Source organism: Mirounga leonina, unplaced genomic scaffold (genome assembly GCF_011800145.1).
Source record: "Mirounga leonina isolate KUSES-001 unplaced genomic scaffold, KU_Mleo_1.0 Mir_154, whole genome shotgun sequence".
Classification (NCBI taxonomy): Eukaryota; Metazoa; Chordata; class Mammalia; order Carnivora; family Phocidae; genus Mirounga; species Mirounga leonina.
In genome coordinates this window covers 1-51,921 of record NW_023270389.1, presented here as the reverse complement: position 1 = coordinate 51,921, position 51,921 = coordinate 1, and the positions used below count along the sequence as shown (strand labels likewise).

Below are 51,921 nucleotides of genomic sequence, written 5' to 3'. Positions count from 1 at the left end.
ATAAAGTCATTTGGAAACCCCATAGAAGGAGGGTCTGACTGGAGGAGGGTAGATGGGAGGCCGTGCAGAGGATGCAGAGATATTTCCGAAGAACAAAGTGCAGATGCATTCAGGGTGTGTTTGTGTGCATGTGTACATGTACGTGAGACAGAGGGTGTGTGTGTGTGTGCGTGCACATGTGTGTTGGGGGGCAGTTGGAAGAAGAGTAGAGCCAGGAAGCCTTGATATCACAGATTCCCCCAGTGCTCATGTTAGACCCTGAGAACCGGGAAGAGCAGTTTAGGGGGAATAGAAAGGTCCCCAGGGAGGCATGAGAAGCAATTCTGAGGAGCTCCAGGGTGCTTGGGTGGGTGCTCACTGAATAATCCGGGCTCCTCTTACTCATGGGGATGATTTGTAGCACAGAGCAGGTAGAATGAACCCAGTGATTCTGCAGTTCCCATTGGCAACCGGGAGACTCGTTCTCCTGTCATGATCCAGAACCCTGTGGGGCTGTGTGCCCAAGCAATAAGGATGCTCATTGAGAGTTGGGACTCCTGGGCCGGACCCTGAGTCGGCTGCTCCCTAGCTCTGTGACTTTGGCCAAGCCAACCTGACTCTTGGACTCTGTTTCTTTAGTTATAGAGTGAGGGAGATACACCAGTTGCCTTTCTGGGCCTCTAAGGAGGATCTGGCAAAATGCTTTCAGTCAAAGTGGTTTTCCTCAGAACGCACAAGTGCTTCCTTCATAGCTGTCTCCTGTGGCGCAGCCTGTGACTGACAGGAGTGTGAGGGCCACGGCTTCAGAGACCATGGGAGCCCCACCCCGCTGCTTGGGCCGTGGAGTCTACAGAGCAGCAAGGACTGAGGTCCCTGGGCCCTTGTCACAGCCCTGGTTGCTTTGCTGTCACCCTCTTGGCCACACAGCTGTGTGCATAGCATCTGCCTTGATGGTGGGCCCCTGTGGGGGCAGGCGTGGGGGTGACCCCGCTCGCTCAGCTTCGTGATGGACAGACTTGAGTGTCCTGCAGAGTGCTGGGAGCCAGCCTTCAAAGTCAGCCGGACTTGGGTTAGAATCCTGGCTTTGCCATTTATCAGGAGGGTACTCTTGGGAAATTTATCCAAGCCCTTGGCTCCCCATCTGTGAACTGGGATAAGGATACCTACCACACAGGTTTTTTCCTGAGGATTAAATGAGATAATGCATTCAAAGCTTTTAGCATACCACCTGGCATATAGGCAGCGACTCTTACACTATTGACAATTAATGAAAGTTAGTCAAATGACTCACTGGATATGTAATCAGAGACTCTGGTTCCACCTGCAAATCCCCAAATGCTCTATTTCCTGGGGCACAGCAGCCTTGTACCTTCCCTCTGTCACCATCTGCTAGTCCAGCCCCACAGAGCTCCCAGTGGGGCCTGGGTCGGGCAGAGCCCTGGGTGTGAGTTCCCACCCCGAGCAGTGTCACATGGGCAGTCGACGGGACAGGCCTAGATGTGAGAACCATAAAAGGGACTGTTCTTCACCCCATGCGCACCTCTTATGTGTCCCCTCCTCCCTGCCTCTTCCTCAGGGTCTGGTGGTTCCCCATTGGCTGCTTTGCTTCTTCCAGATTAAAGGTGCGGTGCCCCAGCTTTGCCCTCTGCTCTTCCCAGGGGAGTACCCCAGGCCAGGAGTCAGGAGGGAGTCATTTCTTTTCTTCCTCCAGGCCTCAGCATCTTCTGAGGGGCTGGACTAGATCATCTCTCATGTCATTTCTTTTTTCTTTTTTTTAAAGATTTATTTATTTATTTGAGAGAGCGAGAATGAGAGAGAGTACATGAGAGGGGGGAAGGTCAGAGGGAGAAGCAGGTTCCTCGCTGAGCAGGGAGCCCGATGCGGGACTCGATCCCGGGACTCCAGGATCATGACCTGAGCCGAAGGCAGTCGCTTAACCAACTGAGCCACCCAGGCGCCCTCTCATGTCATTTCTGTCCCAACTTTTGATGGCTCTGTGACATCCAGAGAGATTCACAGAACTACTGGGGAGAATGTCTTTATAGGCAACTGAGGACAGATCCAAGTGTAGGACTTCCAGAGCCTTCTCTATCTTTTCAGTCCTTAATCCTAGTTAATCTGTGGTTTGTGGCATCCCCTGGCTTTCTGGGCTCTGATCTCTTCAAGATGCTCAGAGAGACACCTGGGGGGCTCACAGCCAATCCCTGCATGTTTGTAATATTCCCTTTGTCCCAGCCCTGCGACCCCTATTCATCACTGTTCTGGGTCTTACCCTGTCTAGGTCTGGAAAAGGACAGTCTAGCTTACAAATCCCAAGAGCAAATGCTTCATTATCCTCTGGCTTCCCTTGCATCCCATGACCCTGACAGCAACTAGCCTCAACTTCAATGGGCTCTGGAGGGTGTCCAAAATAATGGGGGGCCTGAGGCTGGGGGCCAGGGAATATTATAAACATGCAGGATTGACTGAGCTCTTTGGTGCCTTTCTGGGAGCCCACGGCAGACCTGAGTCCAGAGGCCTGGGAGGTCACACAGAATGTGGTGGGTGAAGGCTTCCCCTTGGGAGGTGACTGTTGGCCTGTGGCAGCTCCACACTGACGGGGCTCTGCTCTCTTACTTCTGTCATACTCAGGGACATAGGGCTCTGTGCCTTTCTTTTTGGCAGCGTTTTTGATGGGGAGTGTTAACCCTGCTCTCAGTACTAACAGACATAAGGTCTGACTGCTGTCTTTCCCTGTACCTTAAATCAAGGTCCATCAAAGTCTATGACTTCACACTACCCTGCACAGCTCACCCACTTCTGCCCACACATCTCCTCCCAGCCCTTGGAATCTCCAGAATTTCCCCACCCTCTCCTTAAAACTTTATTCCCTTCCCTGAACTTTACCTGGACCCAAGGAATCCCCAATCCACTCAGGGCCATTCAGCCCTGCCCACTGCCCCTCTCTCCGTGGCTCTGCCCTCACACCATCCCAGCCTGGGCCAGTTCCCCAGTCTCACAGATGGGAAGGTAAAGCTGGGTGATCATCTTCCTTTCTGCAGCTTTATTGGAAAACCAAGAAGAGAAACAGTGAAGTGAGAAGATGTTGAGGGCCATTCAGCCTACTTCATAAACCCCCGAGATTCAGATGTCATGGACAAATCTGGCTTGGAGAAGATGGTGAAGGAGGATTCTCCCCCACACCCCAGCCCCTTCCCATGGACCGGTGTGAGGAGGAGTCTAACTGGGCATGGCCAGCAGGAGGGCAGGAGTGGGCAGGACCCATGACCCTGTTTGCTTGAGGACCCCAGCTCACCAACACAGTCAGGCTGCTAAGCATTTCCCACCTCCCCCAGCATCCAGCAGGGCCTACTCTTCAACTCCAACAGGTGTGAGACTGCATCCAGGATAGGGGTCAGATGACCAGTTTCTGGCATAGCAATGACATTTACTTATTACTGAGTAGCCCCCACTTATTCATGGCGGATATGGCGCAAGACCCACAGTGGATGCCCGAAACCACAGATACACTATAATAATATGGTGAAGCTTAATCTATAAATTAGTCATGAATTTATACTAATTTAGAAATTAGTAAGACATTAACAAGAATAACTAACAATGAAATAGAGCAATTATGACAATATGCTGTAATAAAAGTTATGTGAATGTGGTTGACAGTGGGTAACTAAAACTAGGGAAAGTGAAACCACAGATAAAGGGGTTTGTACATTGTTACAAATACGCTCACATCACCTACCCCCCCCTTTTTATTTTAAAGATTTTATTTATTTATTTATTAGAGAGCAAGCGAGAGAGAAACAGCATGAGAGGGGAGAGGGCCAGAGGGAGAAGTAGGCTCCCCGCTGAGCCGGGAGCCCGATGCGGGGCTCGATCCCAGGACTCCGGGACCATGACCTGAGCCGAAGGCAGTCACTCAACCAACTGAGCCACCCAGGCACCCCTCACCTACCCCTTAAGCTCCAGTTACCTTAGATGTAAAATAGGGACAATAGTTCTTATTTCCCAGGGTCGTTATGAGCATTAAGTGAGGTGATGTATGTGAGCCTGCTCTATAAAACGGAAGGATGGGTAGAGATGTTAACAATCATTATTAGTCAGTAATCCATGGTGATTTGTGGGTCAGGGAAAGGTCTGTTGGCTTAACGTGTCTTTTCTGTCTGCAACAAAAATTTTCCTCTTTATTTATTTTTATTTTTATCTTTTAAAAAAGATTTTATTCATTTGAGAGAGAGAGAGACAGAGAGAGCACAAGCAGGGGGAGGGGCAAAGGGAGAAGGAGAAGCAAACTCCCCACCGAGCAAGGAGCCCGACGTGGGGCTCCATCCCAGGACCTGGAGATCATGACCTGAGCCGAAGGCAGACGCCTAACTGACGGAGCCACCCAGGTGCCCCCAAATTTTCCCCTTTAGACTCACCTCTTTGGGTTCAGCTGCTGCTTCTGGTAGCTTCTCTTCATGCACCCCCAAGAGTAGAAATAACACAGTAGAAATCATAATGCCAAGTGAAATGCACCCCTAAAACTATAGTTTTTGATTCTTCTGACATTCCTTCTCAGGTGAGCTAAATTGGTAAAATCCACAATCCTGCCTCCTGAGTTGGAAACCCCAGTTCTTCCCTACTGTGGGTTCCTTTTCTGCTCACCTTCTTTACTCTCTCATGACTACCACACTCACACAGAACACTGTACTTCTGACACTTCTGGTCACCAAGTGTGTGGGGTCTTACTCCACACCAAGCAGTTCTCCATGACACCTGCTGGGTGTCTTATAATTTAACTCAATTCTGACACTACTGACTTGGAGGCAGAATCAGATCCCACAGGTTAAAAGTTCAGTCCCACCAGACTGCTCCCACCTCCACTTTGGATGCCAATCACAAGCAGTAGGCCCCTGGGTTACTCACAATTTCTGTCTGACTTGGCTACAAATTACTCCAATTTTCCCTGAACTCTTACACCTTTGGATTTGATTAATTTGCTAGAGCAGCTGACAAAACTCAGGGAAACCCTTACATTTGCCCTTTATTAAAGGGAATGATAAAGATACAGATGACTATCCAGATGGAAGAGATGTGTAGGGTGAAGTATGTGGGAAGGGGCGTGGTGTTTCCATGCTCTGTCCAGGCATGCCCCTGTCCCAATACCTCTAACTGTCCACCAAACTGGAAGCTCCTGTACCCCATATTTTTTTGATTTTATGGGGGCTTCTTCACATAGGCTTGACGGATCATTAACTCCATTTCCAGCCCCTCTCCCCTGTCTGGAGGATGGGGATGGAGAGTGAAAGTTTCAAGCTTCTAATCAACACTTGGTCTTACTGGAGACCAGCCCCCAGCTGGGAGCCATCCATATGCCCGCCCCAGATTTGTCTCATTAGAACAAAAGGCACTCCTGTCACCCAGGAAATTACAAGGGTTTCAAGAGCACCGTGTCAGGGACTGGGTCAAAGACCAAATATTAGAACAAAAGATGTTCCTAGTGCTCTCATCACCCAGGAAATTATAAGGGTTTTAAGATCTTGTGCCAAGCACTGGGAGCAGAAACCAATGATATAGTTTCTGTTATCTCCCAGCTCTAAGGAACAGAGACCTCTGAATCATTCACTCTGGTCGATGGGTGTGGTGTGGCATGGGATAGAGTAAAATCTGATTGGTTCTGTTTTTTGGTGTGTTTTCTTTATTCTGTTTTTTGAGATTTTAATTTAATTTAATTTAATTTTAGTTCCAGTATAGTTAACATACAGTGTTATATTAGTTTCAAGTGTACAATATACTGATTCAGCACTTCCATACATCACCATGTGCTCATCATGCCAAGTGTTCCCCTTAGTCCCCTTCACCTATTTCCCCCCATCTCCCCACCCTCCTCCCCTCTGGTAACCATGACTGTGTTCTCTGTAGTTAAGAGTCTGTTTCTTGGTTTGCCCCTCTCTCTCTTTTTTCCCCCTTTGCCCATTTGTTTTGTTTCTTAAATTCCACATATGAGTGAAGTCATATGGTATTTGTCTTTCTCTGACATACTTATTTCATTTAGCATAATATCCTCTAGCTCCATCCATGTCATTGCAAATGGCAAGATCTCCTTCTTTTTGATGGCTGAGTAATATTCCATTGCGTATATGTACCACACCTTCTTTACCTTTTCGTCAGTTGATGAACATTTGGGCTGCTTCCATTATTTGGCTATTGTAGATAATGCTGCTATAAACATCGGGATGCACATATCCTTTTGAATTAGTGTCTTCGTATTCTTTGGGTAAATACCCAATAGTGTGATTATTAGATCGTAGGGTAGTTCTATTTTTAACTTTTTGAGGAAACTCCATACTGTTTTACAGAGTGACTGCACCCCACCAACAGTGCATGAGGGTTCCTTTCTCTCCACATCCTTGCCAACACTTGTTATTTCTTGTGTTTTTGATTTTAGTCATTCTGACAGGTGTGAGGTGATCGCTCATTCTAGTTTTGATTTGCATTTCCCTGATGATGATTGATGCTGAGCATGTTTTCATGTGTCTGTTGGCCATCTGCATGTCTTCTTTAGAGAAATGTCTGTTTATTTCTTCTGCCTATTTTTAAATTGGATTGTTTTTTGGGTATTGAGTAGTGTAAGTTCTTTATATATTTTGGATAATAACCCTTTATCAGATATGTCATTTGCAAATATCTTCTATTCCATAGGTTGCCTTTTTTATTCTGTGTTTTGATTTAAGTTCCCAAACCGAAGGCCAGCTATCCTGTCCTTCAAGTGCTTTTGCTCAGGCTGATAATAACATCCTGTGCCAAAGCCCCTTTGCTTTCAGCTCATCTACTGAGGGAATCCAGATATCATCTGCTGCCAGAGCCTCTGTTCTCCAACCAGTCATTCTTCTCTCTCTCTCTTCCATCTTGAAATTTTGTATCCAGGGATTGGAGTGAGAGGAGGGTGCTGCTGCCTGTTTGCTTTCTGTTAAAACCAGTGCAGTCCAGTGACCTTTTCATATGGAGCTCTGGGCAGAGCAGGTCCCTGACATTATGTCCTGTTCATTAGGGAGCCTTGGACACCACTGCACCCTTGATATTAGCCCCTGAGTGCAGAGGTGAGGTCTCCCAGGACTCTGGTTCTGTTCTGACTAGAACTTGGGCCATCCCCTGCAGACCAGAGATTTGAGCACCTCGTTTAGTGGGTGGTGGGATGCCCAGCTGCGTAATGATTGGCAAGTTCTGGCTCTGGGATGTGTTGCTCTTTCTCTGCGGCCTCCCCTCAGCCCCTGTGGTAGCTGGTAATAAACCCTAACATCTACTACTGTGACTCCTCTAACTCTTCTTCATAATCGTCTATGCTATTCTTAGCCTCTTGAGTTCCATATACTTTTTAGAATTAGCTTGTCAATTTCTGCAAAAATCGTGACTACAATTTTGATAGGGAGTGTACTGAATCTATGGGTAGCTTTTGGGAAAAATGACAGCTTTGCAATACCAGAGTCTTCTGGTCCATGAACATGGTGTATCTTTTATTAGCTTCCCATCCCATTTAGAGTAAACTCCAAATTTGCAGTCTTTCTTGGTCTGGCCTCTGCTTCCCTCACAGAAGTAACCTCACCTCCTACCTCTCTTGCTCTGTGCCCTTAATTTACATTATTCTGGCTGTCTTCCTTCCGTCTCTTGAACATATCAGGCTGACTCCCACCTGAGTATGCCCTTGTATCAGCAATTTTTTCAAACTGCAGGACTCCTACCCCAGCCGGATCCTCTGTTATTCAGAGGCAAGATAACACGGTTAATGTACAACATGGTGATGATAGTTAACAAAACTGTATTGTATACCTGTCATCTGCTAAAAGGATAAATCTTAAATCCTCCCAACACAAACACACACACAATGGTAATGATGTGAAGTGATGGGTATGTTAATTGGCTTGATTGTGGTGATCATTTCACAATGTACACATGTATCAAAACTTCAAGTTGTACACCTTAAATATATGTAATTTTTATATATCAATGATATCTCAATAAAGCTGTTAAAAAAAGAGAAAAGAAACAGCTGTCGTGGAGCCAGACTAGGTATGAATTGTGCCTCTGCATCAAGCTATGTTGCCTTGAGCATGTTCCTTAAGTCGTCCCTTGGGCGCTTCATCAGCAATCCTTACACAGGTGAGATGAATGGGCAGGTGTGAAGTCCGTGCTCCACACAGAGGAAGTGCTCCTTTAGTTATTTCTATATATTTAGTAATCTTTTCAGTTTCTAGAAGCCTCCCAATCCTACAGAAGCAGCCCAGGCACTCTCCGTACCCCAATACTCTTCTAATTTTCTACATGGCAAGGAAATTAGGTTACTCAGAAAATGCAATAATGTCACTCTTTCCCTGTCATCTCAAACATCCTCCCTAAGGATTCTGAAGCATCTAGTAACCCCTCTCAAGCATAGACCATCACTGGTAGTTCCAGATACCAGTGAGGTCATTGACTACAATATCGGTTGGTTCTAAGTATAAAGATAAAATGGGTCTATAAAATAGAAAGTAGATAAACACTGAGGAGAACTGGTAAAAATCCCAAATGGAGCCTCAGTATTTAACCATTATAACCTGATTCATTATCTTTGGTGTCAAAGTGGCCATATTTCTTTACTTTTTGTCTGAAATCCATACCCTACCACCCCAACCTAATATTCTCTTGAGGTCTTGGGCTTCAGGGCCAATTTTGAGTGAGTCTTTCTCAAGCTAACTAGAGAGCGAGCCCTTTGCCGTAGTGGCTTGTGGCCACTGCCAGGTGTTGCTTTCAAGGACTGGTCTTCACAACTGCACAGCGGTGAAGGCTAGGACTGAGCCCTGGCGACTGTGGGGATGTCTGTTTGGCACTAAGCCTGGGTTCTTCTCTAAGCAGATGACCTAGAGTTTTGTCTAGGTGTCTGCTTCCACCTCCAGACTATAATCTTCTAGAAGATAGGGTGTTGTTCTTCTTTTAAGTTGAGAAATATTTGACAGTTAATAACTGTATATATTTAAGGTGTACAGTTTGATGATTTGATATACATAATACATTGTGAAATAATGACTACAATCAAGCTAACTAACATATTAGTCACCCTATATAATTACATTTTTTAGGTGGTGAGAACACTTATCCCTTAACAAATTTCAAGTATACAATAAAGTATTAACTATAATCACATTATTTTACATTAGATCTTCAGAATTTATTCATTTTGCATAGCTGAAACTTTGTATCCCTTGACCAACATTTCCCTCTTTTCCCCTCCCTCCAGCCCCTGGTAACCGCTTTTCTACTATTTTTAACTTCTTTAGATTCCACATATAGTGAGATCATACAGTATTTTTCTTTCTGTGTCTGCCTTATTTCACTTAGCATAATATCTTCTAGGTTCACCCATGTTGAAAATGGCAGGATTTCCTTCTTTTTTGGGTAGTAATATTCCATTGTATATACATGCCACATTTTCTTTATCCATTCATTCTTCAATGGGCGTTTAGGTTGTTTCCATCTCTTGGCTACTATTAAATAATGTTGAAATGAACATAGGGGTGATTATTGTTTGAGATCCTGATTTCATTTCTTTTGGGTATATATCCAGAAGTGGGATTGCGGGATCATCAGGTAGTTCTATTTTTAATTTTTTGAGGAACTTCCATACTATTTTCCATAATGCTTTACCAGTTTACATTCCCACCAACAGTATACAAGTATTCACTTTTCTCCATATCCTTGCCAACATTTGTTACTTATTGTCTTTCTGAATATAGCCACTCTAACAGGTATGAGATGATATATCCTTGTGGTTTTGATTTATATTTCCCTGGTGGTAAGTGAAGTTGAACACATTTTCATATACTTGTTGGCTATTTGTATGTCTCCTTCTCCTTCCTCTTCTTCTTCTTCATTATTATTATTATTTTTAAAGATTTTATCTATTTATTTGACAGAGGGAGAGACAACGTGAGAGGGAACACAAGCAGGGGGAGTGGGAGAGGGAGAAGCAGGCCTCCCACCGAGCAGGGAGCCCGATGCCGGGCTCGATCTCAGGACCCTGGGATCATGACCTGAGCCGAAGGCAGACGCTTAACGACTGAGACACCTAGGCACCCCTATTCTTCTTTAAAGATTTTATTCATTTATTTATTTGAGAGAGAGCGAGAGCGAGCGAGCGAGAGCATGCGCATGAGTGGGGGGAGGGGTGGAGGCAGAGGGAGAAGCAGACTGCTGGCTGAGCAGGGAGCCTGACATCCCAACCCTGGGATCATGACCCAAGCTGAAGGGAGATGCTTAACCGACTGAGCCACCCAGGGGTCCCATTGTATGTCTTCTTTTGAGAAATGTCTGTTCAAATTTTTTGCCCATTAAAAATATTTTTTGTTAGATTAAAAAAAATAAACAAAATTAGATTTAAAAAATATTTTTTGTTATTGAGTTGTATGACTTCCTTATATATTTTGGATATCAAATACATGGTTTGCAAATATTTTCTCACATTCTGTTGGTTGCCTTGTCACTTTGTGGATTGTTTCCTTTTTTGTGCAGAGCTTCTAATTTAATGTAATCCCATTTGTCTATTTTTGCTTTTGTTGGCTGTGATTTTGGTCTCCACATCCAAAAAACATTATTGCCCAGACCAATGTCAAGAAGCTTTTTTCCTATGTTCTTCTCTAGTAGATTTATGGTTTCAGGTCTTATATTCAAGTCTTTACTCCATTTTGAGTTGATTTTTGTGTATGATGTGAGATCAGGGTCCAGCTTCATTCTTCTGCATCCAGTTTTCCCAACACCATTTACTGAAGAAACTACCTCTTCCTCATTTCAGCACTCTTGTCAAAGATCAGTTGACCTACGTGTGAACTTATTTCTGGGTTCTCTATTCTGTTCCATTGGTCATGTCTGTTTTTATGCCAATACCATACTGTTTTGATTACCATAGTTTTGTAATGAATTGTGAAATCAGCAAGTGTGATACTCCTAACTTTGTTCTTTTTGCCCAAGATTGCTTTGGCTATTCAGGGTCTTTGTGGTTCCATATGAATTTTAGGATCGTTTTCTATTTCCATAAGAAATGCCATTGGGATTTTGATAGGGACTGCATTGAATCTGTAGATAACTTTGGGTAGTATGGACACTTTAGCAATATTAATTCTTTCAATCTATGGACATTGGATGTTTTTCCATTTATCTGTGTCTTTTTAAATTCTCTTCATCAATATTTTCATAATTTTCAGTGTGAAGGTCTTTTGACTCTTTTAAGTTATTTCCTATGCATTTTGTTCTTTTTCTTGCTATTGTGAATGAGATTGGTTTTTTAAAATTTCTCTTTTGGATAGTTTGTTGTTTGTGTAAAATTCATAGATTTTGTATGCTTATTTTGTATCCTGCAAACTTACTGACTTATTTATTATCTATAACAGGTTTATTGTTGTTTAGCCTTTAGAGTTTTCTATGTATGATCATGTCATCTGCAAATAGAGATAATTTTATTTCTTCTTCTCCTATATGGATGCATTTTGTTTCTTTTTCTTACTTAATTTCTCTACTAGGACTTTCAGTATCAAGTTTAAAAGAAGTGGCAAGAGCAGGCTTCTTTGCCATGTGCTAGATCCTGGAAGGAAAGCTTTCAGTTTACTTCCCCCATTGATTATGAAGTTACCTATAAATTTTTCATATATGGTGTTAAGGTCCTTCTGTACCTATTTTGTTGAGTTTTAATTGTGAGGGGGTGTTGAACTTTGTCAACTGCCTTTTCCGCATCTATTCAGATAATTATGTCTTTTTTATTTCATTATATTAACATGTTATAAGTTCAATTTGCATATGTTGAACTATCCTTGAATCCCTGAGATAAATCCCAATTAGTCATGGTGCATGATCCTTTTAATGTGCAGCTGAATTCATTTTGCTAGGATTTTATTAAGTATTTTTGCATGTATGTTCATCAGGGATATTGGCCTGTAGTTATTTCTTGTAGTGCCTTTGCCTAGTTTTGGTATCTGGTGATGTTAACCTTATTAAATGAGTTTGGAAGTGTTCCTTCTTCTATTTTTTTGAAGAGTTTAAGAAGCATTGGCATTAATTAATTCTTCTTTGAATGTTGTTAGAACTCACCCATGAAGCCATAGGTCCTGGGTTTTTCTCTTTTGTTTTCCAGACAAAACAGGGAACTCATCACTAGAATTATAAGAAATGCTTAAGACAGTTCTTAAAATTGAAATGAAAACTCACTAAACAGCAATGTGAAAGCACAGGAAAGCATAAATCTCACAGGTAAAGATAAATATATGGACATACACAGATTAAAGTAACACTGTAAAGGTATCTACTGACTTTTATATTAGGGTGGGGAAAGCTGTTGGGGTTCTCCTGTTCTCCCCCCACAGAAGGAAGTCATGGTTAAGAGGACCTCTCAGGGCTCTGCATACGGCCATACTTGGTGCAGCGGTGATACCTACGTCTAGACGTGGTTGTGTGGGGGGCAGCTCTGGATCTGGGGTTTCAGGGCTTGCATTTGGGAGGTGGGTGGCAGCTCTGGTCTGGGGTTGGGATTCAGTGCACACCAGGGGCAGCTCTGGCCAGGGAAGGAGGTGTAAATCTGCTTCTGTCCCCCTTCTCTCCAGCACCTAACACACATGGCAAAGATCTTTTTTCTTTTTTTTAAAGATTTTATTTATTTATTTGACAGAGAGAGACACAGCGAGAGCAGGAACACAAGCAGGGGGAGTGGGAGAGGGAGAAGCAGGCTTCCCACCGAGCAGGGAGCCCGATGCGGGGCTGGATCCCAGGAGCTTGGATCATGACCTGAGCCGAAGGCAGACGCTCAACCACTGAGCCACCCAGGCGCCCCACATGGCGAAATTCTTAAGAAATATCAATATTAAGGGAAGAGTTGGTTGAAATGTATAAATCTAAAGTAATTTAAATGTCTACCAATAATGGATTAGTCAAACATATTTTGATACATGCAAACAAATAATCACTAGGCATTCATTAAAAATCAGGCTAGCCTTGATTAAGTGGGTGGGAAGATGCCCACAGTCTAGCATTAAGTGAAAAGAGTGGTTATAGCAGAGTTGTGGAAGGAGGTCATCACTGTGCATTGGGATGGTGTAGGGAGTCGTTTTGTCCAGGTTGAACAAAAGTCAGGGTGAAGAGGGGTACAATACGACCTCCTCCCCCCAAACAAGCTATGGGTTAAAAATGGAGTTCCTTTTGAGTGATGATCATTAGCCAGTGATGGTCCAAATTTGTTAATTAAGTAGTTTCAAGGTTTTTATTTTTATTTTTGTTTTTTTGGCTACAGAAAATGCAGTGGCGAACATTTTACTACCTATTGCTTTTTAATATCTGTTTAATTTCTTTCTTGGGATAAATTCCCAGGACAGTGATGGCTAAATTAAAGGTATTCAATAAAAATCTCTGACTGGGGCACCTGGCTTGCTCAGTCGTTAAGCGTCTGCCTTTGGCTAAGGTCATGATCCCAGGGTCCTGGGATTGATCCCCGCTTCTCCCTCTGCCTCTGCCTGCCACTCTGCCTACTCGTGCTCTCTCTCTATCTCTCTGTCAAATAAATAAATAAAATCTTTAAAAAAAAAATCTCTGTGACTCTGCCAACTCTGTAGGTTGGCATTGCCAAATTGTTTTACATTTCAGAAATTTGAGCCCTGTTTTTATTTTGGAAACATAAATGTGTATTCGTGAGCCACTTATTTGCTGGAGAAATCATTATGTTGGGTAGACGAAGGCTCACCCCGCAAACTGAAAAAGATTTTGGCTTAAGGTCTTTCCCTAACCGCTCTCAGGCCTTCAGGGATTCAATTACCTGTCCTTTGGCGCCCCCGTCTGGGAGACGTACTCACTAGCTGGTGTGGCCTCTCCCACGGGAGGGGCTGAGATGGGCTGAGAGAAGGGGCGCCCTTAGGGTAGGGTCTCTTCCATATTGCTGTCGGTTATTTTCTTACAACAAAGCTGTTCCTACCACTTCTTCCTCACCTCCCAGCCTTCACCCAGTCCATTAAAAATCCTCTATCAGCTTCTTCCTGCTCACAGGATAAAGTGCAAACCTGGCTTGGCACACAGGCTCCTTCATGCTCTGTCTCTGTCCTGCCTCTCCAGCCTTCTCCATGCTTCTCCCTGCAATTAAACCTTTTCTTCAAGCCCCAACTCAAATATCATCCCCCTAAGGAAATCTTCAACTCTTCTCCAGGGAGAAAATGTTCCTTCCTGGGCACCCGTGTACCTTGTTCATGCCACCAAGCTAGGAGTGTTCACAGTGGGTTATGCCAGCGCGTGATGCTGTCCCCTCCACTCATCCCCACCCTGTGAGCTGGCCCCATGTTGTACTCACATTCCCTAACGAGGTCCTGGCCCAGTGTGGGGACTCCAGAAATATTTGTTGGATGAATAAATGTGCTTCGTGACTGTAGAGTCCGGGGACTCAGTCATTGAGGGAGGACATTGGAGGATGATGTATTCACTTTGTGTGTCTGACCCCACCCAGGCCCTGGAGCTGGGAGGATGAACTCTGAGGTAGAGAGACGGACAGTGTGACCTCCTGTGGTTCTGAGATGCTTCAGATCAGGCTCCGAGGGAAGGTGGGTCCCTGAAACCGGTTGAGTTAATTGTAGGAAGTAAGTGTCATGTGATATCATCTCAGGAATGCAATTAAGCCTCGGTCGTGCTGCTGGAGAACCTGTGAAGAGTCACGACACTGGCTGCCATAATTAGAAGCACCAAGGATGAGGGCGCCTGGGTGGCTCAGTCGGTTAAGCGACTGCCTTCGGCTCAGGTCATGATCCTGGAGTCCCGGGATCGAGTCCCGCATCGGGCTGCCTGCTCGGCGGGGAGTCTGCTTCTCCCTCTGACCCTCCTCCCTCTCGTGCTCTCTGTCTCTCATTCTCTCTCTCGCAAATAAATAAAATTAAAAAAAAAAAAAAAAAGAAGCACCAAGGATGGGCAGGATGTAGGACCTGGTGGCTGGGCCCCTGCTTGCACCAAGGCCTCCTGCCTGCGCGCTGGGGAATCTGTAGGACAAACCACAGGCCAGCACTGTGGATTCGGAGCAACCTTGTCCCAACAGCACAGATCAGCACTTCTTCTGAGTGGTGCGGCCTCTCCCAGGGGAGGGGCTGAGATGGGCTGAGGTGGGTGGACAGTGCTGAGTCTGTGCAGGTCCGAGAAAGCAAAGATGGGCAGCTTACCTGTTTTGGAGAATGTGTGCGGTGCATGGATGTCCCAATATGGTACCTGTGGTCCCCCAATTGTTTGAATCTAGCTCCAGGTGGATCAGTTGTGTGATTTTAGGAAATTTACTTAACCCTTCTGGATTTCATTTCTTCCTCAGGAAAATGGGAGTAATGACGCCTACCTCATAAGGTCACTATGAAGCCAGTGCTTGGCTGGCTCCCTAAGGGTCAGAACCAGCAGATGCTATGATCCTTACCTGCACAGAATCTGGAGGGGACTGCTGAGCTGACAGGGTAACCCTGCCTCCCGAAGACAGGGATCTCATCTCTGCAGGGTGTGGGCAGGAGGAGGTGGGAGCATCAGTACTTCGTCTGTGTGCACAGCACCAGGCTTGGTGCCGTGGGGTTACCACAGGAGCCTGGAGGTACCACTGCTTACCCCAGTGCCGGCCAACGCAGCTCAGGGCTGAAAGGACTCTGTGAATGGCAAGTACACTGCTTTCGAGGGTCATGCAGCAAGGCAGTGGTCAGAACAAAGCTGGGCAGCCTGGTGTTGTCTGTACATTCAGCTGAGGAAGGAAAATAACAACACTTGAGCAGGGCTGGGGTTTCTGGGTGGTGCAATTATTTTAATATTTCATTTGTGGTATGAAGTAGTCTAGTAGTAGGGATCTTGACTTCTCAAGGGTTTAAACATATTTCCACTGGAAAGCGCCGTCTTGCACCAAGGAGTCTGGATTCTTTTCATTCTTGGTTTCTGGTGACTCTTAAGTTGGGAGTAGGGTCTAGGGGCAGAGAGCACAGCTCCTGTCCTCAGGAAGCCCATGGTCTCAGGGAAGGGACAGAGCCCTGTCTGAGGGCTCACAGCAAAGCTTCTTGCAGGGCAGGGACTCTGAGCCATGTTTGCAAGGGGTCAGAGGGAATGCAGGGAGGGGACCTGAGACAAGGTGCAGGAAGGTGGGCAGAACGAGACGGCAGAAGATTCTCGGAGGAAGCACCCATCTGCTGTGGGCAGGCCTAGCCAAGGTGCTGCTCTCCCCTCAGCTTCACCACTGTCCCCAGGTACTCCAGTGATACATCTCCAGAGTTGCTTCCTGTCCTGGCCAGGGCCCAGCCGCCATGACACACACGCCAGTGGAGGAATCCCTCTTCCAAATCATCTACTGCTACCATGAGTACGCGGCCCGGGAGGGGGATGTGGAGACCCTGTCCCTGGAGGAGTTGAAGGCTCTGCTTATGGATAATGTACCTGCTTCATGGAGAGCCTGGTGTGTGGGGTCTGGGGTCAGGTGGGGATGAAGTATAGGGTGGGTTGTGGGGTTGGAAGCAAGTGGTGAGGGTGTAGGTATGGGGAGCTATCTCCCAAGAGAATTCCTACTTAGGTGAGGAGGGTGAGGGAGTTGGGAGGGCAGGGTGTGGGGCAGAGGGAGGGTGGATCTGGCCCAGCTTTATTTCTCCTTCTTCCTTCTCCTGAAACTCCCTGCTGGGCCCCACTGCAGCCCAAACGTAGCTAATCTGGAGACTTAGTCTTGACTCCAACCTGTTTATTCCTCTGCTCATCCTGTTTCCTGAGAGAATAGGTCCTAAGTCTTCCCTCTGCCCGCAGCCCCATTCAGTCAGCGATCCTGCCCCAAACCTGCCCTTTTAGCCCCAGGCCCCTTCTCCCAGGGACTAGTACAAACCTCGGTGTCACTGTGCCTGGGTGAGGACAGTTTGGGCAGAAGCCGGGGGGCGGGGGCGATGGTGGTGGTAGGAAAGGTAGTGTCCCCTTCTAGTTGCTGTCTGAAGGGCTAACAGAGGCTCTTGGACTGGCCTGGGAGCTCAGAAACCCTCTCAGGCCTGCGCATCTTCTCCATTATCAAGCCCTATAATTCCCAGGCGCCTTGGGGACTGCGAGGCTGGCAGGAATGTCTGGGGTGCTGCCCTCTGCCCTCAGTGCCATGCCTGAGGGGTCTCTGCACTGTCATCTCCAGAATATTTCAGGCCCTTGCCCTGACTGGAGGCCCCCGCCTTCCAGAAGGAGCACCGCCTCCTTCACTTTGTATGTTCCCTTACTTATCTTTGGGAAACATCAGAGGAGAGTCTTGTCCTCAGTTTAGTGGAGTGTCATTGTGAGGGTCACAGAGGGGACTGGGGTGACTTTCTTTCCGGGGCCAACTACCTATACCGTGGGGCTGGGCAAGGACGGCCAGACCATGCCACTTGGGGCTCGCAGCCCTGCCTGGGGAACAGGGCCCTCAGGGACAGACAGATAGCAGCCTGGGTCAGGGGGGCTGAGCTGAGGTGAGCCAGAGAGAGCCTGCCCACGCAGGAAGCCCCAGGGTCTCAGATCAACCAGTTTTTGCGGAGGAGATAAGATTAGGTGAATTAGATGGTGGTGGGCGGTGTGGGGAAACAGATGGTGCAAACCTGCCCACGGGGACGGGGGCCACCCTCCAGGCCCCCAGCTGCTGACGGATGCAGCAACTTCCTTCCCTGGAGGCTTTCCGAGGACTCCGCTCTGGGTCCCCACACCCACCAGCCAGATGCTGCCGAAACCAGCTCTGAGGCCCTGTCTGGGGCTCCTGCCATGACCCCACCTGCGCTTTCTCCTGCCTGGGCTGCATGCTGACCCTTGCCTGCCTTCTGGCTGTCCCTTCCTCCTCAAGTGCTTTTGTTCCTCCCCTATAGCATCCTCGGTCTTCAGCCCTCCAGGCCACCTGATCTGGGACGTACTGGACAGCCCAGGCCCATGACTTTGTCTTTTCCCTCATTCTGCACTTTCTGCAGGTGACACAGGCTTGGTGTCATAAACAATTCCTGGGCAGATGCCATGGCATGCAGACACCTGATCCCATGCAGACATTGGGGGCAGGTGGGCTGTGCCCTGGGGAGCTCGCCGTGTGAAGGAAGGGGCACAGCCTTCCATCCCGAAGCCGCTGGGCCGGGCTGTTGCTGCTGGGCAGCTCCCAGGGCGGCTGGGAAGACAGGCTTAAGGAGCCACCAATGGTGGACAGATGCGTCCGGAGGCACCAGGCCACTCAGCACTGCTCAGCAACTGGCCGAGCAGCGGGCCAGTGGTGCCCAGGCTGCACAGTCCGCCCAAACAGCCCCAGGTCTGGCTGGCAGAGGCGCCTGCCCCATCTCCCCCTCGGAGCCTGATTCTGTCCCGTACGGTGTCCTGGCCTCTGCCCGAGGGAGCGGCTGTGTCCTGCAAGGTGGTGGAGGCACGGCCATTGGCTGTGGGGCTGTGGGGTTGGGGGCCTGGGCAGGCGATTGACCCCCTGCCCCTCCTCAGGGTCGGAAGGAGCCCTGCTACATCTCGGAGCTGTTCAGGGCTGCAGACAAGAACCGGGACAACCAGATCTGCTTCCACGAGTTCCTGCTCATCCGGGGCCGGCTGCTGAGGGACTACCCAGCCGGCACAGCCTGCACCAGATGGAGATGCGCGGGCAGCCTCCGGCTGCAGGTGCCCGCCTGGGCGCAGGGCTCTGCCCCGCTTGTCGGCCTAGCCAGCATGTGCACGCACCTTTGCACATGCGTGTGCAAGGCACAGCTGAGAGGGAAGAGAATAAAGCAATCCCACAAATGTGCTGGGAATTCCTTGTTCGTGCTTCTGGGTATCTGCTGTGGGTCCACAGAGGAGGTTTGCTGCTCCCTTGGGGATCATCCATTCCAGCCCCTGTCTGAGGGGGGAGACACAGCCCCCGGCGTCCAGGAGCCCCAGTCTGAGGGGGGAGACACAGCCCCCGGCGTCCAGGAGCCCCAGTCTGAGGGGGGAGTCTCTTCTCTCGGGGAACTGGCTCTCTGACACGGAAGACCGGTGATGCTCTGAGCACTCATGCTCTGCACATACATGATGGGACAGGGGACAAGAGGCAGGAGGGCAAATGCATACTGGACAAGGACCCACTTTGAGGGTCTCCTTGCTCTGGGGGAGAGCCAAGGAATCAGCGTACAAAGTGTACAAAGGAGAAGTGGCTTGGGCCTGAGAAGGTGTCAGGGCAGGACCGGGAGGATGATGTGGGTAATTGGCATAGGGTGGCTGGCATCAGGGCCGGTCTGAGAACAAAGATTGTGAGGTGGATTTTGCACATGCTGAGTCAGAGACAGGGACTAGGGCAAAGGGCAACACTGCAGCCTGTATGGTGAAGAGGGATGAGTGGAACCTAGGCTACTGTCAATCAGGGAAGGCTTCCTGGAGGAGAGAAGGGTTGGGTCTGGGTTTTACTAATAAAGGCTGATGTGGGTATTACTCCACTTGGAGCTATTGTGACTCACCATCCAAGTCCTCCTGTGGTCTCTGACCCCTCCCAGCAGGGACCTGCCCTTGCCCATCTCTGTGTTTATTTCTCTCTCTCTCCCTGGGAGCCCAGGAATCTGATGCAGAATCTCTCTGGGTCAGTCTTCTCTGCCTTTAGACCCTGGTAGGGTCTATCTTGGTGGGTTTCTTCTCAGAGGATGGTCTGGGGATCCATGTCCTGAGCGTATTGTGATAGCAATGAGGAGTTTTCCAAGAACTGTGGGCAATCATCATTGTCCCTATGCCGATGACTGGTGGGGGTGTCATTTACGGGACTTGGTTTTGTTCTCTCCCCCAGCTAGATCTGTGTGCCACAGGAGGGGCGGTGCCTTTGTTTCTGACCAGTCAAGCTCTGTAGCTCGGTGTTGCCCCCAGTGCTCCCTGGGCCTGGCCTCCCACTGGCACCCCTTGCACATTTGCCAATCTACCAGTGCTGACGCTCAGGACTCAGCTGGGCCCCAGCTGCCTCCCTCTGGACCTTCCTGCATGCTCCCTGGGGTCTGCACTGCCCTTCGGAGGTGCATGTCCTGCTGCACCTGTGGATTGCGCCCCGTATATAGGAATCCGATTCCCGAGTCTGTGCTGCCTCCTGTGGGCCTCTTAGTCACGACCAGAGGCGTGGATGGGCAGGTAAGGCAGGCTACTTACTTCCGCCAGGCCCAGGGGAAGATTCTTCCTGCTTTTCTTACCTGACTGCTGGGTTCTACAGACCTTTGAGTGCTAAGGGGACGGTTCAGCCTAGATCTCCTGCCCTTTCCCGGGGTGGGGGCAGGGGTTTCTACACCGACTCTGCTGCTGTGTCTTCATTTCCTCAGCCTTGGGCACAGGCTTGGTTGGGCTATTGGGACACATACCCAGGACTAAACTCTTTCCTGTAAGTAGGAACAGGTTCCTCTTCCCCTGGGTTGCGCTGTGTCCGTTGGTCTGATTACAGGCTCTGCCTTTTCTCCTGATGTGTTTACCCAATTCTTGACACCTTCTTCTGCTAGGTCACTCAGCCTGGCTCCTGCTCTCCCTGAAGCCCCAGGCTGTTGGTCCATGGGGAGCGTCTCTGGGGCAACTTTCAGGGTCTCCCTGATCAGCAAGTTCCACTGATAAGCACATGATGCTGGGAGGAGCTCATGGCTTATGTCTACCTTGGGTCTTTCCCACTGGACCTGGGGCCTGGTTTTCTTAATTTCTGGATAAAGAAAGTTGCCTCCACTGGGACTGTTCTCAGGGTACTGACTTCAAGGGAGGCATCTCTTTCTCTCTCTCTCTCTCTTTTTAAAAGATTTTATTTATTTATTTGTCAGAGAGAGAGAGAACAATCAGGGGGAGCTGCAGGCAGAAGGAGAAGCAGGCTCCCCGCTGAGCAAGGAGCCTGATGTGGGACTCCACCCCAGGACCCTGGGATCATGACCTGAGCCAAAGGCAGACGCTTAACCGACTAAGTGACTCAGGCGTCCCAAGGGAGGCATCTCTTGAAGGGTCAGGGGTCTGGGATGACATCATCTGCATCAACCTCATCCTCACCCCCATTGAGACAGGTCAGCATGAGCCCCATCCCAGGCTCATGAACTAATCCTAAGGATAGTCTCAGAAAAGCCACTTTGCTGTGTCTCTCTGTGGGCCTCAGTTCCTCATCTGTAAAATGGGGATGATAATTGTACCTACCTCATAGGCTGCAGTGAGTATTAAGTAAGATTGACGTAGGTCCAGCACTTGCACCAGTTCCTGGCACATGGCGGAAGCCCAGTCAATGTTATTTTGTTATTACTTGTTCCTATTACTGATTGTTGTTGCTGTTACTGTGTCTACCAGGCACTGTGCCGGGTCCCGGGGAGGCAGAGATGGAAGGTCCAGTCTGGGTGCTCGAGGGCTCAGTCCGGCTGGACGGGCAGGCACGGGCAGGCCAGTTGTCAGGGTGCACGCTCACCCAGCGCTCACTCGCTCACTCACTCTGCACTGCCCTAAGTACTTCACGTAGTCCTTGTGTAAACTTTTTATTAAAGTATAATGCATATTAAGAAAAGGTCACAAATCATAAATATTTTTCATCTATTATTAATCCTTACCATAACATACAAGGTAGATTCTATTTATCTTTTTGGGTGGAAGCACTCAAAAAGTTTTAAATTTTTAATTGTGGCAAAATACATATAACATAAAATTTACTAAGTGTTCAGTTGTGTTAAGTACATTCACATTGTTGTGCAACTAATCTCCAGAACTCTTTTCATCTTGTAACTGAAACCCTAACCCAATAAACACTAACTCTCCATTATCCCTCCCCCAGACCCTGACACCCACCATTCTCCTTTCTGTCTCTACGAATTTGACTACCTTAGGGACCCCATGTAAATAGAATCAAATAATATTTGTCTTTTTGTGACTGGGCTATTTCATATAACATGATGTCCTCAAGGTTCATCTGTGTTGTAGCAGGTGTCAGAGTTTCCTTCCTTTTTATTTAAAAAAAATTTTTTTAAAGATTTTATTTATTTATTTGACAGAGAGAGAGAGAGATAGCGAGAGCAGGAACACAAGCTGGGGGAATGGGAGAGGGAGAAGCTGGCTTCCCACCAAGCAGGGAGCCCAATGTGGGGCTCGATTCCAGGACCCTGGGACCATTACCCGAGCTGAAGGCAGACGCTTAATGACTGAGCCACCCAGGCACCCCTCTTTCCATTTTAAAGGCTGATAATATTCCATTATGTGAATATACCCCCTTTTATTTATTCATTCATACTTGGACGGACACTTGGGTTGTTTTTACATTTCAGCTACTATGAATAATGCTGCTGTGAACATGGATGTACAAATATCTATTTGAGACCCTGCTTTCAATTATTTTGGATATAGACCCAGAAGTGGAATTACTGGATCATATAGTAATTCAGTTACTGACTGTTTGAGGAGTCACCACACTGTTTTCCACAGCAGCTGCACCATTTTGCATTCCCACCAACAGTGTACAAGGGTCCCAATTTCTGCACATCCCCACCAACACTTGTTATTCTGTTTTTGTTGATAGTAGCCAATCTCCTGAGTCTGAGGTGATATCTCATTGTGGTTTTGATTTGACTTCCTAAATGATTAGTGATGTGGAGCATCTTTTCATGTGCTTATTTGTGTATCCTCTTTGGAGAAATGTCTGAGTCCTTTGCCCATTTTTCAATTGGGGTAATTTTGTGGTTGAGTTATAGGAGTTCTTTATATATTCTGGATACTAACCCCTTATCAGATGTCTGATTTGCAAATATCTTCTCCCATTCTGTGGGTTGCAGGTAGACTGTTTTAATCTCTTTTTGATAATTGAGGTAACTAAGGCACAGAGAGGGTAACTGGCCCAAAGGCACACAGCTATAAAGTTAATGATATAATGAAGCCCAAAGGGCTATGGAAACATGCAGGAGAGGGAAGCTAATCCCATCTGCTTCCCCCAGGAGGCGATGATGGCCTATGTCCTGGAGAGGCAGAGGGTAAATACCCGTTGAATGCAGGAAGGAAGTAGAGAGGAGAGTTTTCTCAGCAGAGTCATGTTCTTGTCAGGTCATGTTCTGGCTCATGACGCTCTGGGCCCTGACACTTGTGCACTGGGAAACTCTGGGTGAACTGCTTCACCTTCCTGGGCGTCAGCTTCCCTGTCTGCAGACTGGGTGGGTTCTGTGCACTGCCTTCCTGATAGGCATGTTCTGAGGCTCTCTGTGCTTTGTTACGAGAGATGCACCACAAATCTTGAGCACTGGAAGCCAGTTAATCTGAGTGGCATCTTGTTGGGCGAGGGGGTACTTGTTTCTCCTGAAATCCTGGGGGAATTGGCCACCTCCTCTTCTTCCCTTGGGCACAGAGCACTTCTGACTTCTCCAAAGGACCCCTTCTCCCCCAGCTGACCCCCACAGAGCTGGGTTCCTCTCCAGCCCAGGCTTCTGGGGTCAGAAGCATACGATCACCCCAGGGACGGCTTAAGGGTCCCTGCCATGTTTATGCAGCAACTCAGTGCCTCCTGCATGCACGGGGACCCCAAGCCAGCCTCCGTGTCCCGGGGCACAGTGCACCCCTAGCTTCCAGAGCAAGAGAGCTGGGAAAGGGTGTGGGCGGAGAGGGCCTGATACAGCAGCACACGTCCCACAGAGTCCAACCACGCACAAACAACAGCAATCGTAGAAATAGTCCTGCTTTCTCTACTAAAATCCAGCAGCTAAGACAAGTCTTCTTAGCCTTTGAGGGGTCTTTGGACCCTTCCAAGAATCTGATGAAAGCCATGCAGAAATGGGCTTCTTTACACAAACACTCAAAATGATGCTTTCAACTCCAGCTCCACTTCAGAGATGCACAGACAGGCTTCAGTTCATGGGATTAGCAGCAGCAACAGTGAGGAGGACTCAAGAGCGGGCATCCTGGTTAGCCAAGCCAGATGATGCCAGTGACTCACCAAAGCAGTCTTCATGGTGGCCACCTCCTGGTTTCTCCTGCTGGGCAGGAAACCTAATGCCCGGCAAATGCCTTTCTCCTTCCACTTTTCCTACGCCCCCAAGCTCCCATCAAAAATTTTCATTCTGTGCAGGGATTGCCCCATTCACCTGGTTGGGAAACCAGAAGCTGTGGCAACTCCGGAAGGGAGGAGCTATCTCTGCATGGCCCATGGCCCTGGCAGCTGGCCAAAACCTGGCTTGCTATAAAAGGGAGCCGACACTGAGCCCTGCATGTCTTCTGTCAACTCTGTTTCAGGGAGACCTGGTAAGTAAGACTGCCTCAGCCTGTCCCATGCTTTGGGGATGGGCTCCCACTGGGAGGGCCGGAGGTGGAGCAGAGAGGGGAGAGAAAGCTCAGGGAGGTCTGGAGCAAAATCCAGAGCTCCTGGAGGAAGTCAGCGAGGGCACAGTTGGCTGAGGGCACAGGGAGAGTTGGCAGGCCCTGTGTGTGTGTGGACCCTCTCCCTCCCACACCCCTTCCCATCATAGCCACAGCCACGCACTGGGTTTAGTTCTTTGAATGGTGCAGGCCAGGACAAAGCCGTTATTTTGGGTAATGAGCATCCTTTCAGTCTTCACTCTGCTGGGGGCAGAGGCACCATCCTTATGCTGGGATTCCCATGTGCTCTATGTTCCAGGTGGGGCAGATCCTTGGGCACCATGCTGACGGAACTGGAGAGTGCCATGAACTCCCTCATTGACGTTTACCACAAGTACTCCCTGGAGAAGGGGAATTACCATGCCCTCTATAGGGATGACTTGAAGAAATTGTTAGAGACAGAGTGTCCTCAGTACATGAAGGTGAGGAGGGGCTGGGTGCGGTTGGCATTCTCTGCTTGGCTGATGAAGCCCTGGGTCCCTGGTCTCCCACGTTACCCTGTGTAGACAGCCATGCCTTGGCTCTTGCCGAGGTCTTTTACACTCTGGCTTCTTTCTCCTTCATCTTAACAGAAAAAGGATGCCGATACCTGGTTCAAAGAGTTGGATATCAATAGTGATGGTGCAATTAACTTCGAGGAGTTCCTCATACTCGTGATAAAGGCTGGCGTGGACGCCCACAAAGAAATCCACAAAGAGTAGCAGAGCCCTGGGCCCTGGGGCTGTCCCTGCAGAATAATAAAGTAGTTGATACCTCAGGCCTCTCTTGCTGTCTTGCCTTTATCTTGTGGAATGATGTTCCCAGGGGGTGGAGGGAGGGCTGGAAAACCCAAAGAAATGAAAACAAACCTCCATTGTCCTCGCTTTCTACTCACAACCCTTCAGTGCTTAACACTCATCGGGTTTCCTCCCCACCTTCTCCTCAAACTAGTCGTCTTTTCCAGTCCCATCATCCGGAGGCATTGGTTCTGGGACTCCAGGGTTCTAAAAAGTCCATGAGGCTGATGATTTTCCTACTTGTTACCAAATGAGTGATACGGGAGCAGGGTGATGTAGGGAAAACTCATGTTGCTTTCTTTCTTTCTTCTTCTTTTTTTTTAAATTTTATTTATTTATTTTAGAGAGAGAGAGAGCACGCAGGGGGGATGAGCAGAGGGACAGGAAGAAAGACTTATGCAGACTCCAAGTGCTGAGTGTGGAGCCTGACGTGGGGCTTGATCTCATGACCTTGAGATCATGATCTGAATCAAAACCAAGAGTTGGACGCTTAACTGACTGAGCCACCCAGGTGCCCCTCACATTGGTTTCTAAATTAAATTTTAGTTTAGAGCAAAATGTCTTAGATGTGACTTTTAGGAACTTAGGGAGATAACCAAGTAGACGTGTGTGTGAGGGAGGGAGATGGAATCTGTATGTGGTGCGGCTGTAGGTGGGTAACCAGAGTCCTACATTAAGTAACACTAACAGCCCCCCTGATCCCACAGTTGTAATTTCTCCTCAGAGATTTCGGAAGCTTTCCTTCTCGCTCTGCTTTCAACCTCCCAATGTGATGAAATAATAAAGGAATAGGCAAATAGGCCAATGTATTCCTAAAACTCAAGTCATGGAATAGGGCACTCAAATGCTACCCTGGGTGGTGAACCCTCTGTTTGTCAGTGAATATCTACAATAACCTCCTGATTGTCACTCTGGATTTTCCAAGGGTCTGGTAAAATGGGAAGGCCAGCAATGAATGGGCGCTTCTCACCAGAGTCCAACCCCAAGCTGAGCTTCCAGGCTGTGCCTTGGGAAATTTTCTGTTGTGCCCACTCAGGTGATGGGGCAGTGGTGCTAGTGATGGAGATGGGGGTAGGGAGCTGTCAGCAGAATCTGTAAACCAGAGTTCTTGGACTATTGTGCATCTCTGAAGTGGAGCTGGAGTTGAAAGCATCATTTTGAGTGTTTGTGTAAAGAAGCCCATTTCTGCATGGCTTTCATCAGATTCTTGGAAGGGTCCAAAGACCCCTCAAAGGCTAAGAAGACTTGTCTTAGCTGCTGGATTTTAGTAGAGAAAGCAGGACTATTTCTACGATTGCTGTTGTTTGTGCGTGGTTGGACTCTGTGGGACGTGTGCTGCTGTATCAGGCCCTCTCCGCCCACACCCCTTCCTAGCTCTCTTGCTCTGGAAGCTAGGGGTGCACTGTGCCCCGGGACACGGAGGCTGGCTTGGGGTCCCCGTGCATGCAGGAGGCACTGAGTTGCTGCATAAACATGGCAGGGACCCTTAAGCCGTCCCTGGGGTGATCGTATGCTTCTGACCCCAGAAGCCTGGGCTGGAGAGGAACCCAGCTCTGTGGGGGTCAGCTGGGGGAGAAGGGGTCCTTTGGAGAAGTCAGAAGTGCTCTGTGCCCAAGGGAAGAAGAGGAGGTGGCCAATTCCCGCAGGATTTGGATGCTTAACTGAGAGAAACAAGTACCCCCTCCTCCAACAAGATGCCACTCAGATTAACTGGCTACCAGTGCTCAAGATTACTTACTGCAGATCATTGGGCTTTTGGTTTGTAGTAGACTTTAATCATATAACAGTGCAAACAAGTAGGAAAAGGTAACAGCTTAAACCCTTATCCATCAACCAAAGTTTTAGTTACTAGTCAGTTTTATTATCAGCTAACATATTGGTGAAAATGTTTGGCAGCCAGCAGAGAATTAAGATTGGGGCCTAAGGAACACTGTGTACTGTTGTTGGTGGGAATGCAAATTGGTGCAGCCTCTGTGGAAAACAGTATGGAGGTTCCTCTAAAATTAAAAATAATACCTTATGATCCAGTAATTCCACTACTGAGTAGTTATCCAAAGACAACTAAAATGCTAATTCAGAAAGATATATGCACCCCTATGTTTACTACAGCATTATTTATAATAGCCAAGATATGGGAGCAGCCCAAGTGTCCATTGATAGATGAATGGATAAAGAAGATGTGGTATATATATACAATGGAGTATTACTCAGCCATAAAAAGCAACGAGATCTTGCCATTTGCAACAACATGGATGGACCTAGTGGGTATTATGCTAAGTGAAATAAGTCAGACACAGACAAATACCATCTGATTTCACTTACATGTAGAGTCTAAAAAACAAAACAAATGAACAAACAAACAAAAAGCAGAAACAGACCCATAAATACAAAGGACAAAATGACGGTTGCCAGAGAGGAATGGGGCTGGGTGGATGGGCAGAATGCGTAAAGGGGGGTGGGAGATACAGGCTTCTAGTTACGGAATAAATAAGTCATCAGAATAAAAGGCACAGCATAGGGAATATAGTCAATGGTACTGTAATAGCATCATATGGTGACAAATGGTAGCCTCACTTCTTTTTTTTAAAAGATTTTATTTATTTATTTTTTAAAGATTTTATTTATTTATTTGAGAGAGAGAATGAGACAGAGAGAGCATGAGAAGGGGGAGGGTCAGAGGGAGAAGCAGACTCCCCGCTGAGCAGGGAGCCCGATGCGAGGCTCAATCCCGGAACTCCAGGATCGTGACCTGAGCCAAAGGCAGACGCTTCACCGACTGAGCCACCCAGGTGCCCCAAGGTAGCTACACTCCTGAGCACAACATAACATATAGAGATGTCAGATCTCTATGTTGTACATGTGAAACTAATGTAACATTGTGTGTCAGCTATACTTCAATAAAAATTTAATTAATTAAAAATTTTAAAAGATTGGGACCTAGAATGGGATGGGGCAATCTATCCTCAAACATGGAGATGGGCTTCTGCTGGGCAAGTGGAAAGCTCAGGGTCAAGGTTCCCTCCTCCTCAGTTTTCCTGAGGATAGCTTTATCCATCCCCTAGAGCAAGTGCTTCTATCTTGTTGGGAGTGTGAACACACTCTCTCATTGCAGAAAGGGAGATGATTCTGGTTCTGAGGGGTACTTCAAAGGTGAGCTCTTGGCCCACATGTGGCCCAGGCTAAAGAAGATGGGAAGGGTTTACAGGTTCATCAAGCTGTACCCCAGGCCTCACTCAGCATTTAGGAAATGTAATGGGAGAGTGCTCAAAAAGGGAGAGCAATCCAGTCTGTCTCTCGGTTATCCACAGTGATGGGGTGGTGGTGGTGTGCACGTGAGTGTCTGAGTCAGGGTGGAGGCAACACATCCCAGTGCCTTTGATTCTCCTTGAAAATGCACTTTTGGACTTGCGGTTAATGGGTTCTTTGGGCAGAGATTTAACATTATTAATTGTTTGCCTTTAGTTGAAAACCCAATGAATCTGCTTTCTCTGAGCCAGCTTGGAGAGACCATGGAGAAGCTGGCCCAGGGAGTTTCACCATAAGCGATGGGCCACTGGTTGTGAAGAATCACGTTGACACGGGACTGTCAACGGTTGATACTCAAATTCATGGCTGGGCAGGGGAGGTGGCTCAGCTGGCGCTGGCATCCTGGAGAAAGAGGTGGAGATGAGGGAGGTAGTCCTTGGAGGCTTGTAACTTACAGACTATGCCCATTATGGGAACCACTGGGCAGAGTCAGACAGGGTTTGTAGCCCAGAGCAAGGTGATTTGGTTTCCTGCTTCCCCAGCTACAAAAGAAGAACAAGGCAGTGGGAAGTTGAGAAATAAGTTGTTTAGCAGGAAACCTCATGCAATGTTTGAGTCCACCCAGGAGACCTTGGCTCACCAGTTGAGGCAGGTCCGGCCGCTGAGATTTCCGGGGCTGTAAGGATGACCTGTCTGAATCTGCTTCTCCGCCCAGGTTCTCCATCCAAGTCTCCTGACTTTAGCCAAGTTCCTCATGTTTGTGACAAAAGTCCTAAAGTGAATGGAGAGGATCTGGAATTGGGCAGTTCGTATCTAGCATCTGAACAAAAGAGCTTATTCCAATGGAAGAGACTTCCCCATGCATCTCTCCACTTGGGAGCCACAACCACTCGGGTTGGGTCCAGATACCAGCCTATTCTCTGGCCCCCTGACCTGGAGAATGCAGCCTAAATTCAAACTGGCTGAAGAGGGCAGGGAAAGATACCAACACTTACTGGGTTGCTGCTGGGTGTCAGTATGAAAGGAAAAAAATCATCTCGAACTCAGAAAAAGAAAAAATGGTGGTTGCCTACATCTTTGATCTCATGCTAGAGTCTGTCTGAATAGAAGCAAGTCTTTGTGACTAATTATTCTTCCATCAGCTGACACTTTTGGGAAATGTAACATGGTTGACACAGTGTATTTGATTGACTAGTCAGAATGGATACAGCTTGGGGCGCCTGGGTGGCTCAGTCGTTAAGCGTCTGCCTTCGGCTCAGGTCATGATCTCAGGGTCCTGAGATTGAGCCCCGCATCGGGCTCCCTGCTCCGTGGGAGGCCTGCTTCTCCCTCTCCACTCCCCCTGCTTGTGTTCCCTCTTTCTGTCAAATAAATAAAAATCTTTAAAAAAAAAAAAAAAAGAATGGATACAGCTTGATGTGACGATAGGATTTCATAGCCTCGTAGAGATGTGAAACCTCTAACTGTCATGGTGTTTTCACCCTGTTGGAAGTTGAGTCTTATATCTCACTTAAGAGTCTGACTTAGGCATTCCTTTCCTGACCGTATATATCCTTGAATACTCTTCAAATCAGCTTTCAAAAATCTTTGCTGATTCTCTCATTAATGAAATTAAAACAAGAATTTTAACATGTGCCCACTATATTTGTTGATAATTTTGCTTTTTAGCACTAGACTTTATGATAGTTTATCTTATTCATTTCTCATTACAACCTTATGAGAGAGGTAATTACTATTTCCATTTTACATATGAGGAGATTCAGAGAAGTTAAAAACCTTGACAGAATTTATTAATCTGGCAAGTGGCAGAGCTAGGGTTAGATCCCTGGCTGTCTCCAGAAGGGAAACCCTGGTTAAGACCCCAAAATGCTCTCTTCTAGTGGGTTTCTATCCTGAGTGTGCACAGGGCAGCCCTTCCTCTGTGATTTCTGGCGTTTTTGTCCTCATCTGCTGCAGGGTCTCTGCCATCCAGGGTGAGGAGCAAGGCACAGCAGGTGCTAGAACGAGCTTCTCACTTGGGCCCCTCTCCTCTGTCCAGGACATCACCAGGCATGCCTCAGAGCCTGAAGTACTGTGGGTGTTTTTTTTTTCCTGGTGTGAGCAATCCTGCAGACATCAGTAGAACAAGAGGATTAGCATCTTGACTTCCCTAAGCTCTTAGGGGCTGTCCCAGTGACAATTCTCCCTTCTTCCTGAGGTGGGGAGCCTTCCTTCCAGTCTTAAGAGCTGTGGAAATTCCCATGTGAATAATTCTCTGATTTGCAAAATTGAGGTCTGAACTGGCTGTTCAGGTTAGGGCATAGACCTTCAGTAACTCTTTCCAATGATCTGTAGCCATCCTTCTTTCAGTGGCCAGGAACCTTCTCCTCTTCCTCATGAACAGGCCTAGTTTACAGCTGAAAGCATGGAGCTACCCTGTAGCCAAAGCCCATATGGAGGCTCCTCATCAACCTAGCCCCAGGAAAGCCTCCATCCAGTTCAGCTTCCTCAGCATCGTGTTTTGCTAGAGCAAAATAACTGACCAAAATAGTAGGCTCTGGGTTCCTTTTCTACTTTGGTCCTGGAACCCTCCATGATAAAGTGTATCTATTAAGACCAAATCATTAATATCATACTTAATGGAAAAACATTAGACATTTCTCTTTAAAGACAGGCAGAAGACAGGATCCCCCTGGTACCACTTCTACTGAGTAATTGTACCAGAGGCCCTAGCCAGTGTTATAAGACAAGAAAACATAAATGAGAAGTCATGTGCACTCTGGAGGCACTGGCTACATGAAGTAAATGAAACCCTTGCAGAGCACTCCCATTTCTGCATTTCATTGCCTCCTCCATTTCTCTTTCTGAATAACTGCTACTCTGCAGAATCTTTAGGTGCGTGCCCCAGCCAAGTTGGACTTAGTTCTTCCCTGAGACTATCAGCATCACTACTGGAAACACACTCACTGGCTGGTATGTTTTAGTTTTCTCTGCAGGCTGCATAGCCTTTTCCCCAGCCTGCATCTGGAACTCCCAGGCTAGACGCAGGATAGATGGTGCTATACTCTAGTACTCTGGAGACATTGCTACTCTTGAGTCGCCTCCTCTAGGAAAAGGTTCAGAAATTTAGAAATTCAATCTGAGATTGGGACCTCAAAGTTAATTTCTGATGCACTTCCCTTTTCCGCTATCTGCCCTGGGTTGCACAGAGAATTAACTTTTGAATAAATTCAAAAAACACTTTGCTTGCCTCCTTCTTTTTCCTTGAGTATTTTGCCAACCATTCTGTGCTGTCCAAGGGCTTGATTCAAAAAGAAAGAAAGAAAGAAAGAAAGAAAGAAAGAAAGAAAGAAAGAAAGAAAGAAAGAAAGAAAGAAAGAAAGAAAAGAAAAGGGTGGGGGACCCCCAGGAACCCTACAGGGGAACCTGAGTGAGGAGCAGATTTCCTGCCATCATCTGCAGGGCAGTAATTACTTGTACTGACACAAAACCCCCAACATCTGCTCTGTCTGGGCTCCCGCTCAGTCTGGTGGAGTCTCTGATGGGCCTGGCTGGCCCAGAGGATGGACAGCTCCTGGTACAGGCTCTGAGCCAGTGGTACGGGATTCACACACAGTGCAAGTCTTCACCCACATCGTCTCATCCACAGGGTCATGGACTTCCCCAGTTCTGGGGCTCCTGCAGGCTGGGAAGGGACGGCGCTTGATCCCTGCTGAGGGATCCTTCTTTTTTCTTCTCCTTGTTCTCTGCAGTAGGATGCAGCCTGGGGGAGGGGAGAACTCTACTGACTTCCTTTTGGATGGCCATGGGAGACGTGTCTGGCCGCCTCTCCCTTGACCTGAGTTTTTATCACCTTCCCCTAGTATTTCTGCAGCTGTGGGCAGGAGGAAGCCCTCGTATTAACTAAGTTGAATCCTTGTGGGAGGGGGAGTTCCACACTCCCATCTCCTATGCACATGAGCCTTAGTCTCTGGAATGCTAAGGGCAGATTCACAGAATGGGCTCAGGGCACCAGAAAATGGCCACATTCTCCACAGGGAAAGTGAAAGGGTGGTCATTTTATTTTTTCAAGGCCCTTAGAGGTTGTCTCATAAATAGTGCCTTCTCAGACCTTCAGAGCTTTAGAAGTTCTTACTGGATTGATGTTCCGAGTAGACCTCAAGCCCCAGCTTGGTGTCCTGGCCTGTACAGGGCCCTTAGCTGCTTTCTCAAGTGAACTGTGTCCCTCTGTCTTTTCCTTCTTGCAATGGACCAAAGCCTTCTCCTGCCCTTCTGGAATTAGCCCTCAGTGCTGTGAAGGGTTGGGAAGGGTTGGCTCCCCCGTGACTGGGCCTGGTCCAGTCTCCCTTGTGCTCCATCGGGCTTTCTGCACATGAAGCCCTTGAAGATCCTGCAGGGTGTCTCATGACCTCCTTCATTTCTCTGTTTCTCTGATGTCTGCCAGTCTTAGAAATTTCAGCCTAGTTGCCAATTCTGTATGGACAGCTTGATACTGGGGCAGTAATGTTAAGAACAACACTGTTTGGGCACCTCACCGGCCCCACCCCTTGTCCCGGGGGTTTGCTCAGAGTCACAGGGTGTCTTCATTCCTGGCACCCCCACCCACCACACCCAGGCACTGTGGGCCAGCCCCTCCTCCAGGAAGAGATTTCGCATCTTAAAAAATTCGGTCTAAGGTGCCGGCGGTAAAAAGTCACTCTTGAAGCATTTCTGATCACTCTGCTACTTCCTCTGGGCTCTCAGAGAATGAACTTATGGAGCAAACGAGACTTCTTTAGTTTCCTTCTCTGCTCTCTGGAATGTTTTGCCAGCCACCAGGCGCTTGTCCGGGAGACTAAAAGCATCCTGTGGCGTCACGGGTGTTTGTGTTTTATTTTGGTTTATAATGAACTTAGGTGCTTCATGTAGTCTTTCGTATGTTTCAAAATGATATGCAATGTAGTAGCGAAGGGAGGGAAAGAAAACCAAATAAAAGCAAGCCTCCCGCAGTCCTTGTGGGGAGCTGGTGCTATCGTTGTTCAATGGGTGTCAAGTTACAGTTACCGAAGATGGAGAAGCTCTAGGTATCTGCTGGCCTGTAGTTAACAACATGGTATTGTGTCCTCGAACATTTCTTAAGAGGGTAGATCTAATGGTAAGTGTTCTTACCTCAGAAACAAAAAATAAGACAAAGGAACACAAGAAAACTTGCAGGTGATGGATGTGTCTATCACCTTGACTATGGTCATGGTGTCATGGGTGTGTGCACATGTTCGAACTCATCAAATTCTACACGTTAAATACGTGCAGTTTTGGGATATCAATTATACTTCAGTAAAGGTGTAGAATAATAGAGTTAATTTCACCTGAAAAAGAAAAAAGAAAGGCAGCATGGACCTTGGACAGACGCCCCCACCTGATTTCCTACCAGGACCACAGCTTTGTCCCAACGTCAGCCATTTAATTCTGGAGGAGCAAGTAGCCCGTGATGCTGAGTATACTGGATGGGTTTCCAAAATACAGCTGTGACATCATTCAACCCTTCAGGATAAAAATACCATCACATGTATTCTTTTCCCCTTCAGTTGTCTAGTTTCTCCTCTTGTGGCTTCCCCTACCCTTGAAATGTCCAAACACCCCAGGGGCACCCTTGCTCCATTGTTGGGACCCGTTCTGCTTCTACATGCCAAGGGGGCAAGGAGCTGGGGTCTCACTCAGTTGTTCCCCTAGAGCAGTGCTTCTCGTGGCTCTAAGGTGTGGCTGCTGAAGCCCGGCCATGCAATTTTAGGGTTGAACTTAGCCCACTGCTGCAGGGGCGTACTGCATGGGTAGCCTGGGTCCAGGTCCAGGCCTCAGTGGTGCCCTTGTGGGGCCCTGGGGCTCTGTTCCTTTCAGTTCATGTTGTCATGGTAAATGGGCTAACACGAAGCATCCAGGGGAGTCTGTATTTTGGTGGCCTTGTTAACCTCTCTTCCTCCTTTGGTGCTTTGCTTGTGGTCATCCTTGTCTAATCTGAAACCCCTTTCAAACTGCCAATTTCGGGGATTATGATGGGAAAATGGGGAAAGGTATAGAGGAATTGGTGTCTCACTTCCTGAAAACCCTGGGATCCTTTTTGAAAATTGACCCAGTGATTAGCTTTGCATCTCAGAACCACTTAGGGAGAGGTCTCCCTCCCCTTAGCCTCCTTCCCCCGTAGACTTAAAAAATCTTCTGTAAGTTGACACTCTGCTTGCCAAAACTAGGAAAAAGATGGAAACTTATTTGTTCAAACAAACAAAAACACTAATTTGAAAAGATACATGCACCCCTGTATTTATTGCAAATAGTATTATTTACAATAGACAAGACATGGGAGCAGCATACGTTTCCAGTGACAGGTGAATGGATCAGTAAGATGTGGTATATATTTACAATGAATATTATTCAGCCATGGAAAAGAATGAAATTTTGCCATTTGTGACAACAAGGATGGGCCTAGAGGGTCTTATGCTAAAGGCAATAAGTCAGTCTGAGAAGGATAAATACCATAAGATTTCACTTGTATGTGGAATCTAAAAAACAAAACAAATGAACAAACAAACAAAAATAGAAACAGTCTCATAAATACAGAGAACAAAGTGGTGTTACCAGAGGGGAGGGGGTGGGGGGATGGGTGAACTAGGTGTCGGGAAATATGAGGTACAGACTTCCAGTTATAGAATAAGTGAGTCATGGGAATGAAAAGTACAGCATAGGGAATAGAGTCAATAATATTGTAGTATGCTGTATGGTCATAGGTGGTAACCACTCTTACTGTGGTGAACACTGAGTAACGTAGAGAATTGCAGGATCACTGTGTTGTATGCCCGAAACGAATGTGTTGTATGACAACTACAATTCAATTAAAATTTAAAATTTGCCAAACTCCCACCCCTGACGTCCAGTAGACAACTGTGCAAAAGATAGGAGACAAATCCCTGAAGTAGAAATGTAAGGAAAAATGTTATCATATAATAAAAATAATTTCAAATTAAAAACGAAGAACGAGCAACAGCTCTGCCTCCCTGGTGCTCTTGTCCCGGTCCTACCAGGGAGCCTGCTCTCTCTCTGACGCCCCCCAGGGCGAGCTCGGGGAGGGCTGGGCTGCTTCCCCTGGGCCTGCCCAGCCAGTGGCTAGCGGGGACAAAGGCAAGGGAAGTGTTCGTCACGTTCCCTTTGTTGTTCACCATCGCTCAGAGGCTCGAGACCGTGCAAGGCTCTCTCCCCATCTCCAGGGATGGACCCCTTTAGACCCAGAGTCTCCCACCCTTTGAAGCAGTGGCACTCCCCCTTACCCCCTTCTCTCCCTGCCTGCGCGGGGGTTCATTTCCCTCTCAGAGATGGTAGCTGGACAGAAAGTGCCTCACGAGGGCCCTCACGAGGGCAGGACACTCCTCATTACTGTCCACTCAGAGCCAGGGTCTGGGCTGACTCGGGCTCTAACCCAGCTTGGTGGCTGCCATCCTGCCCCTTCCGGTTACCCTGCTCCGGCTTGAGCCCTGGGTGTGCCTCTCCCCACTTCTTGGGTGTGACTAGAAGAGTCATTTAGGTTGTCATGAGTACTTCCTTGGATAACTTTATTTTATTTTTCTTTTAGCCCTCGCGGAAATTATAAAAAGGTGTTTTACATGGGGAAACTGGACTCTTTTTGGTGATGCTCCTGAAACTAATATGGGTAATTCTAAATTTTGATATAATTTCAATTTGGTGTTATTTAATTTGATAATTCCAAACTTAGAGAAAAATTGTAAGTATTTTATTTTATTTTTTTTTAAAGATTTTATTTATTTGACTGAGAGATAGAGAGAGCACAAGTAGGCAGAGTGGCAGGCAGAGGCAGAGGGAGAAGCAGACTCCCCACTGAGCAGGGAGCCCAACGTGGGACTCGATCCCAGGACCCTGGGATCATGACCTAAGCCGAAGGCAGATGCTTAACGACTCAGCCACCCAGGCGCCCCTGTGCTCACTTTTTAAAACACAGAGACTTAAGTTTTTTAGAACAGTTTTTGATTTATGGAGAAGTTGAGAAGACACTGTAGACAGCTCCCAAATACCTGCATACAATTTCCCCATGATTAGTATCTTATATTAATATGATACATTTTTTACAACTGATGAACCTTTCTTGATACATCATTATGAACTCAGTGCCCTTTCTCTGTTCCAGGAATACATGTCCACTTTGATGGTTTTTATTATCATTATCGTTTTAGTTGTAATAGACACTCAGCAAACGCCTCTCCCCAGTCCTTCCTTTCCCAGGTAGGTGCCATCCGGATGGCAAAACCTGTTCTAGGGTTCCTGTTACTAGGGTTTCCTAGTAAAAGGCCACAGTTTAGCTCAGGGGACAGAGGTAAACCTGAAGGCTAGGTCCTGCCCCAGAGCTGAGGGCCCCTTGGGTGGGGTGGTGGGATTGGGGGTCTGTGTCAGGCTGATCAGGGCTGGCGTGTGCCATGGGAGCAATCTGGGGGGCTCACATTGCAGTCAAAGCCACAGTTTGAAGTTTCTGTTGAGCAACAAACCATTGTCTAGCAATTGCTTCACGATGAATCAGAGATTTCTTCACTTGAGGCTGAAGGTGAAGCCTGGAGCGCATTATAAAAACCTCCCTGGCTCAGTACTCCTCACCAGTACACACTTCTTGCTACATTTCCACTCTCCTGCACACTGAAGGGTAAGTGTCCTGTCCTTGGCTATGGGAGGTGCACAGGGTAGCGACTGCAGGCTGTTGGAAGCCACAACCTTCTGCTTACCAGAGCACCTCCGGACTGACTGCATTTTGGACTCCAGGAGACCAGCCCTTGCAGTGTTAGGTAGACCCAGTCTCAGGATAGAGGGGTGGTGAAGGTGGAAGGGGCTGGTGACTGTCTGTAGGAGACCTGTGGCCAAAGTGCCATCACCTGGCGAAAGGGAACAGCCTGGCAAGCCACCAAACCCTTCCTGGGTGTGCTTGAGTGAACAGCACCCTCTGAATTATACTCCCTAGGAGATGGGGGGACATGGAACACTCTGGCAATGGGGGCTGATTCTTTTAGGCTTTAAACAGCATTACATGCCCCCCTCCCCCACAGCCTATCTACAAATGACACATTCACCACAGATCAGAACAGAGAGAATGCAAAGCAGATGTGGGGGAAGTCATCCCTTGTGAGGAGAGAGGGGAATGGGGGCGGGTGGGAGAGGAACTGCCCCAGACCTCCCGTGTCTCCTGAAGGTTGAGAAGATGACTAAGCTGGAGGACCATCTGGAGGGGATCATCAATGTCTTCCACCAGTACTCAGTCCGAGTGGGGCATTATGACAAACTTTCCAAGGGTGAGATGAAGCAGCTGATTATAAGGGAACTTCCAAACACCCTCAAGGTAGGTGATGCCCCTAGCATCCAAACTCGCCCACTGAAGGGCTGGGCTGGGGTTGGCCCAAGGATGCTCTCTTGAGCTGTTGGACGGGGGGTCTGCCTCCCTCTCTCCATACCTCACTCTGGCACCTCAGGCTCTGTTCACCTCTCTCTCTGGGATTACTCCCTCACCTGTGGGGATCAGTGAGCTACAGAGACCTTCCAGGTCGAGACTTGTGTAGCTCTAGGGTAGCTCACGACAGCTGCTTCCCTCTGTCTTCTGTTTTGTCACGTTGGATTCTCCAACACGGTTTTGGTGAATGAGCCAATGTCCCTGGGCCTCCCTGAGCTGAGCTCTGACGGATGAGAGGGCTGGAGAAAGGGGAGGAAGCATCTGAACTCACTGTCTCTGATGTCCCCTTCTAGAACACCAAAGATCAAGCTACCATTGACAAAACATTCCAAGAACTGGATGCTAATAAAGATGGACAGGTCGACTTTGGGGAATTTGTATCTCTCATAGTCAGTGTGCTTGTGACTGCCCATGAAAATATCCACAAAGAATAGGAAGCTCTGGGGGGCTTTTCTCAAGCAAAGTCCCCAAGAAGACCTCTCCTTGTAATCACTGAAGCCCAGCTCTGCACACTGGAAGTGAGAGTTAATAAATTTGTTCTTGAAAAGTTCTTAATAGTGTGCACTTTCTTTCTTTCCATGTCCACGGTCCCCAAACTGGAGCATACCTCACCCATGCAATTCTGACAGACCTCATGTAGAGCCTTGGGACCCCCCCCTTATCTGTTTGTCCATTTGTTCACCTACTATTAAATGTCCACTGTTTGGCTCCTTTATTCATACATTAAACTAATATTGACTGAACATCTGTGATAGCCAGAGACCAAAAACACAAAACCCTATCCACCTGGGGCTTGTGTTCTACTGGGGAGGGACAGCAAACAAACAGACAAACAAATAAGAGCACATCCTATGATACAAGGGTAGGCAATGATAAGTGGTATGAAGAAAGCTAAAGAGGGAAGTAACATTGGGGTGGAAGGGAAAGGAGAGGCACACGGGCTTAGTATGATGCTGGAAGAATGCATTTGAGCAGAAATCCAAGAGAGGAAGGAGAACAGCTTGCAGATATCTGGGCCAAGAGCTCTGGGCAGAGAGAGGCCAAGGCCCTGAGGTGGGCACACACGTGACCTGCTCAAAAAAAACAGCACAAAAGGCAACATGCAGGAACTGAGGTGGGGAGGGGCAGGTGGTGTGCACCTCTGGGAAGCAGGGAGCAGGGGTTCACAGACCTTGGGGCAGACTTTGGATTTTAAGTGTGCTAAAGACCCACTGGGTGGATTCGAGCAAGGGAGCGAGATGATTTCATTTATGTTTCAAAAGGATCACTCTGGCTGCCTTTGTGGAGAAGAAATTGTAGAGGGCAGACCCCAGAGTGCAAGCAAGGAGAACAGTGAGGAGGGATCAAGCGGTTGGACACAAAGGACGGTCAGAACCACAGGACCGAGAGACTGGACCTGTTCTCTGCAGCATCTTGCCATCAATCTCCTGCACACCACTCTGAGTTCTGGTCTCTAGCCATTCCGGAACATTCTCCGATTTCCTTGTGAACTTTCAGACTTTTTGGATTCTGCACCTGCTGTGCTATTGTCCTCTTTGTCTGAAGTGGCCTCTTGTCCCTTTAAGGCATCTACTCTGTTTTAGGCACCAGATCACTGAGATCCAGATCTCTTGCTTGCCCACCAAGGACCAACCCAATTGTTGCATCTGCCGGGGAGCTCACCCCCTCACATCCCTCACATGTTTTCACCCTCCCATCCACAGTAGATTCATGGAACTCTGGGGCTTGCCTGACCATCAGGATTAGTCTGACAGAGTGCTCTGGGCAAAGGTGTTATTATTCGATAAGGCACACCAAAACCACTCTCATGGGTGTAACACCTTGCCCTTCAGAAAGACATCTCAGGCCAGCTGTTGGCACACTGCAAGCCAAGCCAAGCCAATGTGCATATTGGGACTTTGGAAATCAGGAGAGGATGTAATTCAATGGGATGGCTACCAGGAGCCTAGTGCAAAAATGACTAGGACTCAACATTTTAACTTGGTCAATATAAAAAGTTATCTAGGTCAAAAGAAAGCAAACTAGACTATGCTTCTCTGATTTCTCTGACTAGCTAACACAGTGGTGGGCACACATTAGCTCAACTCTTGCCCTTTCAAAACTCACCTTGGCATTACTCTGCAGGTGCTTACCTTGGTCTTCTCTCTCTCTCTGCCTCCACCCACGCCAAGAAAGCAGGCAGAAGCTGCCTCCCCTGTGCCCCCAGGACACCTGTGGTTATTGCCCACCTCAGCTTTTCTTTGGCCCACGCCATGGTATTGAAAATATCTATTTGGGTGTTTGTTGCCCCCCACTAGGCTGAGGGCTCCTGGAGGGCAGGGACCTAATTCTGTATTCGATATGAAGACTGGGCTCGGTGCCACAGCCTCCTAGCTGCTCCCCACGCTTCTACTCTGGACCCCGACCCTCCTCCACACAGCAGCCTGATGGCCTCCAAACACAAATCATACTCTGTCACTTACCTGATTAAAACCCACCAGAAGTTTTCCAAGCCTTGCTATCTGGCCTCATTTCCATCACTGCTTCCCCAGGGAGGCCCTGCCTGTTGGTTTAGTGGAATTGAGTTAGTGTTTTCTAACTGAGGGCATGAGCTGTTGGTCCAAAAAAGCAATGAGATGCTTGTGGTGGTGGTGGTGGTGGGGAGGATGGGGGCCCCATCACAGAGGGTTTTGGAAGTCTTGTGATGGGGTGGACTCCTCTCTCTCCCGACCTCAGCAATATTTGAAGGCAGTTGTCATGACCCCCCCACCTTGCTTCTTTTTTCCACTCAGTGATCTGGTGCCTAAAACAGAGTAGATGCCTCATCCCCCACTATTAACAGGTGCTTCCAAAGCTGCACATGTTCTGCTTTGGAGGAATCATCCCTGGCTAGATATGACCCTGAGCTACTTCTCAAAGACATTGCCCTTCCTGGAAGCACCCCAGCTCCTTGCTGCACTGCACCTCACCACCGAGACCAGGAGGGCAGAAAGCAGCATGAGAGGAGAAGACTCAGAGAGAGAATGTAGACTGATGGAGGGAGGAGTGTGCAGCCTGGAGTAGGGGTGGGGGGAGGTGGGAGGAGGAGAGGAGGGGCGGACTGGAACTGGGCCCCATGCTGCTCCCTTAGGCCTTGGTAACAGTCCCTTGTCTCTCTGATCTGCACATGACAATTCTGGGTACATGGGCAAAAATGGGAAAACATGGGGGTGCTCACAGGAAGAGGCCAGCTGGTCCTCCCAGGTGCTCATGTTCCCTGTGTCTTGTGTGTGTGAGGGGATCTTTGAGACAGGGTTTGGGGCCCAATCAGGCCATGGAGCCTACTGGGGTCCTGGGGTAGAGGGACTGTCCCAGGCCCAAGCCCCAAGAGGGAACAGGACTTGAGCAACCATCTCTTTCAGCTCTGCTGTCACTTTGGTAATTGGAATGTCAAAATCCATGACACAGGGCTTTCTACAGCAACTTTGGGGAGGGCATGGGCTGGCGTGGAGGTTGGATTCTGGAGTTTTCCTCAGAGCAGGGTTTGTGTCAGGGTTATGTAAAATTGCCTCACCAGGCTGGTGAAAGCTGAGTCCTTTCTTCCCGTCGAGGTCTTGGGAAACAGTGCAGAATCATCCTCTTTATCCTGTAGGGTGTGGGAGGCAGGCTGGGCTGGCTGAGATAGGCCCTGCATATGTGGAGATCCTGGCTGGACTTGTCTTCTCTGAGAAGTGCCATCTTGGGCTCTCTTAGCTCCCACCAGACTATCCGGCAGCCTCCTCACTGGCCCGGGCCTGCCGACTCATTCTCACCCCAAATCCATCCCATAAACCACAGATAGAGAGACTAATTCACATCCCCCCCTAAAACCCCCACTGCTCCTGCCCTCCGTTCTCCTGTGGAGAGTTCAAGCTCCAGGCCTAGACGCTGGCCTGCTCACCTCTGCCTCTCCCACCCCCAGGCTCCTTGTTCCTGATCAGACCCCACATCTGCCCACTTCCAGGCCTCATTCTGAGCTCCTGCATGTTTATCCAAGGATGCCTGCGGTCGTGACATGGTCTAATATTTGCCCTTCCAGTCTCTGCATCTTTTTGAATAAGTGTTTTTGTATTCTTCAGGTAAATACCTAGAAATAGAATCACGATGATTCTATTTTTAAATTGTGAGGAACCTCCACACTGTTTTCCACAGTGGCTGTACCAATTTACATTCCTACCAACAGTGCACGAGGGTTCCTTTTTCTCCACATCCTCACCAACACTTGTTGTTTCTTCTCTTTTTTAATTTAGTCATTCCGACAGGGGTGAGGTGATCTCTCACGGTGATTTTGATTTGCATTTCCCTGATGCTGAGTGATGCTGAGCATGTTTTCATGTGTCTGGTGGCCATCTGGATGTCTTGTTTGGAAAAATGTCTATTCAGGTTCTTGGCCTATTTAAAAATTTACTTGTTTTTTTGGGTGTTGAGTTGTATAAGTTATTTAATATATTTTGGATATTAATCCGCATCAGATATGCCATTTGCAAATATCTTCTACCATTCAGTAGGCTGCCTTTGTTTTGTTGACTGTTTCCTTCACTGCAAAACCTTCTTAGTTTGATGTTGTCCCAATAGTTTATCTTTGCTTTTGTTTTCTTTGCCTGGGGAGATATATCCAGAAAAATATTGCTAAGGCTGATGTCCAAGAGTTTACTGCCTATGTTTTAGGAAATTTTATGGTTTTGAGTTTCACATTTAGGTCTTTAATCCATTTTGTGTTTATTTCTGTGTACAGTGGTCCAGTTTCATTCCTCTGCATACAGCTGTCCAGTTTTCCCAGCACCATCTATTGAAGAGGTTGTCCTTTCCCCATTGTATATTCTTGTCTCCTTTGCTGAAGATTAATTGACCATATAATCATGGGTTTATTTTGGGAATCTCTAGTCTGTTCCATTGATCTATGTGTCTATTTTTGTGCCAGTATCATACTGTTTGGATTACTACAGCTTCGTAGTATAGTTTGCAATCTGGGATTGTGATACCTGCAGCTTTGTTCTTCTTTTTCAAGATGATTTTGGGTATTCAGGGTCTTTTGTGGTTCCATACAACTTTTAGGATTATTTACAGAACCAATTTTTTTTTTCGAATGAAGGGGCTAATGTGATGGAAGAGGCTAAATCACCTTCACCAGCTCTCCTAAAATCCCACAGGGCTCTGTAAAAGTGGCTTACTGTCAGACCTTCCCCTGGAGTCTGGAACTACGTCCTACTCCCAGACTGAGCTGGCAGAGAGAAGGCAAAAGGGAGAACTCTTGGCATCTATGAAGCTCTGTCCCTTGCCATCTTGTCCCTCAGCTGCTCTGCCCTCTTCAGCAACCCCTCTGGCTCCCCAGGACCCTAGGACCACCCTATTTTCACTTGCTCAGCTGTAGTGCTTCATTCTGGCACCTGGGGATTTGAGGCAAATGAGTCGTAATTTCTGCCTTCAGGGCCATCATCAGACTTGATAAGGGCTTCCAAGTCTGTATTAGAAATGCAATGGTTGAAGTATCAGAGAGTTCCATGGCCTGGAGGGGTAAGCACCTACATATTTGCAGAAGATGGTGGTCAGGGACATCTTCAGGATGACAGTGACAGAGGCCTTTACAGGTCCTAAGAGACTTGCTGGAGACCCCCAGGGTGGTGAGAACATTCCTGGTGCAAAGGTGAGGAGGCTGGAGAAAGCCTGGATGTTATTTAGGGAAAATGCTTTGATGAAGTGGATGGATGGCTGCATGGTTGGAAGGGGTTAGATTTACTCTGTGCCCCCAAAGATGTGGGAGGGAAACTAGGATTAATACCCGGCAGGCACGAGGAGACAAAATCTGGCTTGGTGCGATGAAGAACCTTGCAAGTGTCAGTGCCACATTAGGAAACTCTCTTTCCAGGAGTTCAGGCTAGGCCACCACCGGCTGGGGACGTTGGAGAGCGTCAATCAAGCATGGGGGTGGGGCAGGTTGGGTTTAATCAACGATTTTCAAACTATTTTCAAGACAAATCCCTTTTTTCAAAGGAAAGCTTCTAGTGTGCAACAGATAAAGGCTGGTATGACTGAATAAAACGGGGGGTGTGGGTGTGTGGGTCTTCAGGTTCCCATCACGTTGTTGCCCCCTACCTTCCAGTTTGAGACTCATGATATCTGGAAGCTTTCCATCTACCGGTTCTAATCCCTCTTTTCTCCACACCATCCATGAGAGGGGAGCATGTGGGAAACATTAGAACATGTGTACAGTCAGTATCTATTGAGAAGCTGCGTGTATCAGCCTCCTCTCTGCGTGCTGGGGACAAAGCAGGGGTAAGCAGATGCTGCAGACTTGGCCCCCATGGAGTTCACAGTCTAATGGGGAGGCAGAGTCACAAACACATTTACGGCACATTGTGAAAAGGGAGGGTGGGCAGGGGGGTGGGGGTGCCTGCCCTACCCCGGGGCATCCCCAGGCCTCCCAACTCCCAGACTGGTTCTCTTTCTCCTATGAAGCTGCATCCATAACACGGCTCCTCCCTGGTCATGAAGGTCGGGGAGAAGGTCTATCAGAAGGCGAGTGTCCCCAGCTGTCAGCTCCCAAAGTCAGGCAGGGAAGGGACTGGGGGCTTCTAAACTCTGCTTCCCAAGCTCACACAGCCTGGAGCAGTTCCTGGAAACACCCTCACCCTTACGCCCTCAAGTGGGAGCCGTCAAATCCCTGTACCCGCAGCAGAGATCCCTGGACCCTTAGAGTAGAGGCCTGCACAGTCCGCCTGCAGACAGCCTGGGACCCAGCTACAGCCAGCCGGTGTGGGACAGTGGAAACCTGACCTTCTCCTTCTTCCTGCTCAGCAGTGGGGAAGGAGCCCAGACAGCCAGCCATGGAGAAGATGGGATTTGAGGTCCTTTTGTCTCGGCACTATTTTTTTTTTTAAGATTTCATTTATTGTGGTGCTTGGGTGGCTCAGTCGGTTAAGGGTCTGCCTTTGGCTCAGGTCATGATCCCAGGGTCCTGGGACTGCTTCTCCTTTTCCTTCTGCCTGTCACCCCACCCACTTGAGCTCTTTCTTTCTGAGACAGAGAGCGAGCAAGCATGAACAGGTGGAGGGCAGAGGCAGAAGGAGAAGTGGGCTCCCCACTGAGCAGGGATCCTGACTTGGGGATCGATCCCAGGACCCCGGGATCATGACCTGAGCTGAAGGCAGACACTTAACTGACTGAGCCACCCACATGCCCCTCTGCACTACTTTGAGCATCTCCACCATTTTATGGCCTTGGACTGGTTCCTTCTCCATTCTGTCTCAGTTTCTTCATTTGTGCAGGGATCTGTAGACCCGAAGTCCAACCTCCTCATGGTAGGGGTTGAGCTTTATAGCTGCAAGGACATGATTGGAACTCATTCTTCCAACCAGCAGGCAGGGCTCTTCTCTCTCTCCATCCTGCTGGCACTGGGTGGGCATGGGTCAGACTCCCCTACTTTCTTTTTTTTTTTTAAAGATTTTATTTATTTATTTGAGACAGAGAGAATGAGATACAGAGAGCATGAGAGGGAGGAGGGTCAGAGGGAGAAGCAGACTCCCTGCCGAGGATGCGGGACTCGATCCCGGGACTCCAGGATCATGACCTGAGCCGAAGGCAGTCACTTAACCAACTGAGCCACCCAGGCGCCCAAGACTCCCCTACTTTCATCTGTGTCCACACCTGCCCCAGTGCCCATCCATGATGAGGATGCTAGGTCTGTGAAGAGACACCGATTTGCTCCATGGATTCAGAACTTAATTTATGGGCAAACACACCCAATCCAGTATCCTTTCTTAGACACAGCCCATCTAGGTGCACCTCTGGGTAACTTCCAGAGGAATGAGGTCTCTTAGGAGACGACAGATGGTTGTGGAAGATGGTAGACAGCACTGGGTGAAGGTGGGGGTGAGGGCTGGGTGGGGGGTGGCCTGCATGTCGAGAGGACCTTTTGCTTTCTATGGTGATGAGGGTTAATTTGACAGGCAGTACAGGGAAGTCCTGAGCTAGACTGAGGTGACTGGGACCTGAGTAGTGGCGCCTGAGGTCAGAGGTGAGGAAATGGTTAGGGAAGTGAGTCCAAGGGGCTTAGAACAGACCCACATTACTGTGGCTTCTCACTTTGTTATTACCAGATGAAGGGGTTGAGCAGTTAAGGGGCAGAGCCATGTACCACCCAGGACTCCGGAAGGACAGGTTGGGAAGGGGGTCGTGGAAGAAGCACGCAGAGTGCTGGCTTGGAGGAAGACTTTATTTGGCCCCCCGTTCCCCAGTCCCCCAGCTAAGGCAGTTGGGCCTCTCTGTGGCCCTGGTTGGGCAGGGGCAGGGCGTCCTGGCCTCCCGACTAGTGGCTGTGGCCGTGGCCGTGACCACCGTGGCTGTGACCACCGTGGCCGTGACCACCGTGGCTGGGGCAGTGGCTCTGGCCACCTTCCCCAAAGCCTGGCCCGTGGCTGTGGCCTTCTCCTTCAGGGGCGGTCTTGTGCATCTCCTCGTGGGAGGCTACCGTCAGCCTACCCACTAGGATGGAGAACTCCTCGAAGTTCAGCTGCTTGTCTCCATTTGTGTCCAGGTCCTCCATGATCTTGTTTATGGCATTGTCATTCTTCTTCTGCTTCTGTGGGTGGGGCAACAGGGCAGTTAGGGCGGGGTGTGGCCAGCGCTGGGGACAGGGAGTTCAGCCAATGACCCCAGGCAAAGGCACCTAGACCTCAGGTAAAAAATTAAAAATGACCATTGACTGATGGCCACAGTCTAGCAGATGCTGAACATGTGCTAGATACTTGCTGATTTATTCTGCATATAACCTGAGCACTACGATTCTCTCCATTTTACAAGGGAGGAACTGAGATCAAGTGACTTGCTTGAGGTCACATAATTAGTATGTACAGAAATGTCACCTCATTTGGTGTTTATGACAAGGTTAACAGGTAGACTTGGGTATCTTCCTTGAGGAAATTGTCTTAGAAAAGGGGAACTAGTTTGTGCAGATTGACAAGGCTTGGGAGCTGGAGAGTGGACATGAGCCCGGCCTTGTCCCAATCCTTCCACCTGTCTGTCCTGCTCCCTCCCCTTTACCCACCTCTCCCTTCCCTCTCCAGGTTACTCATTAGTGACACTCATTTCAACCTACAGAGGGGGGACTCATCTGAGGAGAACAAGATGGTTTGTGTCTTGTGTGGGGCTAGAGAGCAAGGTATGTTCTCCATTGACCCTAAAGGGTGTGATGAAGTATGCTGGGGGGAGGACAGGAGGTGGAGGGTCCAGGCTGCAGTTGGTCCCACCCACTGGCTGGGGAGGCTCGGCTGAGTCTCCTCCCCAGACACTGTGGGTGCCCAGCTCAGCCCCCAGGCCCTTCCCACTCCTGCAGCGCCTCCACACAGCCTTCTCTTCTGTACTTTTCCTCTTGTCCCTGGGCAGAGCACTCACTCTGGAGCGTCTGCTCGGCAGGGTCTCAGCTTCCCGTCCTGGACAAGGGAGGTGGGTGGCGGGGCAGGTGTAGGAGTTACATCCAGGAGAACCTCTCCCCACTAGCTCTTGGCTGTACCCTCTCCAGTCTGTCCTGACCCAGCATCCTGCTTCCCAGTGTCTGCACCAGTGGAGAGCTGTCAGCATCCCCCCTGTGTCGCCTACTGAGCTGTGTGGGGCTTTGGAGAGGGCTGCGCCCTGCCCCAGGAATGGAACTGAGACTGGGACTCAGGCACCTCACTCTTCTTAGTCCAGGCCTCTGTTTCCTCAAAGTCCCCAAACTTGCAAAGAAAACCGAAAGAGCAGATGGAACCAATCCTCCTTTTCTTCCCCCCTAGAACTGCCTAGTCATTTGCAGATCAGGGAAATAAGCTAATTATGTTACTGAGTGTTTTTTGCACACCGCTGCTCAACAGGGTGCTTTTCTACACGTGGTGTATGTATTTCCTACTCTGGACCCTTAGGGTTAGGTAGCCTCTCAGCTTTTGCCCTCTGAGACGTAGCTGAGGTTTAGTGTCCTCTCCGCTTCTGCCAAGGGTCGTCCTCAGTTGCTTCCCTCCTCAATTCAGGTGTCAGCTCAAAAAGTCACCTCCTTGTCCACCCAACTAGTGGACCGCTCTCCCCACCCAGCCCAAATCTCCCGCAGCGCTCTCTCTTACGTCCTTCGGGGCACTAACTGGCATTGGATTTATCTGTGCTCTGTTGGCCAACATCTTTGCTGTGTGTCCCAACAGTGGGTCCCTGTTTGTCACCACGCACTCCTGCCCAAGACAGGGTCCCGCACACAGCATACATCGCCGGTCAGTCTGCTCTCTAACTTGGAGGAACTCCAGTGACAGGGTGCCCGGTGCCTCTGGAGGCTAGGCTGAAGGAGTTGGAATTTCCTCCTTGGCCACTGCAGAGTGCACCCCCATGCCCCAGCCTCAGCTCGGACTGCCCCTGGCTGTGCCAGACCTGCCAGGAGCCTCTGCCTACCTTGAGGAAGTTTGGCAGCTCCTTTTTCACGAGCTGTTTCAGTTCTTTCTGGTTGAGTGTGTCTGGGTGCCCCAGCCGCACAGAGTACTGGTGGAAGATGTTGATGATGGTCTCGATGCTGCATTCCAGCTGTGACATCTCGTCCGCCATCTTCCTGCACTCTGAGGAGTGGACAAGCGAGGGTTCGGGTGTTGAAAAGAAAAGGCTGCTGAGCTCCCCTGACACCTCCCACAAGCTGCACGTAGGAACAACAGGGGAAACACAGAAGGAAAAGAAGAGCAGGGCATTTGAGGACAAGAGGCTCCAGCAGAATATGATCCAAGAAAGTGTGAGGGAATTTTCAAGTGGGTGGGTCAGTCGAGGAGGGCTTCCAGGAGGAGGCCTTGGAGGAGGCCTGTCGTGGCAAGGAGGTGAAGAAGGAGTCGGGGTGTGGGGGGGAAGCTGAGAGCTCACTTACCCAAGTCAAGGAGCCACACAGAGGGATTTGACAGCGCCGTGTGTGTCCAACATTTATAGGCAGCTCCCGGCCAGATACTCCGCTCTCGTGGGAGGATTGCTTCACAGGTGAGCAGTGTGGTAACCCTGAGCTGGACTGTCAGTGCCAGGAAAGGGGCTGGGGCGGGACAGGAAATGTTCACAAAGCTCCTTTGGCCTTTTTGTGAAATGCCCAGCCCTGGGCCTGGAGCTGGTTTGGGAGGAAGCGGGCTGGGTAGCTCACTTCCTTTCCACCCCAACCTGAGCAAGCCAGCTGCCTCTCCCCTGCCAGCCCTCACTCTCCTCCTGCTCCCATTGAGGGTGGGTCAGTCAGTGGCTGCTGGCTCTGCCTCCCCCATGCGTGCAGCCCAGCAAGGTTGGCTGAGCCTTCCTATGTCTGCCTGGCTCTGTGATAAGCAGTCCTTGGAGGTTGAGGTGTTGGCATGGGGTTCTTGGACTCATAGGGTGTGACTTGGGGTTAGGTGGGTCGTTGGAAGTGCTCCACCCCCTTGTATTGCTGATGAAGGAACTGATGCCCGAAAGGGGCCTGCGTGGTGACAGCAGGAACTGGGCCCAGACATCCTGGTTCTTGGTTAAGGGTGATTCCGCTCACACCTCCCTCTTGCAGTCTGAGTGAGAGATCCTCAGGGTGAATGTGTCTCTAGAGCCATGCCTTTAGGAAGTTACAACCTAGAAGACAAGTATTTTTATGTAGCTTCTCGTTGGGCAAGACCTGTCCCTCCCTGGCTACAAACCTCCCTTGCCCGGGGCAGAAAGCTGAGCTGCTTAGCACAGCACACAAAGCTCCCTAGAAACACCTGCCCTGCCCCATCAGCCTCCCCTCCTGTCCCCCTCCAGCTCCTCCCCTGGGGTCACAGGAGGCCCACCTGCCACGTGCACCCCGGGCCTTTGTCTTTGGTGCTCTGACCCGAGTTCCCTTCACCCATGACAGGGTGCAGTCCTACCGACCCCTTGTCTCAGGTCAAATGCCACCTCATCCAGGAGCCTGCTCTGTTCTTCCCAGCTGGAAACAACTGTTCTTCCCCCACATTGCTCCCACTCCACTTCTGGCTCTCAACACTTCGTCTCCTAGATCGTGTACATATTTGTCTGACAACTGCCTGTAGATCTGCGAGGGAAGTTCTTCATGTTCCTACCCTCCTGAGTGCACAGTCCAGGGCTTGGCAGATGGGAGAGCTCATATTTGCTGAAGGATCAGGTCCGGTCGTGGCAGCCTTGCTGTGCCTCCACCTAGGAAGCATGTATGGAGGGCTTAACTACGGGTGCTGTCCCTTAAGCTCTCGCTCTGTCCAACCTTTCCTCTATCTGGGAAGATGTTGTCTTCCACCTCTACCAGCTCCTCTGTCCCGTCCTCAGGAATGCTTCTGTCACTTGTCAGCCCCTCTTCACCGCTCGGCCTTCTGAAAGCCCAAGGCCGTCCCTGTGTATGCTGCACCTTGGCCTCGAGCATGTCCTGCCTTGCACTGCTGAGATGGCACATGGAATTGTGGCTAAGAGCTCAGACTGGCTGTGTGACCTTAGGCAGTTTGCTTAACCTCTCTGGGCCTCACTTCTTTGTCATTAAAACGGGAAAATAACAACCTATCTTGAGAATTGAGACTGTACAAGAACTCAGTAAACAAGAGGCATTCTTATTAGTTACTGTTTCATTCATTAATATAAGTATTGGTTGAACACCTACTGTGTGCCAGAGAGTAGAGCTAGCTGTTGGGGGAATTTGATGAGTGAGTCATAATACGTGGAGGGAACATAATCCTATATCTCGCATTCCTAATTGCATCTTAAACTCTTGGGAGGTAAGGACAGGGCCTGGCACAGTGCCAAACACACAGCAACTCTTCAGTAAGCCTTTGCTGAATGTGTGCTTGAATGAGCAAATCACCCGTGGCGGAATGAACAGTGCAGGACAGAGGTCTGCCCTCCCTTGTTTGCACCGGTGGAGGAAGCTCAGGCTGTTAGGGAATCTCTATTCCAGGCGCTCCAGCAGGTGCCTGGGGTGCCTCTCCCGTGCGCCCCCCACAGTGCCCTCTGCTGGCTCTGCCAAAGCACGTTTCACTCTGGACCAAGGACCGCAGACAGGAGCTTGAAGGAAGAAGGCACTGGGGCATGCTGGGGAGACTGCTGGGCCTGGGAACAACAGCATCACCAGAAGGGTAACTGCGGCAATTCACATGGGGCCTCCAGTTGGGGACACTAGGGAGTGGTGGAGACTGTGGCAAATGGGATTGTTCTTACCTTGAAGGAGCAGAAGTACTCAGCCTCAGGCTGTGGTGGGAAAGCGGACCAGGTGTCATCACATCTCCTGAAGGCCCAGAAAATACCAATTTTTATGTGAAAACTCCTGCTTATGAAATTTGTCAAGTAATTTTAAAGAAAAATAAAAACATTAACAATGAGGCATGGTGTGCGCCAAAGAAAGCTTGACTGCAGGCATATGGCTTGTAATGTGTGCTCCGCCCATAGTCCTGACTGTCAGGCTTGCCTCCTCTGGTCTGCTTGGCTCCTCCAGGCAGGGACGCTGCGTGAATCCCTTCTGCTGTGCTAGGTCAAAGCAAGGGCCTGGCTCTTAGGCGCTGGATGAACATTTGTTGGATGAATAAATGCAGGAGTGCACGAATAAATGAAGAAACGAGTAAGCATGAAGATGAACAGTGGTGTGTTGCCCCGTAACTTTCCGTAGAGCCTTTGTCTGTGACCGTAGAGTGTCGAGTCCGGATTTAAGTAAAATGGGGGAGGTGGAGAACAGGACCAGCAGCTGGTGGGAGTGAGCAGCTGGACAGGCTTTGAAACAGATGGGAGTCTGCACCTGTGGATCGCATGTTGGCAGTGGGTTCTCTTGAATCAGAAGACCATAGTGACCCCATGGTCCCAGGCTAGCCGCAGCTCAGGAGAGGCTAGGGCTGAGCTGTGGAGGTCCTGACACGGGCAGGCTATTTCTGGCTCCATCAATTGTTGCCCCAACACTACCTATCCTCCTCACTGCCAACCATGGCCAGAGGTTGGGATGTGGGGTGGTGGGTAGTGGGCTCTTCTACTTGGGGAATCTCAGAGCCTTCTGCTAGGGCATGATTTGGGGCCATTCTCCTGGTTTCAGACAGTGATTCTGGAGGCTGCCATTGAAAGGAAAGGGTATGATTTCCTAAGCTGTGGTTCAAAAATTAAGCAACCATGTAAGCATGTCTTTCTTCCCAGTGTCTAGGACCAAGGGTGGACCAAATCCGCGTTTTCTGAAGCCTTCCTATTGTCGTCCCTCAGGGAAGTTTGTTAGGGTTAGGGTTAGGGTTAGGGTTAGGG

At 48.7% G+C, this 51,921-nt stretch overlaps 3 protein-coding genes across 3 annotated transcripts; 2 read left to right on the top strand and 1 right to left on the bottom strand.

The window, feature by feature from the left end:
- Positions 1-24,063: 24,063 nt before the first annotated feature.
- On the top strand, positions 24,064-25,019 carry LOC118013600 (protein S100-A8). Its single transcript, XM_035009462.1, has 3 exons — positions 24,064-24,147; positions 24,521-24,683; positions 24,834-25,019. The coding sequence occupies exons 2-3, from the start codon at positions 24,543-24,545 to the stop codon at positions 24,960-24,962; spliced, it is 270 nt and encodes an 89-aa protein (XP_034865353.1). The 5' UTR covers positions 24,064-24,147; positions 24,521-24,542; the 3' UTR covers positions 24,963-25,019.
- An 11,809-nt stretch (positions 25,020-36,828) lies between these two features.
- On the top strand, positions 36,829-38,281 carry S100A12 (S100 calcium binding protein A12). The gene is made up of 3 exons (XM_035009461.1): positions 36,829-36,936; positions 37,477-37,623; positions 38,025-38,281. Exons 2-3 carry the CDS (start codon positions 37,486-37,488, stop codon positions 38,163-38,165), a joined length of 279 nt encoding a protein of 92 aa, XP_034865352.1. The 5' UTR covers positions 36,829-36,936; positions 37,477-37,485; the 3' UTR covers positions 38,166-38,281.
- A 7,641-nt stretch (positions 38,282-45,922) lies between these two features.
- Positions 45,923-48,788, bottom strand: S100A9 (S100 calcium binding protein A9). Its single transcript, XM_035009598.1, has 3 exons — positions 48,590-48,788; positions 48,133-48,293; positions 45,923-46,306 (listed from the first exon to the last, which is right to left on the bottom strand). The coding sequence occupies exons 2-3, from the start codon at positions 48,280-48,282 to the stop codon at positions 46,034-46,036; spliced, it is 423 nt and encodes a 140-aa protein (XP_034865489.1). The 5' UTR covers positions 48,283-48,293; positions 48,590-48,788; the 3' UTR covers positions 45,923-46,033.
- Positions 48,789-51,921: the final 3,133 nt, after the last annotated feature.

What these genes read in the sequence shown, in the direction of transcription:
- LOC118013600 (XM_035009462.1), top strand. Translation starts at nt 24,543, where the DNA reads ATGCTGACGGAACTGGAGAGTGCCATGAACTCCCTCATTGACGTTTAC. An exon ending in AGTGTCCTCAGTACATGAAG is followed by an intron (nt 24,684 to 24,833) that starts GTGAGGAGGGGC and finishes TCATCTTAACAG; the next exon opens with AAAAAGGATGCCGATACCTG.
- S100A9 (XM_035009598.1), bottom strand. Translation starts at nt 48,282, where the DNA reads ATGGCGGACGAGATGTCACAGCTGGAATGCAGCATCGAGACCATCATC. An exon ending in AGCTGCCAAACTTCCTCAAG is followed by an intron (nt 46,307 to 48,132) that starts GTAGGCAGAGGC and finishes CCCCACCCACAG; the next exon opens with AAGCAGAAGAAGAATGACAA.
- S100A12 (XM_035009461.1), top strand. Translation starts at nt 37,486, where the DNA reads ATGACTAAGCTGGAGGACCATCTGGAGGGGATCATCAATGTCTTCCAC. An exon ending in AACTTCCAAACACCCTCAAG is followed by an intron (nt 37,624 to 38,024) that starts GTAGGTGATGCC and finishes GTCCCCTTCTAG; the next exon opens with AACACCAAAGATCAAGCTAC.